This window comes from Gobius niger, assembly GCF_951799975.1.
Source record: "Gobius niger genome assembly, chromosome: 15".
Classification (NCBI taxonomy): Eukaryota; Metazoa; Chordata; class Actinopteri; order Gobiiformes; family Gobiidae; genus Gobius; species Gobius niger.
This window is the reverse complement of record NC_136866.1, coordinates 3,146,585-3,218,673: the sequence shown is the minus strand read 5'-3', so window position 1 is coordinate 3,218,673 and position 72,089 is coordinate 3,146,585. Positions and strand designations below refer to the sequence as shown.

At 40.1% G+C, this 72,089-nt stretch overlaps 2 protein-coding genes across 3 annotated transcripts in view; one reads left to right on the top strand and one right to left on the bottom strand.

The window, feature by feature from the left end:
• fbxo16 (F-box protein 16) overlaps positions 1-6,336 on the top strand; it is an 11,639-nt gene extending 5,303 nt beyond the window's left edge. The window contains exons 2-8 of the mRNA XM_079572159.1: positions 588-623; positions 689-889; positions 964-1,128; positions 2,950-3,206; positions 3,764-3,869; positions 5,307-5,529; positions 6,214-6,336. Coding sequence (XP_079428285.1) covers positions 588-623; positions 689-889; positions 964-1,128; positions 2,950-3,206; positions 3,764-3,869; positions 5,307-5,529; positions 6,214-6,275 — 1,050 coding nt within the window. The 3' untranslated portion in view covers positions 6,276-6,336. The remainder of the gene's footprint in view (positions 1-587; positions 624-688; positions 890-963; positions 1,129-2,949; positions 3,207-3,763; positions 3,870-5,306; positions 5,530-6,213) is intronic.
• A 7,104-nt stretch (positions 6,337-13,440) lies between these two features.
• Positions 13,441-67,502, bottom strand: fam49a (family with sequence similarity 49 member A). Of its 2 annotated transcripts, none has more exons than XM_079571842.1 (12): positions 67,374-67,502; positions 30,540-30,595; positions 24,810-24,889; positions 20,363-20,484; positions 20,176-20,281; positions 17,994-18,130; positions 17,790-17,867; positions 17,565-17,681; positions 15,775-15,854; positions 15,458-15,584; positions 15,301-15,371; positions 13,441-13,738 (listed from the first exon to the last, which is right to left on the bottom strand). In XM_079571842.1, exons 3-12 carry the CDS (start codon positions 24,877-24,879, stop codon positions 13,675-13,677), a joined length of 972 nt encoding a protein of 323 aa, XP_079427968.1. In that variant the 5' UTR covers positions 24,880-24,889; positions 30,540-30,595; positions 67,374-67,502; the 3' UTR covers positions 13,441-13,674. The 2 variants fall into 2 exon arrangements, with proteins under 2 accessions (XP_079427968.1, XP_079427967.1); XM_079571841.1 differs by lacking the exon at positions 24,810-24,889 and adding an exon at positions 24,503-24,582.
• Between the last annotated feature and the right edge of the window lie 4,587 nt (positions 67,503-72,089).

The following is a 72,089-nucleotide window of genomic DNA, read 5'->3' as shown; positions in this document are numbered from 1 at the left end:
AATGACAAAAAATGATGAAAAAATGTGACAAAAAATGAAAAAAAAACCACGAAAAAACGACGAAAAAATGACAAAAAAAATGACAAAAAAATGACGAAAAAATGAAAAAAAATATGAAAAAAAATGGAAAAAAAATGAAAGAAAATGACAAAAAATGACAAAAAATGACAAAAAATGACGAAAAATGACAAAAAAATGATGAAAAAATGTGACAAAAAATGACAAAAAATTAAAAAAATGACAAAAAATGACAAAAAATGAAGAAAAATGACAAAAAATGACAAAAAATGACAAAAAAAATGACAAAAATGATGAAAAAATGATGAAAAATGACAAAAAAATGACGAATAAATGATGAAAAAATGTGACAAAAAATGAAAAAAATGAAGAAAAATGACAAAAAAAATGATGAAAAAATGACACAAAATGACAAAACAGTTACAAAAATGAGTTGAGCCCAACTAAAAAATGATGAGAGGTAAACAGAGCCGTTTAGCTCTGCTGCCTTTGTTTGTATTTGTGTAAAAGCTCAATAAATAAATAAATAAAGAAATGACTAAGAGATATTTTACCCTTTTTGCCTCCAGCTCTTTGAGGAGAGGCGCGCTCTTTTGGCCAAATGGGTGAGTGTTGTTACAAATCTCTAATGCACAGAGTGGATAATGTTGAAACACTTCCTCTGCTCCAGTTTTCCAGGTGGACGGACGCTCAGAGGAAGACGGTGCTGGAGGACCTGATGCACAGCTGCTCTTCAGACCAGCTCCTGAGCCTCACAGTGAGCAGACGGCTCCCCCTGCAGGCCGCAGACTTCACCTGCACGCTGCCCCGCGCCCTCAGCCTCTACATCTTCTCCTTCCTGGACCCCCGCAGCCTCTGCCGCTGTGCACGGGTAAACACTTCCGTCATGGAGACTCTGAGATGATCCGGGTAAAGCCGTCAGGTGTGACTGTTGGTCGTGCACAGGTGAGCTGGCGGTGGAAGGACGTCGTGGACCTGGACCAGCTGTGGAGAGTGAAGTGTGTGAGGAGAGGCTGGTACCTGGACTTCAGCCCCGGTCAGTTCGAGGCGTCTGTGTGGAAGAGACATTACATCAGCACAGTGGAGCAGCTCAGGAGGACGGACACACAGGTTCATCACATGACTCTTTCTGTTACTTTATATAGGACGTTTGCTCAAACCTTTGACCAAAAGTCTAACCAGGTTTAAACCTCTGAAAGGAACAGGCCACCGTTTTTACATACTGAGATTTGTTCTTGCCTGAGCTTAGACGATATCTGGTCCAATGTATTCCTATGGCTCCAAACGGGGGTGAAGTTCCAAAGACCAAACAGGTACGTATCAACTCGTCTAAGCTCAGGAAAGAACATCTCAGTATGGAAAAACGGTGGCCTGTTCTCCCACATGTCACATAGCTCCAAAAAAGCTCACGATAGAAGCTACCGAGCTCTTCCACGTGTTCCCTATTTAAATAAAGTTACGTGAAGTGTTTTCATGCGAAGTATATTTACACAGAAATGTAACATGTCGATTTTATAAGCAAATAAAAAGGGGAACTATATTGTGTTAGGTAAAGGTTATTGACGGAAGTGAGCGGGGGAAGTCTTTAGGAGTTACTGCGCGGACGCTGTGCTCCTGTATCATTACGCCTCACAATATAGTCCCCCTTTTTATCTGCTTATAAAATCGACATGTTACATTTCTGTGTAAATATGATGGCACTGGCATATTCCAAGATTACAATGCCTGGGTTTGTCTGGCTCACATTGTGAAAGAGTGGATCAGGGAGACATCAGATTGGCCGCCGCAGAGTCCAGATCTTAACCCTAGTGAGGATCTTTTGAATGTGCTGGAGAAGGTTTGACGCAGCGGTCACACTCTCTCATCATCAATACAAGATCTTGGCCAAAAAATGAATGAAACACTGGATCTTTTGACATTGCAGAAGCTTATTGAAACATTGCCACAGTGAAAGGCAACGTATTATAGGTGCTTTTGAACAATATTAGTCAAACATAAGTATAAGTAAACCTCAAGTGCACTACAGTAAATTCTCTAATACTGGCCTGTATTCCATTAGCGGCCGGGTCTCTGACAGAGGCCGGGTTCGCGGCTGGAGGAGACAAATTAAAGCCGGTCTCTAAAACAGGCCGGGGCTTTTATTAGAAACTATAGCGGTAGAAATATTCCCCATGTTAGGAATTTGTCTCATACTCGAGTAAATGAAAACTCACGTGCAGGAAGTAACAAACGGGAACCCGGGCCGAGGGCGACGCTGTGGAGGAGCTGATCCGAGCGTAACTTTGACACAGATTTAGCCACTTTTCAAACCTCCTGTGACGATATTTGGAAACAGGGGGAGAGTTGTGTGACCCTCCAGGGTTTTAATAAAGTCTCCATCGCGTCTTCAAAGCACGTCCAGCTGCTCCGTGTGCAGGTCAGTCCCACGCCTCCAAATAACTCCTCCCATCAGCGCGAGCGTCTCGTCTTCTCTCGGGTCAGTCTCATGATCGATCACAAACACAAACGCTCCGTCTAAACTCGCCTTTTACACAAGATAACAACAAATAATCCGGTCCACGGTAAAAACGAAACAGAAACCTGCAGTGACATTGATGTCAAAGCTCCGCTAACAGCAACGAAACACTTCCTGTTGTCCCGACAAAATAAAAGGCGTCGATGTTCCAGCCGCTGGGAGAGGGTTTGAAATGTTAATTAATAAATGAACCTAATATTTTAGGTGCAAATGGACACAAATCTCGTTTTTCTTTGTTTTCCTGGTCGTCCGTTTTGCTCAAATAGAAATAAAGGCCTGTCTCTAATTGTGGCCTGGTTCCAATAAAGGCCTGGTCCTTGATGCCCTTGAGTAAATAAAGGCCCCGGCCTATATTAGAGCATTTACGGTATTTTACCCAAACAGTGAGTGTGCTGTCCATGTATCTCCCTCATCAGATGTTCTGGCAGCAGCAGCAGAAGAGCCCAGAGGAGCCGACAGCCCAAAGTCCACATGAAGAACTGTGCTTGGAGGACGCGCTCCTCGATGAAACACAACATCAGCGGACAGAGTCGAGCTCCACGAAAAAACAGAAACAAACCACCAGGTCGTCTCTGTCGCTGCCTCCGTGGAGAGACGCAGACAGGAAACCCAGAGACATCGTGCGATTCAACTACCTGGACAACCCGCACTCTGTGGAGGAGGCCTGGGCAGGGTAAGGACAACCCGCACTCTGTGGAGGAGGCCTGGGCAGGGTAAGGACAACCCGCACTCTGTGGAGGAGGCCTGGGCAGGGTAAGGACAACCCGCACTCTGTGGAGGAGGCCTGGACAGGGTAAGGACAACCCGCACTCTGTGGAGGAGGCCTGGGCAGGGTAAGGACAACCCGCACTCTGTGGAGGAGGCCTGGACAGGGTAAGGACAACCCGCACTCTGTGGAGGAGGCCTGGGCAGGGTAAGGACAACCCGCACTCTGTGGAGGAGGCCTGGGCAGGGTAAGGACAACCCGCACTCTGTGGAGGAGGCCTGGGCAGGGTAAGGACAACCCGCACTCTGTGGAGGAGGCCTGGGCAGGGTGAGGACAACCCGCACTCTGTGGAGGAGGCCTGGGCAGGGTAAGGAGGTGCTTCAGTGAGATCACATGGGCGGATCATGTTGTCCCTCCTTGATCTTAAAGTAAAGCAGTGCTGAAAGGAGGACCTGTTGTTTATTCAGGCTTTAGAGAGTTTTGGAGAAGATCAGCACAGCCTTCTTTGATGTGTTTCTGTCCAGGAAACTGCAGAAATCTTCCTCCAACTGGAACGACTCCTCCAAAGCAGAGCCGGGAAACAGAACACGGACTGAAGCCCATTACAAGCTGCGCAAGGCCAAGTCTCTGGTAAACCATGACGGGGGATATGTATATATATAAATATGCGTGCCCAAACTACAAACTATGAAAGAGGGAACGAGTAAATAAAAAGACTTAGTTTTGATCCAAATTTATTTCCTAACGCATTTCTGACATCTCTATTCTTCACAGCTGTTAATGAGCACATTTCACACACAATAAGGTATAGTGACTTTAACCTCTTAACTCCCACCTGAACATGTTTTCTCCAAATTCTCCCAATCTAAAAGCTTCTTCGAGATGAAAATGAGGATGTAAACTGACAAAAATGACAAAAATCCAGCAAAAAATGACAAAAATCCAGCAAAAAAGTGACAAAAATCCAGCAAAAAAGTGACAAAAATCCAGCAAAAAAGTGACAAAAATCCAGCAAAAAAAGACAAAAATCCTGCAAAAAAATGACAAAAATCCAGCAAAAAATGACAAAAATCCAGCAAAAAATGACAAAAATCCAGCAAAAAAAGGACAAAAATCCAGCAAAAAAAGTGACAAAAATCCAGCAAAAAAAATGACAAAAAATATGCAAACTGTTATGTATTACAAAAGGGTCACAAAAATACATTACTTTCTTTTTTCAGTAACAAATATAACATTATTACAATATATATATATATATATATATATTAGTCATTACAATTTAACCAACTCAGTTACAGGTGCATTTAAATGTAAGAAAACAAAGTAAACAAAAGAAAAAGCCAAACTACTTTAATGCCGTCAACACGGAGAGAATGGGGGAAAAAGGAAATGTTTGAGTGAAGTTTTGCTCAGTGTATTTGCCACACAGCATAATTAACTCTTTTCTACTAATTTTTTCTTATTACCATTTTAACAACACAAAATGACTCAGGCAATTATCCTGTGTGGCTAATGATATATATATTTTTATTAGGTTTTGCCCAAAATAACTCAAAGCAGCAAAACTCAGCTACATTTTTGAAACAGTCATATGTAACACAAACACATTACATTGTCAAAGCTGTAACTACTAATATATTATCACTATATTACAGAACTTGCCCAGCACCGGCATCAGAACCTACACTGTTGTTATTATTTTTAAATTCTGGCTTCCAGGCTCCAGGCAGGAAGTGTCTCCTGGGACCCGAGTGCGTCCAGAGGTTCCTGCATATCCAGCTGTTTGCTGTGTGTGTAGAGCGTCGATTACAGGAGGCTGGTCTGGCTGATTATGATGAAGGGCGGAGGCAGAGTTCACGCCGAGGACACGCCGGCATTAACCATTCTGAGAGAAGTTCGCCTGGCTCTGATCAACATGGCCCCCGAGAACACTGCTTTGATTACAATTTCAACATTAAAATGATGATAAAATATTCAGGGGCCCGAGAAGCAGAACATGGGCCCTCCCTCGCCCCTGCGTTTCAATAGGTTTGCAGAAAATGAATATATCTTTATTCTCTTCTGCAGATGTTCCTGTCGTCCAACTGCAGGCCGCCCCAGGCCCCGCCCCCCCAGGCTCCTTCAAACCAACCAGAGCCCAGGATTCCCAGCTCCGTGGAGACCGTGAAGAGGCTCCTGAGACAGTCCCAGTTCAACGCCGCGGTCCGACCCGGTCCCGTCAGGTCCAGCGTGCCCCGGCTGAGCAGGGACGGGCTCCGGGCGGCCCAGAGGTCGACCCGCAGCGTCCCGAGTGAGGACACAAGAAAATAGCGTCAAAACTCTCATAGCAGTATCAAAAATAGGGCTGCTCGATTATTGAAAAAATAATAATCACGATTATTTTTGTCATAATTGAAATCACGATTATTCAAACGATTATTTTTTTGCCTTTAAAAAAATCCATAAAAAAGTGACAAAAATCCAGCAAAAAATGACAAAAATCCATCAAAAAAATGACAAAAATCCATCAAAAAAATGACAAAAATCCATCAAAAAAGTGACAAAAATCCATTAAAAAAGTGACAAAAATCCATCAAAAAAAGGACAAAAATCCAGCAGAAAAAAGACAAAAATCCATTAAAAAAAGGACAAAAATCCAGCAGAAAAAAGACAAAAATCCAGCAAAAAAGTGACAAAAATCCATCAAAAAAAGTGACAAAAATCCATCAAAAAATGACAAAAATCCATCAAAAAAGTGACAAAAATCCATCAAAAAAAGGACAAAAATCCATCAAAAAAAGGACAAAAATCCAGCAAAAAAAGGACAAAAATCCAAAAATTAAAAAAGAAAATTTTGAAAAAAATAAAATAAAATTATAATCGATTTTTTGCGATTATGCTAATTTTGTAATCGTTTACTGTTGTAATCGAAATCGTAATCGAATTTCGATTAATTGCACAGCCCTAATCAAAAATATCTTCTCATTCTCTCCAGGTGTGCCATTACTGCAGTTCATCCAACCTTGGACAGTGAGCCCTTCAAACACACAGCAGTGACGCCCCCTTTAGGATGTCAGAGGAACTGCAGCCACTCTGGAGGACAGGAAGTTCAGTTTATTCACCAGTGGGACTGAAACACAGCCCTGGACTCTGGTCAGCCTGGCCCAAAGTAGCGTAAATGTGACACTTCCACAAATACATATGTGAACCTCTGACCCCCCGCCTTAACCGATAGCATTTTCTCCAGTTCGGCTTTGCCCAAATCTAAAAGCTTCTTGACTGGAGAGCAACACTGTAACGCCTCATTTGGAAGATCAAATCTAGAAAAGTCACAGTAACTTTTCGTCACATTTTGTTGCTTTTCCAGCGCGTTTTTGTTTTTGGATGCTTTTCTTTTTTAACCCCTTAACTCCCGCCTGAACCGAGCACATTTTCTCCAGTTTGGCTTCTGGGAAAAAGGTGTGAAAATAGCGACAAAACTCGAGACGAAAACAATGATGGAAATGTGAGAAAAATGTCACAAGAAATGGACGAAAAATGGACGGAAAAAAGACAAAAAATTGACATAAAAATGACAAAAATGTGACAAAAAAGACAAAAAATTGATAAAAAATTGACCAAAAAATGACAAAAATTTGATTAAAAAAATGACAAAAATGTGACAAAAATTTGATTAAAAAAATAACGAAAAAATGACAGAAATGTGACAAAAAAGACAAAAAAAATTGACAAAAAAATGACCAAAAAAATGACAAAAATGTGACAAAAATGTGATGAAAAATAGACGAAAAAGACAAAAAATTGATAAAAATTTGACCAAAAATTTACTAAGATTTGACCAAAAAATGACGAAAATGTGAAAAAAAAATCTGATTTAAAAAAATTGACGTAAAAATTACTAAAATGTGACAAAAAATGACAAAAAATTACAACAATGAGTTGAACACCCAACAAAAAAATGATCAAGGTCAAGGTTTATTTATATAGCACATTTAAAAACAGGGCACTGCCCCAAAGTGCTTTCCATATTCAGTGCAAAATTACAGACACAAAAAATAAAATAAATGATGGAAAAAAAATCTGATGACGTGAGGAAATAGATCCTCTCGGTCCAGGCGGGAGTCAAGAGGTTAAGCTTTTAGATTTGGGTAAAGCTCGGTTGTGCCCGGGGGTAAAGTGAGAGGCCAGACCGGGCCGCCCCTGGTTCTGTAAATGCCCCAAACCGTGTCTACCCTGAACTTGATCCCCAAAAACATCCAACATAAAGCGGGAAAAGTGACACATCCTTTTCACTCATGAACAGAAATACTTTATAATCATTTTGCATTTTGAAATAAAACATTAACGACTTGGTTTAAATACAAAATGATTTTTTATTTCCCCGTCCACACTTGTTCCGATCAATACAAAACCTCACACAGAACCAGCGCATCAAAGCTTCAAAACTCAAATGTTCAAAGTAAAAAACTCAGAACTAACGTGTCCATCAGGGCAAAGTTTATGTTTAATTCCTCACAATGTCATACACGCAAAACAAAACACACGTGTGCTGCTGTTTAGGAATGTAGATGAAACGGTTTTAGATTTGAAGAGTGAGCCTCATTTGAACAGAACGTAGTAAACAAACACTAAATAATCTGAAACAGGTGCATTCTTTTGAAATTGAAAATAATGTTTTGGGCTTGTCATGATTGAAGGAATCCACAACATTCACATGGCCCCCTGTAATATTCATTCATCCTATTCTACGGAACTGCTTTACAGCTTAAGTCACCCTTTGCCTCCCCCTTTTCCACCAGGCTGGTGCCGGTGCCGGTTCTGGGCCAGTTCCAGTTTCAGAACCGGTTCTTTCGTTTGTCCACTGAAAAAACGCCGGCTCTTGGATCCAAAATCTGGTGCCGGTCGGGAACCAGTTAAAAGCTGGACCAAGAAACGAGCAGCAGTGATGTCAGCGGCTGGGGGCGTGACTCTCTCCTCCAACAAACAATCAATATCAGTTAGTTTGTGCTTAGAACTTCCAGGAGAAGCCAAAACAGTCTCTGTGGAGGAAACTGTTGTTTTGCTTTATGTTCTTTGGCTAAAACAAGAGTTAGAAAGAAGAAATCAAAATGTTAACGGCTGCTGTGACTGAAACAGAAACTTATTTTTCTGTATTTTATAACCAGAAGTGGCTGTAGTGAGATGTTACTATCCATGTTTGATGTTGACTTCCCAAAGCGTTGCTATGACAATAGGCACAACTCTCATTTTGGTGGGAAACCAAGTCAGTATGAAACCAACCCGGCACCAGAACCAGCTCTGAACCAGCACCTTGGTGGAAGAGCCCTACTAGAGAGCCTAGATCTTACAAAGCACTGGTGAACTGAAAAGATGCGTTTTAAATATATTATTACTTTAAATTCTTTTTGTTTTGCCACAAACACGTTACGCTAAGAACATTTCTCCTCATAAATGTGAGGTTTCTGCAGCTACTCTATTCCCTTTCATCACTTCGATTATGAAGCTTCTCTGCCTTCATTTTGACGACATATTTTAGTCTAGTTTTAGTCTTAGCCCTTCATGGTCTCGCTCCGTTATATCTGACCGAGCTGCACTGCAAAAAGTATTGAACTAGATCAGTATAAACATCTCAATTTGAGCACAATAATCCAAATTTTAGTTGTTTTGACGAGTTAAGAAGTTGTTGGGCATTTGTCCTGGATTATTTCACTTGTTCTGAGATGTTTCTGACTCGTTTCGATACATTTCGTCCTTATTTCAGGTCATTTTCTTTGCCAATGGAGTAAGAGAATTCGTCTTATCTCATTGGCAATTTAACTTTCTTATTTCAAGCGAGATTTACCCTAGAACTGGTCTGAAATGTCCTCAAACAAGCAAAGGAAACTTGGTCCGATCAGGAAAAGTGTCTAAATGAGTGAAAACCGACAAAAACAAGAAACATTTCCTCAATGACAAAAATGTGACAAAAAAATACAAAAAATGACAAAAAATATGACAAAAATTTGATTAAAAAATGACAAAAAAATGACAAAAAAATGACAAAAAAATTAAAAAAAACATTTAAAAAAAATGACAAAAAAATGACAAAAAATTGATTAAAAAATGGACAAAAAAATGACCAAAAGTTAAGAAGTTGTTGGGCATTTGTCCTGGATTATTTCACTTGTTCTGAGATGTTTCTGACTCGTTTCGATACATTTCGTACTTATTTCAGGTCATTTTCTTTGCCAATGGGGAAAGAAAATTGGTCTTATCTCATTGGCAATTTTACTTTCTTATTTCAAGCGAGATTTACCCTAGAACTGGTCTGAAATGTCCTCAAACAAGCAAAGTAAACTTGGTCCGATCAGGAAAAGTGTCTAAATGAGTGAAAACCGCTCAAAACAAGAAACATTTCCTCAATTCAAGTCATTTAAGCCAATGCTTGATATTGACTTTGTGCAGTGAGGTGACCGTGCATGGCCCCAGCAGAGTCTCCGGTCTCTGATCAGATGGTTCTGGACGGGCCCAGGTCCCGGGACAAACAGGGGGGCGATGGTTCTTTCAGGGTTGTGGAACAGCCGCCCCTCAGTCTGCGTGTTCTCACTGAGCCGTCCCTCTTTAAGTCTAGATTAAAGACACATCTTTTCAAACTAGCTTTTAAGACTTCGATCGCACTTATTTGATTGATTGTTTTTTTTTTTTAATGTTGTTTTATCTTTGGTCTTCCTTGTGCACTACAAAAAGTGAATACCAAGCATTGGCTTAAATGACTTGAATTGAGGAAATGTTTCTTGTTTTGAGCGGTTTTCACTCATTTAGACACTTTTCTTGATCTGTCCAAGTTTCCTTTGCTTGTTTGAGGACATTTCAGACCAGCTCTAGGGTAAATCTCGCTTGAAATAAGGAAGTAAAATTGCCAATGAGATAAGAGCAATTTTCTTTCCACATTGGCAAAGAAAATGACCTGAAATAAGGACGAAATGTATTGAAACGAGTCAGAAACATCTCAGAACAAGTGAAATAATCTGGGAGAACAACTTAACTAGTCAAAACAACTAAAATATGGATTATTGTGCTTAAATTGAGATGTTTATACTGCTCTAGTTAATTACTTTTTGAAGTGTGTTGTTGTAAGGTGCTATATAAACAAACTTTGATTGATTGATTAAAATGTAATTCAATTTTAGTCTAGTTTTAGTCGACTTTGCATTGATAATATTCATTATAATCATATTTAATCTTGTTCCTCTGCTTCATGGAGCTGCTCCACATGAACAAAGCTCAGAGCTGATCCTTTAAACATGATCTGAGGCTCTTTCAGACGCTCAATACAAGTTTGGATGATTTTAGTCTCTCCTTTTCATTTATATTTAGTCTTACTTTAGTCGACTAAAATATCTGGACATTTTAGTCACAGTTTTAGTCTCATGAGAAACTTTTAATTTAGTTTTAGTCCAATTTTAGTCACAAAAATATCACTTTGACTAAAATTAAGACTAAATATTTTGAGAAGTGCGGCTCATTCTCAGACTCTAGAGGAGATCTGTGTTTCTTAACTCAGTCTGTACAAGTATTAAGAGTTCCTATTCAAAGTGTATTAAAACAAAGGGCCATAACTTTACTGTATCTCCTGTGAGAAGCTGCACAATAACAAACCCACTACACGTCTTTCTGTGAAGTATAAAAACGCACGCTCTTCTCTGTTAAAAAGTAATTTATTTAGATTGTATATTTTTGGTTGTTTTTTTTGTTTTTTTTTAAAGAGAACATTCGATACAAAACTGGACATTTTTCAGAAAGCCACTTAAAACATGTCACAACCAACCGATCACAGAACGATTAAATAAAAGGGAAACACAAACCCATCATTCGCCTCTTTTCACTCAAAGCCTTGTGTTCACAGTGGAAAAATGAACAGTCAAAAATTCATAACAAGTTTTTTTTTTTTTACAGAACATTTGTTACCGGAGCGGATTCTAAACGATTCAGCAGATTGTTTTTCCCCTCGTTCATTCGACGGAAAATATTAAAAAAAAATCAAGTCGAGGAGTCTAAGGCGGACTTCACGTGGTCGGTTCAAGATGGCCGTGTTACTGCGCCGGCACAATCGACCCAATGCTTATCTGCAAATATCAAGTGAGCACGTGAAGCAACTCCGTGTGTAAGAGACAAACGTACAGACGGCGTCTCTGGAAACGCCCATATATGGTCATGTTTGAAAACAGTTAAGGGGGAAAACAATTTTGAAAAAATGTAAATTTTCTCTAATTATTCAAAAACTATTGTAACAAATGCTGAATTATGAAAATAGTTTTCTACTAAATAATGATACAAAGACATGGAGAGGAGCAAAGTGGTTCAACAGCCCATAAATACATAAAAAAACAGAGAATGCTAACTTGATGCTACATGTTAGCATGAGGCTAATGCTAACGGTTAGCTAGCACGAGCTACAACTGCCGTTTTTTCACTTCTACAGAACAATCTGCTGTGAGAAAATATCCATATGGGCCCAATTTACACCTGACTTTATTTGTATGTGATAAATAAGTTCATATTCCACCAGAAAATGGCTAAAAAGAGGGAAAACTTGTGTTTCTCTAAAGATTCTATTTTCCCCCTCGGCGAAGCCACGCCCCCTTCTATGACGAGATGCGTCTGTATCTATACAGACAGCATCTCTGGAAACGCCCATATATGGTCATGTTTGAAGCAGTTGAGGGAGAAAACAAAGAGGAGAAAACTTAAAACTTTGTATAATTACTCCAAAACTACTTAAAGGGACGATATGGAGCTTAATTTTCCTCCGCCCACATGTTCCAGCCATGTCCTAATGTGTAGAATGAGCCCAGACCAAAAAAGTTGTTACTTCAGGTCCGAAGTGCACGAGTTTAAAGGAACAGGCCACCGTTTTTACATTCTGAGATATGTTCTTACCTTAGCTTTGACGAGTTCTTTAGGACCTGTCTGATCTTCAGTCACGTAAACACAGCGCAGACGGCGTTAGCATTTAGCCTCTCCCTCTCTCCTCTATAGCTCCAAAACAGGTCAAGATAGAAGCTACCAAGCTCTTCCACGTTTTCCCTATTTAAATATGGTTACGTGAAGTGTTCCACTACAAAGTATAATTACACACAATTAAACAATGTGGATTTTCTAAGCGGATAAAAGGGGGGACTATATTGTAAGGCGTAATAATCCGCGCAGTAATCTTCACTTTACTGTGCGGATTTCAAACTACTCCTGTGTGATAAATGTGATAAAAAAATGGACGAAAAAAGACAAAAATTTGATAAAAAACTGACCAAAAAATTACAAAGATTTGACCAAAAAATGACAAAAATGTGACAAAAAATGACAAAAAAATCTTCACTTTACTGTGCGGATGCCAAACTACTCCTGGTATTATTACGCCTTACAATATAGTCCCCCCTTTTATCCGCTTAGAAAATCCACATTGTTTAATTTTGTGTAATTATACTTTGTAGTGGAACACTTCACGTAACCATATTTAAATAGGGAAAACGTGGAAGAGCTTGGTAGCTTCTATCTTGACCTGTTTTGGAGCTATAGAGGAGAGAGGGAGAGGCTAAATGCTAACGCCGTCTGCGCTGTGTTTACGTGACTGAAGGCACAGGGGAAGACCAGACAGGCCCTAAAGAACTCGTCACAGTATGTAAAAACCGTGGCCTGTTCCTTTAATATAGAAGCTGCAGTTACGTGTGAGACCTGAGGTGGCAGTAGTGAGCATAAAAATGACCAACTTGCATCTAGTCTCTAAACAAATGCAGGATTTATAGTATATTTCTCTCCCCAATAAAGATACAAAGACAAAGTGGTTTAACAGCCCATAAATACATAAATAACGGGCTACACGCTAACGCTAGCTATGACCGTCGTGTTTTTTTTTCTTCTACTGAACAATCCGCTGTGAAAAAAACACCCACGTGGACCCGATTTCGATAAGTGTGATAAATAAATGTGTATTCCAGCTAAAAAGAGTGAAAAATGGTGCCACGCCCCCTTCTGTGACACGACGCCGTCTGTATTGAGACTACTGGGCCTGAAAAATAAATCCAGGACCAGACTAGTTTCCACCTTCATCAATTTGACATTGTTACATTGCACTAAGGTTCAAAGTGCACATGTTTCCAATGCTTTAAGGTCTAAATATGATTGATAAGACACGGAGTTGCTGCTGTGTCAGTCAGATATTTGCCTTCAGTAGAAATGTACCTTACAGACAGGTAGCATAAGGCCGACTGGTGTGCATGGTTTGTGCTTCGACAGCTCCAAGGTAGAGGCCGTTCAAGGTTTTGTTTTGTCCAAAGATTGTGAAGAAGCTGGAGGGAATGACTGATCCACACGCATATTAAACATCTTTAAATAATGTAAACATATACATCATACTGAGGTCTCACTGATCCTCTTCATTTACAGTAAAAAAAAAAGAACAAACGGGACGGAGCGGACACTATTGGAGCATGGCCCGGATGTTTTTGGGGGTGGACTCGTCGTTCAGGTGCTTCGTGGTGAATCTGCGGGGAAATAAAGACTAGTTAGTTCTATATTACATTAGGCTTCAAGGGACAGAAGAGGAAAAGGGAAATTGTTATGTGTCCAAGCTCATCTGTGTATGTGTTTCCTTCCAAATAACGTCTAACATATCTTTCTTTATCCCTGACTGACGCCTAAATGATCATTACAACGCAATCAAATAAGCAGTAATGTATGTATCTAATCACTCTCTGTATTTGTGTGCGTCTGCCTTGTCTTCTATTGTTGTACTTTACACTATAATAAAAATTAGAGGGGTTTCCGAAGGCCGACGGCGATATGTTAAGCCGATATTTATGGCAGATTTTCCCAAATTTCTGGTCGATAATCCTGTTAAAACATGAATGCTGTACTTAGCCGCTCCAGCAGTGGCCAAATTTTGCTTAAAGAGGGGGAATGGACTTATTCAAGCTTTACATCATGTTATTCTGTCACTCCCTCATTAAAAACATGCCTGAAGTGTTGCCTTGGCACATTCACGTATTTCTGAGTCATCTGTAAAAACTCTGATGGCGGCCATTTTAGGGATAGGTTTGCCTGAGTCCTCCTAGGAACGCCCCCACCTCCTGGAGACGCCTCCGAGCTTTCGTCACCAGCCGAGTAACCAACCACTGCTCCTCAGCAGAACCCCCTCCCCACTGATGCCACAGACAGCGTGTGGAGGGGGCGTGTCTGAAGGCTCAGAGGTTCGTGACCTCTTAACTCCCGCCTGAACCGAAAGGAACACATTTTTTTTCCATCATTTTTTTTGTTGGGTATTCAACTCATTTTTGTAACTTTTTTGTCAATTTTTTGTCATTTTTTGTCACATTTTTGTCATATTTTTGTTTTGTTTTTTGGTATTTTTTTGTCACATTTTTGTCTTCAATTTTTTTAAATCAATTTTTTGTCATTTTTTTGTCAAATTTATGTCACTTTTTCATACATTTTTCGTCACTTTTTTGTCACATTTCCATCATTGTTTCGTCTGAGTTTTGTTGCTCTTTTCACAGCTATTTCCAGAAGCTTTTGGACTGGGGGTAAAGCCAAACTGGAGAAAATGTGCTCGTTTCAGGCGGGAGTTAAGGGGTTAAAGAGACAGAGGCCTATTTCAAGACATTCACTACAGCCATTTTGAGAGAGACATTTTATACAAGGCAGTTATTCTAATTGACTGCATTTACAGACCAACAGAAGGTTTGTCATCATTGTAGTGTGATATAGACTGGTGCTATGGGACTGAAAAAAGCAGAATACCCCCTCTTTAAAAATATGTACTTTTTATGGCAGTGGTTCTCAAGATTTTAACTCCAAGTCCCACCAGGCCAATCAAGAACAAATCAGGACCGGAGCAGGTCTAGAAAGGCCCTAAATACACCTAAACTAGACTGAAGTGTGTCTAAACTGGGTGTAAAGCCAGAAACACTGAACTCCATAATGCTTTTGTAATGTGTTGAACTTATCTGAGATGATGCATCACCTCAGGAAGCCCCACTTTTCTGAACCACTGATAAATGAAAGACCAGGCTCGTCATGTGCCACAACCACATAAGATGGAACATACTTGAGGGCGTTGAGGAGGCCTTCTACGTTGTCTATGGGCTGCTCCTTGAGGACTTTTACACAGCCTTTCATCTGCAGGGAAAAGAAGTGAGTATAAAGAGTATAAAGAGTATAAAAACCTCTCAAAAGAAGAAGATTCAGACGTAAAGCTCTCTTACATCGATCTTCGAGAGCTTGTTGAACGCTCCGTTGGGATGAACGTGGTCGTACAGAATGATGACCCCCACCATGACCCTCATACAAAACAGGACCGTGTCCTCGCTGCTGAACCGGCTCGAGTATTCCCTGCAATCAAGCCACACAAAGTAACACGATAAACTAATCCCAGGGACAGCGATGAGCGCCGTGTAAGCAGCAGATAAGACTTTCATTTAAAGGAGATACCGAGGCGCTTCTGATATTAAAAGCTCCAAAAACAAGCAGAGAAAATCACGGCGTCTGACGGAAACGTGTGAAAACGTGTGTGTGAACTCACGGCGTCTCCAGCATGACCTTGCACACGCTGGCCATGGTGCTGAGACAGTCCGTCGTGTTCTCCAAAGGGAGCGTCTTGTTCTGGCAACAAAAAAACATCACAGAGATGACGGAGCGAAAATGATCTCACAGAGCAAGAGAACTACTAAACTAGACTAGACTAAAAACTAAATTCTTTCAGTTTTCAGGTTTTGGGCCAAATTGGAACATATAAACTTTCACCCGGAAACAGAAAATATGCCTAATCTTCACAATAACATGTTTAAATATTGCGCTGATTCAATGTTCCCCCATAGACTTATATGGGAGAATGCAATTTCAAGGGCCTTTTTCTCAAAACACATGTTTCTGTCATTGTGGCGACACTATGTCCACGTCAGTCGGACCTAAAGACTTCACATTTTACAGCCTTGGACTGAACAATGCTTGGAAGATTTTTTTCAGAGGGATTTTTCATTATTTAATCCCTAAGCCCCATTTATTGAGTTTTTTGAATGTCAAATATTAAGGCGAAAATACATTTTTTACACATGTTTCCCACTAAAAAACAGATTATTTTAAAACTAAACAAGAAATCCAAAATCCCCTGAGAAAAAGTCTTGGTAGCTCAAAATAATGACAAAAATCCTGCAAAATAATGACAAAAGAGCAGCAAAAAAATGACAAAAGAGCAGCAAAAAAGTGACAAAAATCCAGCAAAAAAGTGACAAAAATCCAGCAAAAAAAAAAAGACAAAAATCCAGCAAAAAAAAAGACAAAAATCCAGCAAAAAAAAATACAAAATCCAGCAAAAAAAAAAGACAAAAATTCAGCAAAAAAAAAAGACAAAAATCCAGCAAAAAAGTGACAAAAATCCCCTGTGAAAAAGTCTTGGTAAATCATTAATCAATAAAATGAAACCATAAATTTGAATGTAGCTCTATCCATTATTCAGATTTCGTCGCCGAAAAGATGAAAGATGAAATTTGGGGCATTTTTAGGCATAAAACACCTTGTTCTTATATGAAAAGATAAAATGACAGAAAACTTGCAATGTATTTTTTTCTCACATTTATGCCAGTGATCGACAGCAAAAGCTTCAAATTGAGCTTTAGAATCACAAGTGTAACTAAAGATTCTTTACCCATTTTTTTTTTCATGTAGTAAAAAGTACATTTGTTTTGTTTTGGACGGTGTTGGGCTGGATAGTGTTAAAAGACACCACTCTTGAATAAAAAAAAAAAAAAGGTTTAGGTACTACTAAGTATTGAAAGCAGGTACAGAAAAGAAATATACAATCTTTATATTCAGGTGCAGGGGAGGGGATTGAAAAATGTTGGGAAAAGGTAAAAAAAAAAAATAATAATAATAATAATAATAAATTAAACAACATTTTGGGGAAATTGGGGGAAATACAGATTTTTAAAAAAGGGGGAAAATGGATAAATGTAGGGACAATAATTGGACAACATGCAAAAAATGTGGGAATAAATTGGTTACAAAAATTATGGGGGAAAAAAGTAAAAAAAATACTTGGAAAGTGTTTTTTTCTGCCCTTTAATAGTTAAAGGAAGTTTGTTGGTCGTTTCACCTCAAACAAATGATACAAATGCAAAAGAAACAAAATGGAAGGAAAAGGAAAAAATTAACATTATTAATCTGTTTTATGTTGACAAATAATTAATGTATTGAAAACCAAGCATTGTTAAAGTGCTCCATCTTTCAGTATTGTAAAAAAAAAAAGATATTCGATACAAAAGATACACAAATGTTTAGATCTCGAGTATTGTGAAAGTGCTCGGCCCCACTCACCTCTGTGACGAAGTTGGTGGTGGCGTTGCTGAGCGTTTTGAGCATGGGCGTGGCCTCGGCGTAAAACAGAGACATCCGATTGGCCATCTCGTTATTCACTTCGCTCTCGATGTCCAGCTGCAAACAGAGAAACCGGATCAACTACAACCTTAACCACTGAAAACCAGGCATGTAACGTGTAAAGGAACAATCCTCTCCACATGTTTTTCACCCTGCGTCTCTTACGTTCATGTTGTTTATCCTGTTTCGACTGATCGTCCTTCTGTAGTAGCTGAAGTCGTTCTGGATGGCAGGAATTCTCATCTGCAACACATGCAAAATCATCAATCTATGGACTTTTGGTCAATCAAACACATCACTTCATGTGTTGGTCCAGCAGGAGGCAGTAGAACACAGGACACCCTCTCTGAGACATCTGAAAAGCATCACCTTGAGCTCGTCGAATCGGAGCGTGAAGTGGAGGATCTCTGCAAACTGCTTGGCCAGCGCCTGCTCCTTCTCCAGGTGCTGTGTGGGCGTGTAGGGCGGACACGTGAGGCAGGTCAGCAGGCTGTACAGGGCCTTCTCTGTCGGGGGAAAACGCAGTACACTTCAAAACTGTACTGCAGTGACGTGCACAGACATTTTGAGGGGCAGGTGCTCAACCAAGACAAAAGGGCAACTGTCACTAGTGACACTAACAGACCATTGATTAACATGTCTAATAATGTGGACCTAATAATAAACTAGACTTTAGAGGACGACGTAGGACAATCACATTGCTCTGCACTCAAGATTAGCACAAATACAGATAAGTAGGCAAAGGTACTATAGGCTACTTAAAATATCTGGTTTGTCAAAAATATGTTAAATAACAATAATCCTGGGCTGTTCGTGTTCCTGTGCTCCTCACACAGATGCAGTGTCCAGAACCCAGGCACTTCCTCACCTTCTCTCTCCTCCTCTCCCTTCTCTCTCCTCCTCTCCCTTCTCTCTCCTCCTCTCCCTTCTCTCTCCTCCTCTCCCTTCTCTCTCCTCCTCACCCTTCTCTCTCCTCCTCACCCTTCTCTCTCCTCCTCACCCTTCTCTCTCCTCCTCTCCCTTCTCTCTCCTCCTCTCCCTTCTCTCTCCTCCTCTCCCTTCTCTCTCCTCCTCTCCCTTCTCTCTCTCCTCCTCTCCCTTCTCTCTCTCCTCCTCTCCCTTCTCTCTCCTCCTCTCCCTTCTCTCTCCTCCTCTCCCTTCTCTCTCCTCCTCTCCCTTCTCTCTCCTCCTCTCCCTTCTCTCTCCTCCTCTCCCTTCTCTCTCCTCCTCACCCTTCTCTCTCCTCCTCACCCTTCTCTCTCCTCCTCACCCTTCTCTCTCCTCCTCACCCTTCTCTCTCCTCCTCACCCTTCTCTCTCCTCCTCTCCCTTCTCTCTCCTCCTCACCCTTCTCTCTCCTCCTCTCCCTTCTCTCTCCTCCTCTCCCTTCTCTCTCCTCCTCACCCTTCTCTCTCCTCCTCACCCTTCTCTCTCCTCCTCACCCTTCTCTCTCCTCCTCACCCTTCTCTCTCCTCCTCTCCCTTCTCTCTCCTCCTCACCCTTCTCTCTCCTCCTCTCCCTTCTGTCTCCTCCTCTCCCTTCTCTCTCCTCCTCACCCTTCTCTCTCCTGCTCTCCCTTCTCTCTCCTCCTCTCCCTTCTCTCTCCTCCTCTCCCTTCTGTCTCCTCCTCTCCCTTCTCTCTCCTCCTCTCCCTTCTCTCTCCTCCTCTCCCTTCTCTCTCCTCCTCTCCCTTCTCTCTCCTCCTCTCCCTTCTCTCTCCTCCTCACCCTTCTCTCTCCTCCTCACCCTTCTCTCTCCTCCTCTCCCTTCTCTCTCCTCAGCTCAGCTCACACTGCTCTGGTCCTGGTCTACGCTCAGCCCTGACTTAGTCTGAATAACAAAGCTCATTTTCAGAACATTTTATAGCGCGACAAAACAGAACCGGTAAAGTTACTGACTTGTTCCCGCTGACTTTGTCCTGATCTCGACACGAGGGGTGGCGCAGACGTCCTCGCACTGACGGCCCTTTCGCTTCCTTTCCCCATAATAATCCCGTCATGTCGCGCTGGCTCGTTCATAAAGTTATCGAATTTACTCAGTTTACTTTACTCCCGGGTCTCACAGAGATGGGCTGTACCATCTTCTCAAACGGGGGAAACACGGAGAGGCGGAGGAGGAAGGAAGCGCGATGCTGTACTGCAAGTATCGTGGAAAAGACTTCAGGGAATTTCTAACTTTACTCCTTCATGGAAAACAAACCTAAAGTTGTTTTTCATGTATGCTTTGTAGTCCTGCATATATTCCGCCTGTCTACTTCTCAAGAGCTCACAACGCTAGCCCTCCACCTGATGATGTTATGAAGTGGTGCTCTTTACTGTTATTTCTGAACTATTGCAACAACAACAAAGCATTTTCTAAAACTATGACAAAAACTGGGCTACAAAAGTCATTAGCAGCTTGTTGTTCCACTAACCTCAATTAAAGCTGCTTCTCCAAAGACTATGATCTATGTTTTTTTTTTTTTTTTTTTGGCAAACGAGAAGGCAGGAAAACAGGGTGCTTAACTAACGCCACAGCTCCTCATTTAAGTTCAAGCTTCGTTCGGGTCTTACCCAGCCGTACGGAGAAGCAGTAGAAGGTCTTGAGTTTGATGACGAGCGGACACACCGAGTTCCAGGCACGCTCCTGGTGCATGAGGTCACTGGGGTTTTGTATGGCCTGGACACGACACAAACACACAAATCAAGACTCCTCATGGACAATGTGGGAGCAGCGGTGTCATTGTTTTATGCTCCTCACATCTCTGATCTCCTGCCCGGCTCCTTTATACGACTGCAGCCCGGACAGGATGCTCTCCGACTCCTGCAGCACCGAGTTCACCTGGTTCCACACGTCCCGCTCCGCTTCTGTGGGCTGGGCATCTGGTTTAGAGAAGAAAGACCATCAATACGTGCTCTAAACATGGCAGAAAACTTATTCGCAAATCAGAGCAGGAGGGAAAAAACTAGTGGTATATGTTTTGTGCAGTTTGCAGAATGTATTGTTTTTGGCGGTAGCTGATAAAAAGTGCTAACATGGTGAGAGCAGCTGAAACAGCACTCAGGAGGTTTTGTTTTTCTAAGTCGACACCCGCAATGCGAGTCAACACGAGGATTCGAATGACAAGGACAACTGCATCAGCACACAGGAGCCAGGAGTCTTAACCGTCTTATTTCTCCAGTTTGACTTTACCCAAATGTAAAAGCTTCTCGACTGAAGCTCACAGCCTCATCTGAAAGCTACAAAACTGATCGAAACTGAGCTTTTTCCTTGTTTTGTTGCGTCTGTCACTTTTAAGCTGCATTTTTGTTACTTTTTATTGTGTTGATCTCTTTTTTGTATTGTATGTCACTCATTTGTGGCTTTTTGTCACTTTCTTGTGTCTTTTTCGTGAATTTTTGTGACTCTTGTCTTGTTTGGTGACTTTTTTGTCTTGTTTAGATTGATTTTTGTCATTTTTTGTCATTTTTTTGTTATGTTTTCATTACTTTGTCTTTTTTGTGAATTTTAGTGAATTTTTTGTCTCGTTTTCGTGACTTTTTTCTCGTTTTCGTGACTTTTTTGTCTCGTTTTCATTACTTTCTTGTGTCTTTCGTGAATTTTTGTGACTCTTGTCTTGTTTGGTGACTTTTTCGTCTCGTTTTCGTCACTCTTTTGTCACTTTGTCACTCTTTTGAGGCTTTTTATGTTGGTTTTCCTCACTTTGTATCATTTTCATGACTTTTGTCTCATTTTCGTGACTTTTTTGTCTCGTTTACGTGACTTTTGTTTTGTTTTCATTACTTTGTGTCTTTTTCGTGAATTTTTGTGACTCGTCTTGTTTGGTGACTTTTTTGTCTCGTTTTCGTCACTCTTTTGAGGCTTTTTGTCTCGTTTGTTGATTTTTGTCATTTTTGGTTCTTGTTTTCATTACTTTGTCTTTTTCATGAATTTTAGTGAATTTTTTGTCTCGTTTTCGTGACTTTTTTGTCTCGTTTTCATTACTTTCTTGTGTCTTTCGTGAATTTTTGTGACTCGTCTTGTTTGGTGACTTTTTTGTTGTTTGGTGACTTTTCAGTTTTTTGTTTTGTTTTCATTACTTTTTTGTCTTTTTCATGAACTTTTGTGACTTTTTTGTCTCGTTTTCGTCACTCTTTTGTCACTTTGTCACTCTTTTGAGCCTTTTTATGTTGGTTTTTGTCACTTTTTCTCTTTTTTTCGTGACTTTTTTGTCTCGTTTATGTGACTTTTTGTCATTTTTTTGTTATGTTTTCATTACTTTTTTTTGTCTTTCGTGAATTTTTGGGACTTTTTTTGTCTCGTTTTCGTCACTCTTGTGGGGCTTTTTATGTTTTTTTTACTTTGTATCATTTTCGTGACTTTTGTCTCATTTGTCATTTTTTTGTTATGTTTTCATCACTTTCTTGTGTCTTTTTCGTGAATTTTTGTGACTTTTTTGTCTCGTTTACATGACTTTTTTTGTCACATTGTCACTCTTTTGAGGCTTTTTATGTTGGTTTTTGTCACTTTTTCTCTTTTTTCGTGACTCGTTTATGTGACTGTCATTTTTGGTTGTTGTTTTCATTACTTTTTTGTCTTTTTCGTGAATTTTTGTGACTTTTTTGTCTCGTTTTCGTCACTCTTTTGTCACTTTGTCACTCTTTTGAGCCTTTTTATGTTGGTTTTTGTCACTTTTTCTCTTTTTTCGTGACTCGTTTATGTGACTGTCATTTTTGGTTGTTGTTTTCATTACTTTTTTGTCTTTTTCGTGAATTTTTGTGACTTTTTTGTCTCGTTTTCGTCACTCTTTTGTCACTTTGTCACTCTTTTGAGCCTTTTTATGTTGGTTTTTGTCACTTTTTCTCTTTTTTCGTGACTTTTTGTCTCGTTTATGTGACTTGTCATTTTTGGTCAGTTTTTTGTTTTGTTTTCGTCACTACTGTGGGGCTTTTTATGTTGGCTTTCCTCAATTTGTATCATTTTCATGACTTTTGTCTCGTTTTCGGGACATTTTTGTCTTGTTTTTGTGACACTTTCGTCTCATTTTCGTCACTGTTTTGTACCCATTTTGTTGATTTTCCATCACTTTTTGTTTCGTTTTTGTTGTTTTTGATGCTTTTAGATTTGGGAACTCCACTATTTCTCCCTCCATTGGCTCATTATTGTCATGGAATGCGGCGATAATCCCGGAAATGTCAGCGGTTTTGAAGACACAATCCCGAGCTTTATGTTACATTACTTAAAAACACACACACATCAATTTAAAGTGCTTCAAACAAATAGAAAGGTCATGCAGGAGGCAAAGGTCAAGGGTCAGCTTCATTTCTAAATCGGCCTGGTGTTGCACAATAAAATAATCAATCACCGGTTATAAAACGGCCGTTAGCGATTCACTGGAGAAGAATCACGGCTGAATGAGCTGAACCCTTGACCAACGCCAAACAACAGAAGATACAGAGAAACGGGATGCGTTCGAGAGTCAGCGGTAAATAAATCACCGTCTTTTCAACTTTATCCAGCCTTAATCAATTTGTGCTGCTAACAGATGGGACTTTATACTTTGAGGCATTTTTTCTTCAATGTCAATAAGCCCAACATTGATTATAACCCAAAACTGAACATCTGTAATGTGAATATTTGCACGCAAACATTTACCCCTTTTCACACTACGACCTCTTTAGAAAAGTTATGACTAGGGCTGGGCATTTTAACAAGTCTGTTTTCGATACTTTTCTCGATACCGATGCTAAATAATTTGTCATATAGAACCATGGACCAGATTATTAATGTTAATTTATTCCTTTTCCTTTTCCTTCCACTTCATTTCCTTTGCATTTGTATCATTTGTTTGAGGCAAAACAACCAAAAAACTTCCTTTAACTACAAAAGGAAAGTTTTTTGTTATTTTCCCCCCAATTTTTTTTACCATTTGTCATTTTTTCCCCTAATTTTTCCCCTAAATTTCCCCCAATCTTTCCCCTTTTATCCCCAATTTCTCTACATTTTACCCCATAATTCAACATTTTACCCCACCCATTTCCCCCCCAAAATTTTCCACTTTGTCCTCCATTTTCTCCATGTGTTTTCCCCCCAAAATTGTACATTTTTCCAATCTTTTTTTTCATTTCTTCCCCATATTTTTTCCACATTAAACCCAATTGTTTTTTCACCCTTTTTTGTCACTTCCTTTTTCATATTTTTTTCCTCTAAATTTCCCCCAATCTTTCCAATTTCATCCCCAATTTCCCTACATGTTTTTTTCCCAAAATGTATCCAAAATTCTACATTTTACACCCCAATTTTTTCGATGTGTTTCCCCCCCAAAACTTTCCCAAAATTGTACATTTTTCCAATTTTTTCTTCATTTCTTCCCCATATTTTTTCCACATTAAACCCAATTATTCCACTTGCTTATTCACCCTTTTTTGACCATTTTTGTCACGTCCACGCCCCAATTTTTCATTTTTTTCCCCACATTTTTTTTCTCTAAATTTCCCCCAATCTTTTCAATTTCATCCCCAATTTCCCAACATGTTCCCCCCCCCCCCCCCCCCCCCAAATTTACCCAAAATGTAACACTTGACCCGTCCATTTCACCCCCATTTTTTCCCCCACTTTCTGCTCATTTTTTTCCATATGTTTTTCCCCCCCCAAACCTTCCCAAAATTGAACATTTTCCCCATTTAAAATTTTTTTTTATCCTACATTTATCCCAATTTTTCCAGTTGTTTTTTCCCCTTTTTATCCCAACTTATGTTTCACTTTTTTGTGACAAACGGCATCAAAACTTGAATATAAAGATTACACATTTCTTTTCAATACATGCTTTAATTTTGTAACTTTTTTATTTGAACAGCCCGAGTTACGACAGCTACGTGAACGCATCCCATCCCGGATCAAAAAGCAGAAAGCTGTGCTCACTCTCAAAGTCAAGGAAAAAGTTTGGCCCCTGATCGAAATCGGTGCAAGTGAGCACTTTTAGCAGGTTCCCCATTTGGACTCTGCAAGAGAAGGAAGAGGAAGAGAGAAAAAGAGAGGTACGGTGTTAAACAAAACAAACAAAGATGCAGAGTGCAGCCCAAAGAATAAGTGAAAAAAAAAGCAGACTCCAACCAAGCGGCATAAACCTGTGGAGGAGGAAGAGGAGAGGAGAGAAGAGGAGAGAGAAGGAGTGCGGAGCGGCGGCGGACATCTTGGTTTGTTTTTTTCCGTCTTGGCTAAAACTTACTTTCAAAGTCCAGGAAAAAGTGTGGATAGTTCTCTATATCTCGTGTTAGGACTTTTAGCAGGTTACCCATTCCAGCAAACCTGATGGTCAGAACACACTGGTCACACACAGGATTGTCAAACACAGCAGGAGGATAAAGACGGTTATTCAAACACCAGCATTACGAGGATTTAGATTTTAAAATGGTCTTCAGGCCTCAGCGCTAATTTTTTAACACATATAGAGGAGGAGAGACTGAAATATGATGAATGGCTTAATGCTTCTCTTAACCTCTCAACTCCCGTCTGAGCCGAGCACATTCTCTTAAGTTTGGCTTTACCCAAAGAAAACATTAGTGTAAAAAGTGTCAAATTTGCGACAAAAAGGTGTCAAAATTGTGACAAAGTACGAGGATGAAACGAAACAAAAAAGTGACAAAAACATGACAAAAAAGTGCTGAAAAAGTGACAAAAAAGCGATAAAAAAGTGACAAAAACATGATGAAAAAGCAATGAAAAAGTGCTGAAAAAGTGGCAAAAACATGACAAAAAAGTGACGAAAAAGCGATAAAAAAGTGATGAAAAAGCGATGAAAAAAGTGACAAAAACATGATGAAAAAGCAATGAAAAAGTGACAAAAAAGCGATGAAAAAAGTGACAAAAACATGTCAAAAAGCGATGAAAATGTGACGAAAAAAGCGATGAAAAAGTGACAAAAACATGATGAAAAAGTGACAAAAAAACGATGAAAAAATGACAAAAACATGACAAAAAAGTGACGAAAAAGCGATGAAAAAATGATGAAAAAAGTGACAAAAACATGATGAAAAAACAATGAAAAAGTGACAAAAACATGGCAAAAAGCGATGAAAATGTGACGAAAAAAGCGATGAAAAAGTGACAAAAACATGACAAAAAAGTGATGAAAAAGTGATGAAAAAGCGATGAAAAAGTGACAAAAACATGAAAAAACAATGAAAAAGTGACAAAAACATGGCAAAAAGCGATGAAAATGTGACAAAAAAGCGATAAAAAAGTGACAAAAACATGGCGAAAAAGTGACGAAAAAGTGACAAAAACGGGACTACAAGAGATAAAAATGCAACAAAAAGCCACTGAAGAACGGCAAAAATGTGACCAAAAAGCGATGGACAAAAAACATGTCAAAGTGAAATCAAGGCGGCAACAACTCGAAGAAAAATTTCGATGAGTTTTGTAGGTCCTTCAAATGAGCCTATAGGCTGTGAAGCTCAACAGGAGATAATGCACTCGGTTAAGGCGGGAGGTAAGAGGTTTTTTTCCTTGTGTAACATAGTAAAACTCTTCCTCCGTGCCTCCTCACAGCAGCCTCTCTTCTGCGGCGTCGCTCTTGCCTGGAGTCCAGTGTGAAGGGACACAAAGCCGCTCTGTTCCTCCGTGTGCACATGATCATCACACTACATTATGCGCAGCCTCCAGCCACAGACCGGAGACTATTTCCACCACATTCACTCCTCGCGCTCGCAGCATCGGCCTTCACAGAAACAGAGCAGCCCGGGCTAATGTAGGAGGGGTTGAAGCGTGGATTAACCACAAGGGGGGGCCGCTGAGCTGGTTTTAGTAGAACTGTAGGTTGGAGAGGTAGGGAATTCCTCTAAATTACTATCAAAGCATTCCTGTGTTTGGTATGTACTATTACAGGGCAAATATCCAATATGCCATGTTCTCATTTCATTGAGCATTCTGACTGTGATTAGTTTGGTAATTTCACTTTGAAAAGCATTAACACATCGACACTAATTCGTACAAGAACCACAGGCATTTCAGAACATGTCTGACACGCAACAGCACCCCGGGGAAACAAGATATTCTCAAGCTTGTGGATAACTTTACATAACTGCAGCTTTAGCTCCTTGGTATTGTAGACACATAACTGCCACTATTATAAGTATTGCTATATGACAAAATACGTGAACTCTGAGCATTAGTTTGTTTAAGACTTATAGTTATACATGTATTATAAAACATGTTAACAAAAAACAGGAAGATGCTAAAAAGGGTGGGAAATATAAGCATTAACTTCAGACAATGACTTGACAAAAGGTATGTTGAAGAAGTACATTTCCATACTTTTGACCGAAGTAAAACAAACTTAAAATTACAATAACATTTATGAGGATGGGGAAATTGCTCCTCTTGAACCTGGAGTGCAGTGTTAATTTTGTCGACTAAAATATTTAGTCTTAATTTTAGTCAAAGTGATATTTTTGACGACTAAAATTGGACTAAAACTAAATTAAAAGTTTCTCATGAGACTAAAACTATGACTAAAATGTCCAGATATTTTAGTCGACTAAAATGAGACTAAATAAAAATGAAAAGGAGAGACTAAAATCATCCAAACTTGTATTGACCGTCTGAAAGAGCCTCAGATCATGTAAATCTTCTGCCAAAGGATCAGCTCTGAGCTTTGTTCATGTGGAGCAGAAACATGAAGCAGAGGAACAACATTAAATATGATTATAATCAATATTATCAATGCAAAGTCCACTAAATTTACTTGTAATTTTAGTCGACTTAAACTAGACTAAAATTGAAACGTTTTGTTAGACTAAATGTCGACTAAAATTAAATTACATTTTAGTCAAAAGACAAGACTAAAACTAAAATAATATATATTGTCAAAATTAACACTGCTGGAGCGTTCACTAGAGTTTCACAAACATCAATATACGGACATTCAAAAGCAAAGATGATCTAAACTAGATACTCATTTGCGTTATAGTGATGCTTTTGCTGACTTTTAATACGTAAATAACTAAGAATCTAAAAGGAACAGTTTTTACACACTGAGATATGTTCTTACCTGAGCTTAGACGAGTTTATACGTATCTGTCTGGTCTTTGTGCCCATTTGGAGCTATAGCAGTTAGGGCTGAAACGACTAATCGATTATTGAAATAGTTGACAACTCTTTTAGTCATCGATTAATCGTTTTCTGGTTCACACAAACTCAAATGGAGCAAAACTGACATGAAAATGTAGTATTTTTGATGAAAACCTACTTTGTTTTACATAGTGAGGGTCTGTAGTGTTTTGTATACTGTAAATTTCATAAATATCCGTCTGTGTCTCGTCCAATCAGAAGCAGAATTAGCGCCAAGAGCCTCCAACAAACATTTACTTTAAGTTTCCTCCATCAACACGTCCTCGAGCGGCGCCACTTTAGCGTCATGTGATTTTTTAAATCCAATTTTCCTGCACCGTTCACAGCCAATCGATTAATCGTAAAAATATTAGATAGATTAAAGCAGTACTAAGTAACTCTTCCCCCTAGAGGCCATGAGCGCAACTGCAGGTGTAGTAGAAAGTTACGATTTTTTAACTTATTTATTGTCTTGGAGAGTAAATACTACGCTGACAGGAAAGGTGAAGGAAGAGAGGGTTACTGTGCATCCAATTATACAATGGAAATATTTTTTTTCACTCAAATTTGGCTGTAAATACTGTTTAAAGTGACGTTAGCCCGCAGTTAGCTTTGCCCGTTAGCATGTTAGCTTCTTCTTCGTGATTCCATTAGTGTGTATTGGCGGCTCCGGTCCGGTGGCAGTCAAGTTGCAAACCTGGTTTTCTGTCCAGAGACACCAGGGGGCGATGAAAGACCCTCCAATCATCCCATAAACACTTGCATCACCCCCACAGGGACTACGAAACGGATTTATTAAGGTAAACACGTTACTTAGTACTGCTTTAATCGATGACAAAATAATCGCTAGTTGCAGCCCTAATAGCAATATGCTGGGAGAGCCCAAACGCTAACAACATCTTTGGTCGTCGTGTGTGACTGAGGGCACGGGCACAAAGACCAGACAGGTACGCATCAACTCGTCTAAGCTCAGGTAAGAACATATCTCAGTGTGGAAAAACTGTGGCCTGTTCCTTTAAACTACAGTAGACTGACTTAGACGCTGCTTTTAACAATTATGATCAAAGGCTATGGTGCTGGATGGTATTTCAATGTACTGCATTAGGACTACTACTCTTTTTTCATAGAAGCCCAATAGACTAGAACACTAGAGCACCGCTGCTGTGATTAGACAATATTTTATGGAGAAATAGAGTGTTTTGGTAGTAAAACATAACATATCAAAAACTCCCTTTGTCCAAACTGCGCTGAGCTGAAAGTTGACTTCAATCCTGTTTAGCTTGTGCGCTCAGAATAGAAAATAAAGGCGTCACATGCCACTCGAATCTTTCTGGCACTTCCCCTTGTCATAAAAACGTCTGGTTCAGTTTAGACACCAGACAGAAAGAGAAATGACACTAGAATAACACTTTGGCTGCTTCCTCTTTCACTGCAACTCATCCAGAAACGGCTTGGAACTTGGAAATGTTCTGCCCACAAAGACGCATCGATCAACAGAAAATAATGACAGTAGGTGGACAGTCCCCGACTCCCTGTACTTCTACTTTTGACATTCGATTCCTGGAGGAGGACGGTCTTTTTCTAATCATTCAGCTTTAAAATCTTGTCCTCTTTGAGCACGAACCTCCCATGCAAATGAGAGTCTGGATCTCAGTGGGACTTTCCTGTTTAACTGAGGGTCAAAAAACAAACTGTAAGACTTTGTAGGCCTTAAATAATCAGAGGTTTATAAAATCATACTGCCTTAAACCTTCAAAGGGTCATTGAAATTTTAATATACATTCAAAAATGACCAACATACACCTGCCGGACTCCAAGAAAAAAACAAGTTCTTGCCATCAGTGAAGAAGCAATCTATGGATGGAATAACCTGGTCATTCAGGAGGTTCATAAGTGTAATTCAGCCAACCAGAACACTCCACTCTCAAAACTCAGGGCTACTAGTGATTCCTCGAGTCTCCAAAATCACTGTAGGAGGCAGACACAGTCCCTACATTTAAGACTAGGCTCAAAACGTACCTCTTCGAATGAGCTTATAATCAGGTCAGTTTGGTAAAGCTCTGACCCACAGCCTGAAGTAAAGCTGCCTCAGGAGGAACACTGCTGTGGGAAGTACGGTCCACTGAGCGCTATACTCTGTAGTCTGTTTATCACTATTCACATGGCGTCTCCTGTCCCCCCCCCCTCGGGAGTGCCTGTCTAGATCGAACGGAGGAACCTGCATTCTGGAATCTGAGGACTGGACGGTCTGTGATCTTGGCCCGTCTGCTGAGGGATCCTTCGGCCCTGGGTCTCTATAGCCTGTCCGTCCATGGGAGTGGATCTCTCCTTCTGTGGTTCTCCCCAAGGTTTCTCTTTTGTCCTGCCGGGTTTTTGAGTTTTTCCTTGCCGTGCTGGAGAGTCTAAGGACGGGGGACGCCCACGCCGCTCATCGCTGCCTCCTATTGGACGTTATATTTGCCTGGATTCACCTGAACTTTAAAATTGTCATATTTATTGCTCTGTTTTATTGCCTTAATGTTTGGTGCAGCTGTGAGGCCACTTCTGTTGTGATATTGGGCGATACAAAACCATTAAACTTAAACTTAAACTTAATTAAACTCAATGTCATGCAGCCAGAATGATCCAATCTTCTGTAATAGTTTCTCCTCATAATTGCTTGACAATTACCTGCTACCGCGACTACACGCACCGCTGCTCTTTGTTGTATTTGCCAGAACAAGCAGCGAGCGAGGGGGAAAGTTTCCTGCTCTGACACAAGTGCAGACTGATCCTGTAGTAAACGGCCCTCACCACACCAGAGGCTCACTACTACAAGACCGGGCACGCTCCGGAGTGTGGCACGTACCTTGTGCGACGGACAAACTCGAGCTGCTGTTTAGATCATCCGCTTGGTCTTGGTTTCTGCAAGAAAAAGAGGACTGTGATTAGGAAACCTGAGACTTTGAAATTCATTTGTGGAAAATCTACAAATGCACCTGAAATTGAAAGGGGTTTACGAACATTACAACAAAAGAACCTTGTTCTCATGGGCTTTGACTTCACTTTCGTTGCTATTATTGGGAATTTATTTACTATCCCTGCAAGATCATAGACTCCTATGCAAACTGAATAATACAAATATCTTCATCTTATGAGAAATTATTGACTTCAACTACTTCATCTGTATGACTCTGTACTATCCTGATCTTGCTCAAATGGCCCCACATTATACACACTAATCTACTTTCAAAAATATTGGGTTTTATATGGACAGCACCCTCTTCTGGAGGAGTTTGGCTTCTACCTTTCCCCAACAATCAGAGTACCTCTGAGGGACAGCCACGTGACTAAAATAAGTCTGGAATCACGTAGCGTCTATGTCAGGCCTACTCAATTGGCGGCCCGCGGGCCATCTCCGGCCCGCCAACCAATTAAATCTGGCCCACGCCTCATTTTCCATAAGTATATCTATTTTTTGGCACTATCCGGGCCGCGTTCGCGTCGCTCCGCGGCGCATTCGCGCCGGAATCGCGCTACTTTGCGTAGTTGTGTGCCTGCAGCCTAGCTAGCGTCTCTCCTACAGCGCGGGCTCAAATGAAAACATGGCTCTTTAAAACGGTGTAAACTGAGTGAACAGGAGCTGCTCGTTGGACGGACTGACAGGTTTTCTAAACCGAAGCACAAGGACAGTGTGCAGCGAGTTTTTGGACTTTTGTTCGGATTATCCCGCGCAGAAGCAGCGCTCTTCGCCACCGCGGCAGATGACCACATGTTTCCCTGTCGTCTTCATCGTTACAAAGGGCTTGACCAGCGACTGTCAGGTAAGAAACACCAGTTCAGTTGTGGATGTTTGAAGGATGATGTTTGCGGATGATGAAGCTGATGGTGCGTGAGTTTTGGATAAGTGTCCTGCACCTGCAGCGCGCGTGTTTAACCGCTCAGCGCTAAACCTGCTCTCTGGGCTCAAACTTAACAAAATAACATCTGTATCATGAATCTGACAGGTGCATTTTCTTCCTTTCTCCCCCGACTTCATTCGTCTTTGTGTGAAAAGTACAAGCGCAGAGATGCTCTTTGTGAAGTTAACAGTGGATGAGCGCGCCATCTCCAATGAGCTTCTTTCACTTTGATCATAAAGCTGGAGGTCTGGACAGAACAGCGACTCAGGGTTTGGTCAGCGCTTGTCCCTCAGCTGAGGAGCAGTGGCTGAGCAGGAGTTACTCATGTTGTTTGAGATGAGCTGGTCTCACATGTAACTCTCTTAGTCTGTATCAGGCCTTTGCTCTGGTTTAGATGTGATTTAGTCCTGCCTTAGCCCTGATAGATCATGCTTTGCCCTGGTTTAATCCTGGTTTAGTTCTGAGTAGTCCTACTTTATTATTAGGCTCTTTATTATTCTGTATTAATATGTTATTGCAATGTTTCTAAAGCCTAAAATGCTGGAATATAATACAACTATTGTGTTTAGGTCCAATTCTATTCTATTCAAGCATTGATGATAATGAAATTATCATTTATTTATCCCAAAAATATGACCGGCCCAGTAGCCAATGACCTCCGACAAATCTGGCCCAGTGACAAAAGTAATTGAAGAGCCCTGGTCTATGTAAACACTTAAGAATCCGCTTCATGGAAACTCAGACCTTTTATTTGTTGCAGCTGAACCTGAGATGTCTCTGGTCTTATCGCAGTGGTCAAAACCTCGATGGCGGTTCGATAACGATAAACCTTGCAGCCCTACTTTTGAGAACAATAAAGTCTACACAATACAAAAAATGGATGTACAGCAGGGGTGTCCAAAGTGCAGCCCGGGGGCCAAATGCCACCCTCAGACCAATTTATGGTAGCCCTCGGCCTCTTGCTGTGTCGGTACACATCACCAGAGATGGACCTTTTTATTTGAAATGTAATAATTCTATACAATTCTAACCGAACAACTAACCTTTTATTGTGAGACAGAGCTGGCATGAAGGTTTTAAGCTTAAATAGAGGTGTGGGGTGCAAGTTAAACCTCTGCTAGTCGAAGATTTTGCGGCACTAACTACTGATCTACGGCCCTTCACCCCGTGTACACTTCAATATGCGGCCCCAAATGAAAAAAGTTTGGACACCCCTGATGTACAGTATAGAGTCTTGATCCCTGCACTCTTTCATATTATTTTGCCAGTTGGTATTGTAACATTAACCAAAAACAGACTGATGCACATGGCACTCACTGACAGAACAGTATAGAAGGTCAATGAAAATAGGAAATAAAGGTGAAAAATCCCCCTATAAGCTGTTACTCCCTGGTTTAGTCCAAGTCAAGTCCCAGCATTGTCCCAGTTTAGTCCCGGTCTAGTCTAGTCCATGCATTTAAGTGAATCTGACAACACTCGCATGTCAGACTCAGCCTAATGTCCTGGACACAGCAGGTCTAGTGTCCCAGTGGGGCCTCTCCCCTCTCTCTACACAACATCCCTCCTCACTCAGACACTCAGACACCGCGGGGAACGTGTGGGGACAGACGGACTTGCTACCGGGACAGATGGACACTTTGTACAACTGGAGGGGCCTCAAGGCTAATGTGATAATTAATTCTATTTGCTACAGATAAAAATAAGAGTTTTACATTAACTATTGTGTTTGTGCCTTTTCCCTGGTTTGAAGGGTGAAAACATTAAAGTGTTCATTTTGAATACCTTATCTTACAGCACCTTATGGGGAAAAAGACGTAAAAGCTAACCGTATCTGTCATCATCATCTAGGGCTGTGCAATTAATCGAAATTCGATTACGATTTCGATTACAACAGTCAACGATTACAAAATTAGCATAATCGCAAAAAATCGATTATAATTATTTTATTTTATTTTATTTTTTTTCAAAATTTTCTTTTTTCTTCTTTTTTTTCACATTTTTTTTTCCTAATTTATAATTTTGGGATTTTTGTCACTTTTTGGATGGATTTTTGTCATTTTTTGCTGGATTTTTGTCATTTTTTTGCTGGATTTTTGTCATTTTTTGATGGATTTTTGTCATTTTTTTGCTGGATTTTTGTCATTTTTTGCTGGATTTTTGTCTTTTTTTTTGATGGATTTTTGTCACTTTTTTGCTGGATTTTTGTTACTTTTTTGCTGGATTTTTGTCACTTTTTTGCTGGATTTTTGTCATTTTTTGCTGGATTTTTGTCATTTTTTGCTGGATTTTTGTCACTTTTTTGCTGGATTTTTGTCATTTTTTGGATGGATTTTTGTCACTTTTTTGATGGATTTTTGTCACTTTTTTGATGGATTTTTGTCATTTTTTGGATGGATTTTTGTCTTTTTTTGCTGGATTTTTGTCACTTTTTTGCTGGATTTTTGTCATTTTTTTGATGGATTTTTTTAAAGGCAAAAAAATAATCGTTTGAATAATCGTGATTTCAATTATGACAAAAATAATCGTGATTATTATTTTTTCAATAATCGAGCAGCCCTATCATCATCCGTCTGTCTCTCAATTACACTGTATTTTTTAACAGCTCTGTTGATGTGCCAGACTGACAGATGTCCTCAGTCTGCCTGCTCACTTTAATTATCCAGATACTCCCCAAAAACGCTGGCAGCAAATACAGTTTTAAATCGCAGAGCGGCGTCAATTACAAGGTCCATCCTGAGCGAGCCACAGGTCTTCTGCGCTCGGGCGAACGGTAAGAGCAGATAAAGTGAACGCGTTCCCCATCACAGCGGGAGGTGGAGCCGGGGCACGGACAGGGATGACTGCACCGGCCTCCAAAGCAAACATGTTTTCTCAGGAAACATCGATTGTGAAATGGAATTTTCCAGTGGCCCTCCAGAATAATAGACATAATAAAAATATGGGCCCGTGGTGAGTCATTAGAATACGGAGGCATTAGGCTAAACGCTGACCCAAGCTAGATTTTTATGAAGAGAAAAGCTTTATCTATATGACACCGGGTTGAACGTGGAGTCGACTGGCACAGATTTACTCACATTCTGAATATCTAACTCTTTGTTTAGAGTTTATTTAGTCTATTAACTGCCCAAAAGGGTTTTCATCAAAACCACAGATCTCTTCATGTGGTACATTGTTGGACTGCGCTGGTATAAAATCACTAGTCTCAGCACACGGCACGGCTGGTTTTAGAGTCGGTGAAAGAAAAAGAATCGTCAAAGACCAAATTACAACAACTGAGCGATCTCCATGTCAGCCTCATTACCAACAATTTACTTAAGTTTCACCATATCTGTCCAGTCTAACCGAAGCACCAGAGGCACCACCAGAGGGGACTGCACTATCCCTTTGAGGAAATCTGAGGAAATTCACTTTACTGAATGTAAGTTTTTATCAGTTTCAGCATCATAAGGTTTGTTATTGTTGAACTACTGATGATTACAATTTCTCTCTGCGGTTCACACTGGTCACATTTTCTCCTTCCTTCCACACTGCAAAAAGTAATGAAGTAGATTAGTATAAAAGTCTCAATGTGAGTATAATAATCCGAATTTGAGATGTTTTGACAATGAAAGGTGTAGGTGGGCTCCTGACCCAGATTATTTCACTTGTTTTGAGACGTTTCTGATTCGATTCAATACATTTCGTCCTTATTTCAAGTAATTTTCTTTGCCAATGGAGTAAGAACATTGGTCTTATCTCATTGGCAGTTTTACTTTCTTATTTCAAGTGAGATTTACCTTAGAACTCGTCACAAACGTCCTCAAAAGAGCAAAGTAAACTTGGTCAGGTCAGGAAAAAAGTCTAAATGAGATAAAACTGCTTTAAACAAGAAACATTTCCTCAATTCAAGACATTTAAGCCAATGCTCGATATTCACTTCTTGCAGTGCATAGACATTAAAACACCAGCGGTTGCTTTTGTATCGAGCGATAATAAATAATAATGTGACAATGTTTACTTATAAGCTAATGTGATTCTTTTTCTTTTTCTACATTCATTTTTAACTTGCTATGCTCACGTTCTCACGATGTATCAATAAAGTAGGAAACATTATGCAGTTCCAATGATGGATTAATGGAAGAATGTCACTCAAAAAATATCTATTATTTTTATGCAGAATAAATCTTGCGCTAAAACTCTTTGTTTTTGCCTTTTTTTCTTTGAGACACCACGGCAAACTCTTTGATAGTCCAACATTTCACTTTTGATTTTGCTTAGTTTACACTGAATCCTCCTCCTAGCTCCAAGCTTCCCACACTAATGTTATAGTAGTAGTTTTTATAGTTAAAAAAATGTTGGGTAAAACAACATAATGAAGGCTCAAGCATGTCCTCGAAAATTCTTAAATTCACCCACTTCACAGGGTCAAAATGAGAACAAAACAAGATGGACAGAGAATTTAAGTCTGTGCAAGAGGAACACATTTCACTCTGATAAAAGTGATGAAAGCTTTGGGACCTTTAACCTGTGACTCACCGGACGTTCCCGACACTGAAGCCTTTCACACCAGCCTCTCCACAGAATGCTCGAACCCCACATTATTTTTGATCATAACTACAGCAAGCACAAGCACACTTCAAGTTAGCAGGACAGTTATAATATTTGTTCCATTATCTATAAATGATCTTAGTTTACAAATAGCTGAAGCCAGGGCAGAGGTGACCGTTGGACCAGGGGAAGCACATAAACATGACAGAGCGGAACTCAATCGAAAAAGGAAGGCGTCCTCTAAGCCCTGCTCACACTTTTGCTTTTGAATGAAAACGCCTTTTCAAGTGCAGCGAACAAAAGCACACAGTAGATGAATATATGTCAAAAGAGAGGGAGATGAAGCCATAACCCGAGCAGTTGTGGATTGGAAAATTATTCAGTACGACGGCAGTATTTTAAATTGTATATTTATTACAATGTTTACAACCTCAAGGTCTTTGCAATATCCAGAGATACAGTAGCTTTAAGACTTCTGAATAAAGTCCATTTCAGAAAAGGAAATTGTGGCAGGAAGAAACGAAAGGCCTTAACCTTTGACCTGTTCATATCCAACAACTTCAGATTGAATTGAGGAGAGGAATCCCCCCAAGCGCAGTTAACCCAGTAACAAGAGAGAGATCGAGAAGAGAAAATGGAAAACCTTGTGTGTTATGTAAGATTTTGGTAAATATTTCATAATGTGCTATGACCTGTTTGTGTCCCCGGATATGAGATCAACATGTTCAATTCAAATACAGTATTTTTTTAATGATAACTGTACTTTTTAAAACAAAAAAATGTCCTCAATCATCCAGGCAGATACAGTACAACACAAAAGGAATAATCTTCAACTGGACAATCTTCAAATGCTTCTCCAAATTATTCCTTTTGTGTTGCACTTTTTAAAGTTTATTATATTTTTTTGTTTTGGTTCTCAAGACGATGAAGCCTACTTTTAGGGTTGCCAGATGCAAAAGCTAAAAGTGTTGTCGTGAAGCTTAAAGCGGTACTAAATAACTCGTGCCCCCAGAGGCCATAAGCGCCACTGCAGGTGTCGTAGCATGTTGCGGTTTTTACTCATTAATTGTCCGTGAGAGTAAATACTTCGCTGACAGAAAAGACAAAAGGAGAGAGGGATATTGCACATCCAATTACACAATGGAGATACGCTTTTTTGGCTGTACAAGTTGTGCTTGCTCGCAGTTAGCTTTGCCCGTTAGCCTGTTAGCTTCTTCTTTGTGATTCCATTAGTGTGTATTGGAAGTTGCAAAAGGATTTCTGGCCAGACACACCAGGGGACATGAAACACCCCCCCCCCCCAAACATCCCATTAACACTTGTATGACCCCCAGAGGGACTATGGAAAGGATTTCTTAAGGCAAAGCTTCTTCTTAGCTCTTGTGGTCATAATGTGACGTTCACATTCTGATGAACACTTCGAATTGAACATTTAAAGGGGGGACATTATGCAAAATTGACTTTTTCAAGCTTTACATCATGTTATTCTGTCATTCCCTCATTAAAAACATGCCTGAAGTGTTGCCTTGGCACATTCACGTATTTGTGAATAATCTGTAAAAACTCTGATGGCGGCCATTTTAGGGATAGGTTTGCCTGAGTCCTCCTAGGAACGCCCCCACCTCCTGGAGACGCCTCCGAGCTTTCGTCACCAGCCGAGTAACCAACCACTGCTCCTCAGCAGAACCCCCTCCCCACTGATGCCACAGACAGCGTGTGGAGGGGGCGTGTCTAAAGGCTCAGAGGTTCTTAAAGAGACAGAGGCCTATTTCAAGACATTCACTACAGCCATTTTGAGAGAGACATTTTATGCAAGGCAGTTATTCTAATTTACTGCATTTACAGACCGACAGAAGGTTTTGTCATCATTGTAGTGTGATATAGACTGGTGCTATGTGATTGAAAAAAGCACAATACCCCCTCTTTAAGGGACTCTACTACGCCCACAATGCCCGCAATGGCCCCAAATCAAGTTCCAGTTACTCCCATTACAGGCCTGCAGTAGTTAAAGCTCAGAGGTTCTTAGCTTTCGAATGAGGAATGGCTTGTCTCCTTAGTTCCAGCAGGAGAAACCCCAAGTTCAGGTTAAATCATTGAGTTAGAAGACATCCTAAAGCCATCACCATTTTCTACAGTTCAATCAGCACATGTAAGTTTAAATGGACCGTCATGAGCCCGAACCACTGGTGTGTTTCCAGAGTTTACACAGTGCTACAAAAGAACTTCACTAAACGGAGCAGAACAGAGAACATTGTTATCAGCCTCTCAAATCAGCGGTGTTGTTTCAGGGTAAGGGCCTCTTTAGCTTCAGCACATGCTTTGCTGCACATTCAGATGGGTCCCATTGCTCCTGACAGATTACCCCGAGGCAGCGGTTACTGGTCGGACAAACGTCTACGACAACAACGGCAAACCGACGCGCTCGTATCCACATTTGTTCGGTTTCTGCAGAGTAAGTCCAAACACGCAGCACTTTTGAGCTTATGTGGCACTTCCATTTCTCCAAACGCAAACCCAAAGCCGCAGTGTTGATCGCGTGACTGCCGTCTCCGTCCGCAGACATCTAGGATTGAACCTGCAAATCAATTATTTACATGACTGAGCATCGTCTCCCTCAGTGTGGAGATAGCGACGTCCCAACGTGGCTCGGGGTCACGCACAGGGGAGCAAGAGGAAGACGTCCCACATGAGACCACAGCAATGCACACATCTGGAGGTTTGTCACAAGGGGATCATATCGCAGGGTTTATTTATATAATAAGGCGCACAATTATTAACATCATGGTAGAACGACCGCAGACGACACTCGGGTACGTTTTCATTACGGGGTCCGGATTGGGCATAGAAGCAGCAAAAATATTACATATTCTTGAAACTTAACCTCTAAACCCCAACCTTAACAGAACACAGTTTGGCTTTACACAAATCTAAAAGCTTCTTGAAGAAAACAAGGATGAAAATGCAACAAAAAAAGAGACAAAAACATGACATAAAAAGCGATAAAAAAGTGAGATCCTAGCTTTCAAATAAGACGTTGCACTGGCCTATAGGAATTGGGTAAAGCTGAAGAAAATGCACTCAGTTAAGGCGGGTGTTAAAGAGACTAGACGCAAGTTGGTAATTTTTTACTCACTACTGCCACCTCAGGTCTTATGTGTAACTGCAGCTTCTATATTAAGCTCGTGCATGACGGGACTTCAGACCCGAATTAACACCTTCCTGAGTGACAGTGCAGGATTTTCGAGGCAGTTGTGGTGAATCGGTCTGAGCTCATTCTACACATTAGGACATGGTTGGAACATGTAGGGGGAGGAAAATACTTAGTTTTAACATTTTTAAACGTATAGTCCCTTCAAGAGGTCAAAGACGCACTACGTAATATTATACAGTCGCCGGCAATCCAAAACATGCTCCGAGTCCTAATGACGAGCTCCACACAGAAAATACTATTTTTGCTGTGTACAAATAATGGATTTGGATGAGGACAGAACCTTTTCAACCTCACACTTGGCTGCCTTTAGAAGAAGAAGAAGATCTTTATTTATATAGCGCCTTTCACAGACATTGTCACAAAGCACTTTACATGAGACAATTGTACATTCACTCCATACTCGGTGGTTAAACTACGTTTGTAGCTTCAGTTTCCCCTGGGGGAGACTGACAGAAGCACTTTCGCGCACACGTCTGCGCCAACGGACCCTCTGATCAACACCATACATTCACTCACATCATTCATCCTGGCCTATTGTGCATGTTTTTAGTGGTAGACACAGGGAGAACATGCAAACTCCACAGAAAGGCCCCGTGCAGGTGGGAATCGAACCCGGAGCTTTAACCTGTGAAGCGAGAGCACTAACCACTGTGCTACCGTGCCGCCTTTAGCCGTCATCTCCATGGAAACGAGCCGAGACGTCCCCGCTCCCTGTACATTTACAGCCAGGTCTTGGGTTTGTTTGTTCATTCATTACATGAACAAACAAAAAGGTTTTTAATAAAATAAAATATTTGCATTTCATTCTTCTTCCTTGAAGGAATGTTACTCAGTGTGGCTTTAAAATATGCTGCTTCTTTGTTTGTTCAGTTAAAAGGAAGTAAACGTCGTTCTGGCTGAAATCAAGTTTGGCGACTGATGATGAATGTGTTCAATTACGCGTATAATCATTCGATTGTTCCATTGTAGAAGCACTTTTAAAAAAAATTTAAAACCTCAGCTAAAGAACTTTGATGAATCAAATCAGCATCAGCACGCTAAATTTTTCATAGATTTTTGTATGTGCTTCAACATTTATCTCACAAAACAGTCAAACTATGAGGAATTTTCTTATCCATCCAGTCCCATGAAATAAAATAATTGGGAACTTTTGTTTTTTTCTTCACAGAGTATCAAACAAAATAAAGGATAGAAACTGAGCAAAATTAGGAAAAACAAAGCAAGTTACCAGGCTTAATCTCAGGTCAGATCAACTTTGCAATATATTGTGGCTTTTTGTGATTTAGAAAATAGATACAGACATGTTTGAAAACAGTTAAGGGGGAAAACAATTTGGAAAAAATCCTAACTTTCTCTAATTATTCAAAAACGACTTTAACAAATGCTGAATTATGAATCTAGTTTTCTACTAAATAAAGATACAAAGACATGGGGAGGAGCAAAGTGGTTCAACCGCCCATTAATACATTAAAAAACGGAGAATGCCAACATGATGCTACATGTAAGCATCGGGCTAATGCTAACGGCTAGCTAGCGATAGCTACAACTGCCGTTTTTTCACTTCTACTGAACAATCTGCTGTGAGAAAATATCCATATGGGCCCGATTTACACTTGACTTTCTTTGTATGTGATAAATAAGTTGATATTCCACCAGAAAATGGCTAAAAAGAGTGAAAACTTCTATGATGAGATGCCGTCTGTATCTATGCTTTTCGCTAACACAGTGATAATAATTTGGGGAAACACTGTGCAAACCCACTCAAGTACTATTACAATAAAGTACAGGTTCCATTTTATTCCTCAAAGTCTGAGCATTAAGATATTTGTGATCGTCCACAGCTGTACTCAATAACAAAAGTTGGACAGTTGGACATCCCTCCCTCGTGGTCACTTGACTTGTAAAAGCCCGTGAACGTGTCTAAATGTGCACCGAAAAACAAGGAATGGTGAAACAGAGCGTTCTCGCGGTTCACACAAGGGTTAAGCATCAGAGGAGGCTCAATGGACTGGAAGGATGGAGAAATGTCTGGAGCATCTTCCTCTGCATAGCAACAGCTGAATGCGTTCATAACAGTCCAGTGAGCAGCGGGTTTGGAGTTTACACACCGGGGGGGGGAAGGGGACAAAGTACGCATCATCGAGATTCAATTATACAGTACGTCTGATAACAAATTCCCCAAGAATATCTGACCTTATTAGCATTGCACGCCTGAGCTGCACCGCGGAGGCAAATTGGCTTCATTCGAAATATGAAAATATGATTGCGTTGTGGGGATTTTCAGGAAAAACAAAAATATCTTTAGTTGAAACAGAAAAATGTCTGAAATCGCACCTGAAACGTTCACACGAAATCTAGTTTGCGCAGATCAAAAAACTCAAACGTGGGAACTGAGAGTGGTTCCTTTTTGTTTTCGAACGAGTGCAGCGAAAACAGCTCAACTTCCTGTTTGCAACTGACACGCCAACTGCCATTAATATCACAGTGAATTTGTTTACATATAGCGAGCAGTCAAATACTTGTGACACACTGCTTGTTTGAGTACAGGAGTATTTAGGGCATTGACGCCGCAGAGTTACAAAATCCAGGCCTGGAAAGGATTATACTGTACTATAAGCACTCTGCGGCCTCAAAACGAGCAAAACCTGCACGGTCATTTGAGGAATCTGCTTCAAAAACTGAGCATTCATCTGTAGCTCGCCACGCTTTAAAATCCAAAACACGTTCAAGCGCTAGAGTTGATATTCTGAAGTGATCTGGTCAAAAACAGATGCAGGGAAGGGCTGTTTACTGATATAGGTATAAGGGGAAAAAGTATTCTGGCATTTCATCTGTGATAGAAACTGATCTACCACAAGTCTAACTTTTAAAGCTCAATTAACCCATTTGTTTTCGTTTAGTAGAGGAAATATCTATTGCCACCGTCGGCCTAAACTGCATTGTAATTTCCGTCCATCTCAAAAGGTGGTAGAAGGAATCCAATGTCATCACTTTTCTGACAAAGCCATATTTGTGTCAGAAATGTGCGCTTAAATCAACAGAAAGTGCCATTTTTGTGGTGGGCAATCAAAGAATGGATCTGGATGAGGACCTAGTTAAACCCCATATTTGACCGCCTTTAGTTAAAGGTACACTGCGTAACATTTTGAACTATACTGTTGCCGGTGTAACGTCGAGATGCACTTCTTTGTCGAGCTGCACTGACAGTATCGACGCGCATGTGCTCATGTCTTTGTCTCTCATTAAAAACGAGTTATTAACAGCTGGTAAACTTTGTCTTGCATAATATAACGTAACTAAAGAGCAGACGACTCTTTCCTCAGCAACTTTTATGACATTTAAACGGTCACGCTTTCTGATTATTGACAAAACTTGTACTTTTTTTTTTGTTTTTAAAGCCTATATTTTCAACAGACAGATTTTTAAAGGCAAATCGTTTTAGCAGCTACGTCATTTACTAACTACATGTAGAATAAACTGCCTAATTCGACAGTAAAATGTATGAAATCATGTTATTTGCTGAAAAAGCGGAACTCGATGGCTGAATGTAAAAAGACTCGATAGTTCTGCACATGCGCAGCAACGAGAAGTAGTGCAACTCGACAAGCCGTCTGTTTCCATTGTGCAAAACAAAACATGCTCCTAGTGACCAGCTCAACACAGAAAATGCTATTACTGCAGTGGGTAATCAAAGAATGGACCTAACCTGTTTAAATCTCAAACTCTACCGTCTTTCTTCACATCTCCATGGAGACGAGCTGGAGACGCACCCGCTCCCGGTAAAGTTTACAGTCATATCTTACGAGAGGGGAGCCTCATAAATGTTTGTTTGTACATTTATGAGGTATTTTTCAATGATGAAAATATTTGTTATAAAATTAATGCTTGTATTTCAATTTATTTATTGGGTACAATTCTACGCGGCTTTAACATCTTCATGGAGACGAGCTGGAGACGCCCCTGGACACTTTGAAAATAGGAAAAACATGGGTAACGTTGCTTTAACCTTTTGCAGGTGATCTAACGAGGTTCAAAGTAAATAACAAAATAAAGTCACTTTAGTCAGAAAGCAGTGGTGTTATTTATCACACTCATAATCATTGCGGCTCACAGAACGCAGCGAGTCGTTTGAAAATGGCAGAGGGGCAAGAGAAAAAGTGTCTTCGAAGTGTCTGAGAAGAAGAGAAAGGCTTCAGAAGAGAGAAACAAGACCAGAGTGTTTTTGGGAGATTCTTCCTCCTCGGAGGCAGGGAGAGCGTTGCGCATGCGCATTTTTTTTTTTTTTTAAAGTGGAGAGGGCGGTTCTTTCCTAAAATTCGGGAAAATCCTCCTGTATACCTTTAAAGCAGTACTAAGTAACTCTTCCCCCTAGAGGCCATAAGCGCAACTGCAGGTGTAGGAGCAAGTTAAGATTTTTTAACTTATTAATTGTCTTGGAGAGTAAATACTACGCCGACAGGAAAGGTGAAGGGAGAGAGGGTTACTGGAAATATTTTTTTCCACTCAAACTTTGCTGTAAATACTGTTTAAAGTGACGTTAGCCCGCAGTTAGCTTTGCCCGTTAGCATGGTAGCTTCTTCTTCGTGATTCCATTAGTGTGTATTGGTGACTCCGGACCGGTGACAGTCAAGTTGCAAACATGGTTTTCTGGTCAGAGACACCAGGTGGAGATGAAGGACCCTCCAATCATCCCATAAACACTTGTATCACCCCCACAGGGACTACAGAGAGGATTTATTAAGGTAAACACGTTACTTAGTACTGCTTTAATTCATTCATTAGTAATCCCTGACAAATCACATGACCATAAAGCTCAACATGTGTGGATTTCCTGTTCCTATTTCGTATAAATGCAAACAAAGAGAGGTCCCTGCCCTTCACAGCACCTGACACCGTGGAAGAACCAAGCCTTCTAGCTAATTATATCTGTCAAATACTTTTTATCTCACTGAAAAGTAAGAAAATAATTCACTACATGAACTTAATTGAGCCTTCACAAACTACTAATTTCTGCAGTAGCTGGGAATGTGATCAAAGAGACAAGTATGTTAAGTTCTTCTGGAGGAAAAGCGAACTGTCCATGAATGAAATAATCCTTACAAGCGCAGCGTGGCAAACCCAGCAGGAGGAGAGGAACTTGCAGCCAATTGCTTAGACATTTTGGCTAACCAACACGGTATGTTTCTGGCAGGCAAATTGCATGAGAAAATTTGGTGCTGACAGTAAAGCTTAGCGAGTCAAATCTGGTAGCGCAGAGCTGTCACTTTGAAAGAAAAAAACTCCAATCTCGGCGAGCGGCATACGCCCCGAGGGAGTCGAAAATGGCATCAATGAGACTTGACTTTAATGAGCTTTGACATCTGTCATCTGAGCTAAGCAACCTCCGAAACTTCCCAGGTTATTTTCTGCTTCGCTTGCACTGCTGACGTAAAAAACATTAGATATAATTATAGGATATAGTGGCGGAACATAAGTGTCATTGGTATGTGGTTTGATCGCATCAACCACCTCCCAGTGCGTTTTAATTACAGCGCCAGCTCAATAATAAAAATGCAGCCAAAGATTTGAAACCAAGAAAAGGAAATAGTCAGTATTATTACCATGAGTTTCAGCTAATCAGCAAAGCTCAAAGTAATCGAATGCGGCCTGTGATCACCCAATACGGACACACATTATGTAAAATCATCTATGAGCCATGCATACGTGTCCTCATCAAAATAATGTCTGAAGTTTTATACTACAGCTTATTTGTCTCCCTATTCCGCTCTTCAAAACTTTGTAATCCACCAACCTTCGTGTTTTTAAAAGTCCAGATACCTTTTCTACAGTTGTTCTGTTCGTGTCATTAGAAACCAAACTGCTGATGTGATAATGGGCCACACAAAATACTCAAGGCAGATGTGGGTGAAGGGATTCTTATTTGTAAAGCCCTTTTTAGGAATTCATCGATCAGATATTGGTATCAGTTATCAGAGCTAATAATAAACAAAATACCGTGAATGCTCTAATACAGGCCCAGGCCTTTATTTACTCAAGGGCATCTAGGACCAGGCCTTTATTGGAACCAGGCCACAATTAGAGACAGGCCTTTATTTCTATTTGAGCAAAACGGACGACCAGGAAAATGAAGAAAAATGAGATTTGTGTCCATTTGCACCTAAAATATTAGGTTCATTTATTAATTAACATTTCAAACCCTCTCCCAGCGGCTGGAACATTGACGTCTTTTATTTTGTCGGGACAACAGGAAGTGTTTCGTTGCTGTTAGCGGAGCTTTGACATCAATGTCCCTGCAGGTTGCTGTTTCGTTTTTACCGGACCGGATTATTTGTTATTTTCTTGTGTAAAAGGCGAGTTTAGACGGAGCGTTTGTGTTTGTGATCGATCATGAGACTGACCCGAGAGAAGACGAGACGCTCGCGCTGATGGGAGGAGTTATTTTGAGGCGTGGGACTGACCTGCACACGGAGCAGCTGGACGTGCTTTGAAGACGCGATGGAGACTTTATTAAAACCCTGGAGGGTCACACAACTCTCCCCCTGTTTCCAAATATCATCACAGGAGGTTTGAAAAGTGGCTAAATCTGTGTCAAAGTTACGCTCGGATCAGCTCCTCCGCAGCGTCCCCCTCGGCCCGGGTTCCCATTTGTTACTTCCTGTACGTGAGTTTTCATTTACACCAGTATGAGACAAATTCCTAACATGGGGAATATTTCTACTGCTATAGTTTCTAATAAAAGCCCCGGCCTGTTTTAGAGACCGGCTTTAATTTGCCTCCGCCAGCCTCGAACCCGGCCTCTGTCAGACAGGTCAGTATTAGAGAATTTACGGTACGTCATTTGGTCTCGGCTCCAAATATCCGATACTAAACCGATACCAGTTGTGGCTCTCACCATTTTAAAAACACAACTTTCCCCGACTAAATCCAAGTGAATATGGGCCGGCGGTCCCTCATTTCGAAGTCTTTTGATCGCCTCATAAAACGCAGTGTCAGCTAATCATCAAAATGTTGACTTGGTGTAATTTGTAGAACATCCGCTTACAAAGTAGTAAAGCTCATTGTGGTTTAATCTGGCCTGTGACCCCCCAACACAGACGCACATTCGGCAAAATCATCTTTGAGCTGCAGTTGTTCTGATCAAGTTCTTGTCCATTGTCTTCCCTGTGATATTTAGCACCGATTTAGCTTGTTTTTGTCTTACACACATACATAAGGTTAAAGGCTCTCTATCCAACTTTTTATGTACTACTACTTGTTCAGTACATCGGGATAAGTTGTCCATGTTTTGCAAGTGTTTCTGTGACCGAGACCCTGAAAAGTGACCCTGAAAGTTGTGAAATGTGCCGATAAACTCATCCCTTTAAAGAATTGTTAGAAATACGTTTGGAACGCTGGGAATGAGTTTAACTACAGCTTAAACAGTTTAAACTTTTGCTACCTCTTTCATTCAACATAAAAAAAATCAGGTATAGGGCATTTAAGTTCTACAAACAGAAAGTCTTTGAAGAGGTTTACAATGCCAGAATATAGCATAGCATATACAGACTCTTTAACCGATAGTCCAATTATAACCGCCTCACTGTGCCATATATAAAAAACAATAACATTAGCCTTGGCTTTGTGCATCCATATTTAACACAGCGCTGTTTTGACTGGCCGGGAAAAACAGGCCTTCAAACTGGGTTAGGAGAGCTGCATGTCCCCGGGGCGGCCGTCGCTGGAGTGGATGTGACAGCGGGGCGTTGAGGGGGGTGCGGGGCCGTTTGAGTTTTGCCCTAATATGGACACGGGCCCGGGGAGGAGGGGGGGGGGGGGGGGGGGGTGCAGGCGGGGGAAGGCACTACTGGGACCCTGCCCACTGCCACAAGAATGGGAGGGCTGCTACTGTCTGCTGCTCAGTGACCGCTCAGTCTAAACACTTCACACTGCACGGGGGAGCGAGGGATTCACGGGCCAAACGCTCAAAGCAGAAGGCGCTCGGGGAGAAACGATGCTAACGTGCTTAGGAGTAACATATCTTGGTGCAATTTTTCTGTATTGCAAGTCAAGTTTGTAGAGGTGAAAACACATCGTATACTTGTGAAAAGAAGAGTTTGTTGTCAGCAGAGGCCATTGTAGAACATAAATAATTGCAGCCCTTGTAGTTTGATTTAAATTGTAATGTGGATTTGACTGAGATCCACCTTGCAGCCTTGAAACTGAGCTAAAATCATCATACAGATTTCATTTATGCTATAATGTAGCTTCCCAAACAAGCTGTGCTCTGTCTCAGTTTGTCTTTGTTCCCAATTCTAACCCTTATTAGAAACATGCCAAACTTAAAGGTAGATGTGAGTGGAGGGATTCTTGCTCCTTTTAGGGATGCACCGATCCGATATTGACATCAGATACCGGAGCTGATATGGGAAAATGACGCTGTTGGGTATCAGCTCCAAATATCCGATATTGAACCGATAGATACAGACGGCATCTCGTCATAGAAGGGGGCGTGGCTTCGCCGAGGGGGAAAATAGAATCTTTAGAGAAACACAATTTTTCCCTCATTTTAACCATTTTCTGGTGAAATATGAACTTATTTATTACATATAAATAAAGTCAAGTGTAAATCGGGCCCATATGGATATTTTCTCACAGCAGATTGTTCAGTAGAAGTGAAAAAACAGCAGTTGTAGCTAGCGCTAGCTAACCGTTAGCATTAGCCCGATGCTAACATGTAGCATCAAGTTAGCGTTCTCTGTTATTTATGTATTTATGGGCTGTTGAACCTCTTTGCTCCTCCCCATGTCTTTGTATCTTTATTTAGTAGAAACTATATTTATAACTAGCTGAGACCCGGCCTTTGGCCGGGCCTCGCTAGTCTCCACATTTGATATTCTGAGATTATGAGTGAGTACAAAGAAATGTCCAACCCGTCACACAGTTCAGCTGTAGAACAGTGGTTCCCAACCCATTCCAAAAACTATGGCCACTACAAATGTGTAAAATAATGAAGGCAAATAAAAATTTCAAACAAACAGCAATTGGAGAGTTTGATGCACCCGTGCTCCTTTATTAACTACAACGACAATATGCTATGTTATATGGGAAACTCAGGGAATAGAATTCAAGAGATAGTGGAATAATTATGGATAAATATGAGGGGTTGAGCTCTAACGGTTTGGGTCACGGTGCAGGACCCGTGGCTTGGTGCATCATGGTAGTGTACAATAAAACAAATAATGAGTAGGTTTTGAACAGAAATAGTCTAATGATCGTTGTTAGACAGTATGTACAACCTACAATAAAATTGTCAATGCTTTCAAAGCTGCTTTAGAATAAAATGTACCTCTGGGCTCACAATACGTGAAAGCAAAATAGAAAACAAATGGTACAGCAGCAAAGTAAAAAAAAAGAAAAAAACTACGCAGTGCAGGCCATGCGCTCGTTAAGTGGTAGTGTCATTTTCGCTTTCACTCACACGGAGGATAAATCAGTCGGAGCAGCGCGTTTGATTAGAGGCTCGTGTTGGAGCAGGTTTTGGGCAGGAGAGACTTAAACAAAGACACGCAGATGTGTGTTGGAGGATGTACCTGTACCTGTGCGGAGCGTCTACAGCTGCAGTTTAGGGTGAGTGACGATGGCACACAGCGCCCTGTTTGGATGCGCGCGCGCACACACAGACACGCACGCACGCACGCACGCACGCACGCACGCACGCACGCACGCACGCACAGCCCTGTTTGGATGCACGCGCGCACACATACACGCACGGACGCTCACACGCGCACACACACAAACGCGCGCGCACACACACATCGCCCTGGTTGAATGCGCGCACACGCACGGCAGTCAGATCTCGTGCACTCGCGTTTTTGTGACGGTGGGTTGTCCTCGGACAGCAGCACCGCAGCACCGCGGCTTCCTGGTGTTCCCAAACGGTCTCCCATCCCAGTTCTAACCAGGCCCGTCCCTGCTTAGCTTCAAAGTCGGTATGGGAAATAAACATGGCGGCGCCCAGGCGGCGGCCATTGAGATAGCGTTTTCTATAATAGATTCAGCATTTGTTAAAGTATTTTTTGAATAATTAGGGAAACTATAGATTTTTTCAAAAAAGTTTTCCCCCTAAACTGTTTTCAAACATGACCATATATGGGCGATTCCAGAGATGCCGTCTGTATCGATACCCGTTTGGCTCTCACCGTTTCAAAAGCTCAACTTTCATAGACTAAATCTCTGTGAATATGGGCCTGCTGTACCTCATTTAGAAGTACTTTTGATTGACTCGCAAAATGCAGCAGCAAGCAACAGTATGCTAATGCTAATGCTAATGCTAATGCCAAGTAATCAAGGCTGGGAGAGAAACTATGATTGGAACACCTAAAGTAGCCTTTTAGTTTATGAAAGGCTTTTGAAGAAAAACTGACAGGCCTAGAAACAGATTTGTAATGCACAAGTTGTAATGATCAGATCACTTTATGTTTAATGTTTGTGTTAATATTAAAGCAACCCTGTCACAAACCCAAGGATATTTAACATAGAAAAGTGCTTGGATCCTTGTTTGATGTTTTTCCATTACAGTTTAGTAATAGATATAATGGATAATTGACATGTAACATCTCGTTTGCAAGACTCACAGCAACCACGTTTAAATAAGTCTCTTGGTATCGGTTAATATCGGATATCGGCAGATACTACAAGCTCCGGTATCGGTATCGGAAGCAAAAAACCCTTGATAGGTGCATCTCTAGCCCTTTTCATGGACACACATCACCCGATTATTGCTTAACTATGTAACGCATGTAGTCACAGCTGCCCTGGGATTGCCTGACAGAAGCGTGGCTGCACCGATCTCCACCAACGGACCACCATCAATCACTCACCCAAGGCTCCAGGAATTCCAACACCGTGGAACCAACCGGGCTCCACTTGCTTTCCTACCGAGACCTAACATTCTCAAAGCACTATAAATTCAACTTGAGGTAAGACGACCCCGCAGTCCTTTCGTTTTCTTTATCACACTTTCAAAATGACACCACTTTCCGATCAAAACCGACAAGTCTTGCCCTCAGCCATCTGGTCCTCCTGCCCACATGGACTCGCTCTCGACAGACTCACCAGTCACTACCGTCTCTCCTCCTACACATCTGGCCTCCGCTAACACGCAGCAGCGAGGGATTCTGACAGCAGCTCACAAAGACAACAAACAACCCGAGCAAACGGCCACTTCATTCCGAATATCAGATTTGAGCCGGGACGAGCTCATATTAAAAACGACGGTCAACGCTGAGAAAATGAGTGTGGGCCAGGGTGAGCTTTAAGGGAACAATAGGAGAAGCGTTTCACAAGGAGTCGGAAAGTTAGGCAAGGCGGCTGGTATTCAGAAGCTGTCAGCAGCGGCCATTGCTGCTCGGAGCAGTGGGAAGGCGGGCGTCAAAATTCCTCCTACGACCAGCTCAATGCCACTTCTGTTCTGCTGCGAGCTGCATGGCAAAGGCGGCGCGCACACACACAAAGGTTGCCATGTCCGAGTGTGACTGAGCCCTGTGTCAAACTGATCCTATAGAGACCGAACATCAAGCAAAATCCACTACAGAAGACTATGTTACAGCGATTAGGAGCGAGAACATTCATTTGTAAGAAGTGCCCGCTCAAGTTTAGTTCTTGTAGGCTGAAGGTAATACATCGGGCATCAAGCTTACAGACAGTCGTGATAAAAGAAGCGTATTTTTCACAGCAAGATACATTTATCACATTAGGGCAACATTTAGAGGAGCAAGGTTAAATACTGTCAAAGTGAACTTCATGTGATGTTAGTGGCAAAAACTTCACTGTCTGTGTTAAAACAGCTCATATAAGGTTGCGATCCCTACTTTGGTCAATCTCAATTATCGGTAGGGGGCGGTATCGAAAACCTTTTTTTTTTTCTGTGCTAATTTTCGGTACTTTTTCTCTCCAAACGTCAATAAATGATCCGCAGTGAGTCTAAAAAAAGCCTGAACTCATGAGCAGCTTCAGCGCAAATGCAGAAGCAAAGCTGTAACTTACTCACACTTCAGTCATTATCAGAGATGGCAGAGCCGCGTCTGAGCCAGGACTAAACCAGGACTAAACCAGGACTAAACCAGGACTGAAAAAGAAACTAGGCTCTTCGACAAATAGAAAAGCAGTGACAACGAGAAACACATTGGCTTTAGCTTTAGCTTTACCTTTAGCTTTACCTTTAGCTTTAGCTTTACCTTTAGCTTTACCTTTAGCTTTAGCCGCAGAGGCTGAAGTTACTGCTGTTGTTTAAACTCCAGCTGCACCGGAGCGTTTGGATCAAAGATTGTCTCTGGAAAAGGTGAGGCTCACTCTGCATTAGCCATGTTTGGAACAGTTATGGTGCTTTGTCAGTGACAGAGTGAGCGCTCTCACTATGTAACAGATCTGTGACGTGTGAGGAGCTTTCACTGTGGAACAGCTCAGTGAGTTTAGAAAAGTTTATCTTCAGTAAACGGTCCTGATGTGGATCTGGTCTGTTCCTGCAGCTCAGGAGGGAATAATGTCCAAACACTTTTTTACACGGCTTTAGTGGGAATTCTGCTCAAAACATGAAGTTACAGGTGACGCTGCTGCTCCTGTTTTCTGATGTGCCGTGTTTGGACTTCCTCCTGAACCATACTTTTTATACACATTATTTTAACTCAATTAAAATAACAAAGGTATCAAAAAAAGTACCGTTAAGGCACCGGTACCGAAAAGCAGGTATCGTTAAAGTAGTGGTTTAAAAAAAAAAACGAAAGGTACCCAGCCCTAATTATCGCAACCTTATAATAGACCGGATTACAGCCCTTTCTTTGGCTGAAACAGCGCCTAGTTTTGGAGATCGGATGAGACAAAAGAAGCTTTTTGTGTGTTAAATGAAACTAGAGGAAAGCATTTGTTATTGTTTGACCTTAGATTTGTATAAAAGATAAATCCAAGTCCGTGAATCAGCCACATGTTGATGAAATAAAATCGTGATTCATTCTTTTGCCGTATTGTCCAGCCCTCACCTCACGTCTGTCAGACCACACATTCCACTTGCTAAGACAAAACTTCAGCCCATCTGGTTGGCAGCACAACGTCCACCGCAAGCTCTGGCAAGTGCAGTTGTTGCGTCTACTTATGGACTTTTCATTGATGAGGGATCGATGAAGTGCCTGATATTTCGGGGCCAATAAGAACAGCAAGTGCACGGCCGCATCTGTAGGATATAATACGGGAAAACAGTATCTATAGACCTAAAGCAGGGGTAGGCAACATCAGGCCCTCAAGATGATTTTGAGAAACATTATTACACAAAACAGAGAGTACTTTTAACATTATTAGAGTTAAATGGGAGAAAAAAAAGGTAGAAATACTGTCAATGCACCCAATGAGGTCATATTTATGGACAACACTGGCATTTGAAGGAAGTGCACTCTCGTTTTAAGGAAGAAATGACATAAATCTACATGAATGAACAGATTAAATCTAAGGTTTGAGTAGATTTGGTCTGGTCTTAGACGGGATAAAACCTTTAGTAGTAGCTATTCTCTTAATTCAGATAATTTTGTGTCCATTCAAGTGGAAAACAATTATTTGTCTGATTTGTTCCATTGGCGCTAACATTTGTATCTTGGATTACTTCAAATTAGACTCGATACATAGAACATAGAAGATCTTTAATTCAAGCAATTTTAAAGAGGGGGTATTCTGCTTTTTTCAGTCCCATAGCACCAGTCTATATCACACTACAATGATGACAAACCTTCTGTTGGTCTGTAAATGCAGTAAATTAGAATAACTGCCTTGTATAAAATGTCTCTCTCAAAATGGCTGTAGTGAATGTCTTGAAATAGGCCTCTGTCTCTTTAAGAACCTCTGAGCCTTTAGACACGCCCCCTCCACACGCTGTCTGTGGCATCAGAGGGGAGGGGGTTCTGCTGAGGAGCAGTGGTTGGTTACTCGGCTGGTGACCAAAGCTCGGAGGCGTCTCCAGGAGGTGGGGGCGTTCCTAGGAGGACTCAGGCAACCCTATCCCTAAAATGGCCGCCATCAGAATTTTTACAGATTACTCAAAAATACCTGAATGTGCCAAGGCAACACTTCAGGCATGTTTTTAATGAGGGAGTGACATAAAAACATGATGTAAAGCTTGAAAAAGTCGATTTTGCATAATACCCCCCCTTTAAGTCATTTATCTCCTTTAAGATGGTAATTTTTTCCAATATTGTGCTTTATTTTCGGCTAATAATCAGCGGCTTCGGCCCTCGGTCTATTTACAATAAAGAAAATCCGGCCCACACCAAGAAAACTTGCCTTCCCCTGACCTAAAGCATGGGATCAAACCATTATGAATCTTCAATTGTTAAACATTAGCTCAAATAAGGCAAGAAAAAGCATAAAAGCCACTGCACACAAACTGCAAGTGGGGCGGCCATGGGTAAGCGAAGGTGACAATTTGAAGTGTAATTTAGATTGAAGTTAAGTTATGGGTGGCAAGTCCTATTTCACACTTTGTCTCAAACCCATATCATGATAATCAGCTGTTGCTCCTGAAATGATCTCTAATACGGAGCCCTAAATTCCATCCCCGGTTTTCCCCAGATCTGTGTGAACCCTGCGAGATCAGCAAACTGAATCCAGTATGATCCCGCCTCAAAGCCAGATCAGCTGAAACAAACATGTGCGCCACTGCCTTTGATTATGAGAACAACTCCAACATCAACACACAGTGATTACGAGCGCATACTTGAGATTGTAATAGACTACACGCCGAGGCATAAGCTGATTGTTTTAGCTGGACCAAATGAGAGCATTCTTTAGGGCGCAGAGGGGTGGTCTGCGACTGTACCGGGGCTATAAGTGGAGCGCAGGAGAGAAAACAAACCTATTTCAGAAGCGTGGGTTCCAGGCTTCACGGTGGACTCGGGTGATACTTGACCTTTCCTGCCTGTCAGCGCCCGCGTCTGTTTTCTTGACCTACGCCGTGACGAGTGCACTTGGTCAGTCAGTCGGGCAAAAACACCTGCGCCAGCGTTTTTTCCTTCCTCAAACATGAAGCCTTTAGAAACACAACTGAGACATTAGAAAACGTCCCTGCATTTATGTTTATACCTGGAGGACTGAGAGCCTCAAAACAAAGAGTTAACAGAGGTTACATGTATTAGGGCTGTGCAATTAATCGAAATTCGATTACGATTTCGATTACAACAGTAAACGATTACAAAATTAGTATAATCGCAAAAAATCGATTATAATTTTTATTTATATATTTTTTTCAATTTTTTTCCAATTTTTTTTTTTTATTTTTTTTAATTTTTTTCTTTCTAATTTTTAATTTTTGTCCCTTTTTTGCTGGATTTTTGTCACTTTTTTTGCTGGATTTTTGTCACTTTTTTTGCTGGATTTTTGTCACTTTTTTGCTGGATTTTTGTCACTTTTTTTGCTGGATTTTTGTCACTTTTTTGCTGGATTTTTGTCACTTTTTTGCTGGATTTTTGTCTTTTTTTATGGATTTTTGTCACTTTTTTGCTGGATTTTTGTCATTTTTTTGCTGGATTTTTGTCATTTTTTTGCTGGATTTTTGTCTTTTCTTGCTGGATTTTTGTCATTTTTTTGCTGGATTTTTGTCACTTTTTTGATGGATTTTTGTCTTTTTTTGCTGGATTTTTGTCTTTTTTTATGGATTTTTGTCACTTTTTTGCTGGATTTTTGTCATTTTTTTGCTGGATTTTTGTCTTTTTTTTATGGATTTTTGTCACTTTTTTGCTGGATTTTTGTCATTTTTTTGCTGGATTTTTGTCATTTTTTTTGCTGGATTTTTGTCTTTTTTTGCTGGATTTTTGTCATTTTTTTGCTGGATTTTTGTCACTTTTTTGATGGATTTTTTTAAAGGCAACAAATAATCGTTTGAATAATCATGATTTCAATTATGACAAAAATAATCGTGATTATTATTTTTTCAAAAATCGAGCAGCCCTAACATGTATAGATATGACTTGTGTTGGTTCAGTTCCTTTAGGGCTGATTCACTGATGTTTGGATCATTGTTCCTGATTGTTGAGCCAAAGGAACATTTCATAAAGAGTTTTTTTGAATCTCACGTATCACTCAGGATAAATGTGAGCTGATATTTCTATATATTTCACAGTATTTTTGACTGAAGTACAAATAATAAAGAAGGATTGTTCGTTTCACAGTTTTTGTTTGGTTGGGAAAAAAAGTGAAATCATTCAATATTTGGAGTTTTGTGTTTTGCTTCACTTTAACCTCCCGCCTGAATCGAGAAGATCTTTTTCCGCACGTCGTCAGATTTTTTTTCCATCATTTTTTTGTTGGTTATTCAACTAATTTTTGTCACTTTATTTGTCATTTTTTTGGTCATTATTTGTCACATTTTTATCACATTTTTGTAATTTTTGTGTCACATTTTGGTCATTTTTTTGTCCATTTTTTTTCAAATTTGTGTGCTTTTTTGTCATATTTTGTAACATTTTTTTTGTCATTTTTTTTCACATTTTTGTCATTTTTGTAATTTTTGTGTCACATTTTGGTGATTTTTTTGTCATATTTTTGTAATTTTTTTGTCACATTTTGTAAAATTTTTGTAATTTTTTTGGTCAATTTTTTGTCAATTTTTTGTCAAATGTTTGTCATATTTTTGGAATTTTTTGTCATATTTTGTAACATTGTTGTCATTTTTTGTCCATTTTTTGTCAATTTCTTGTGACATTTTTGCCACTTTTTCAACCATTTTTTGTCAATTTTTTGTAGTTTTTTAATCAGATTTTGTAACATTTTTGGAATTTTTTGTCATTTTATTTTTTATTTTTTTGTCAATTTTTGTCAATGTTTTGTCAATTTTTTGTAATTTTTTCGTCATATTTTTGGATTTTTTTTGTCATATTTTGTAACATTTTTGTAATTTTTTTCATCAATTTTTTGTGACATTTTTGCCACTTTTTCATCCATTTTTCGTCACTTTTTTGTCACATTTCCATCCTTGTTTTCATCTCAGTTTTGTCGCTATTTTCACAGCTTTTTCCCAGAAGCTTTTGGATTGGGGTAAAGCCAAACTGGAGAAAATGTGCTCGGTTCAGGTGGAAGTTAAGGGGTGAAATAAAATATTTCACATTTGCTGTTGCTGCTATACACATGCAACATTACATAATTCGAGAACTTTGAGTCTTGCGCAGTGTCTTATACTCTTTCAACAACAAGGGTCACACGAGAGCAGAGCTTTGTGAATGTGGGCCAAGAACGGTCCAAATGATCCAGGAAAAACTGTAATCGACATTTAACGCTATTGTTGTGGTACTTTACCAGACACTACAATCACTATAACACTCCTAAGTGTGGAAAAAAATGAGATAAGAGAAGATACTGTTTTAGATTCATCTTTAGAGAGCCAGGTTTAAGAGTCGTGCAGGTATTTCAGTGAAAATACAATATGACATTCATCTTATAACTTGCAACAGGGGATCAGACTTTACTCAACTGAAAAAAGAAAAAAAAAGCATGAAGTATAAGCTAAACAAAGCAAAAATACAGAATAATGGGGAGTTTTTGCTGACAGGGGGAAAGCGAAAAGGGAAGGGGAAGAGCGTGGGGCCATGAGGAACATCATTTTCACGGAGTAAATTTAGAGAGAATGAAGTAAAAACGTGGTGAGTCATGAGCACTTCCAGGTTAGGAACTTTAAATACTCAGGTTTAAAACATAAGCCACGCTAAGACGGAGATTTGTTTCAGGTTGAACGGCTCATTGTGCGGGAGAGGGAACAATCCACTGCTAATCCTAATGTAAACCAACATGGCTGGGATCGCTCTTAAAACATTAAAAAAGGATAGATCTAAGATTATAAGAGGATGATTTTCATGTTGTGTTTGAGAACAATTAGAAGAGCAAGAGAGGACAAGATAAATGACAAGTCAAAGTGTTTGTTTGGAATCTGAAAGAAACAAGTGTCACAGGACTAGTGTCGTCACATTCAATAAAAACTTGATACTGAGAAAAAAACATGACTTTCTTTGACATTGTAGAGTACGGTTTTCTTTACCACCATCAACACGTGTGAAAATGCTCTAGATTAGGTTAGGCAATTTTCCACCGAGTAGTTTCCTATTATGCAATTTAAACACAACAAATGATAAAGATCAAGACCGCCCCGAGTTCATGAAAGGTGTCATTCAGAGAAGTATCAAGTTCAATAAGTCGACTGTGCATGTGAGTCAATCAGGCTCCGAATTACGGCTACTAAACAAACCACTCCGCCATTGAAATGTGTGAGCGATGACCGTGAATTATAAGACTTCGGGCATTGGTTTAAAGACTAAGTCTCAAGCGATTTCTTGCAAATATTTGTGACTTGTCAATATCTTGAAAGCGAGGGAAGAGTCAGGACGGCGGCTCCGTAGGCAGGAGCGGATCATAGCGGATCATAGTGGACCATAGTGGACCATAGTGGACCATAGTGGACCATAGCGGACAGGGGGACGACAGGACCTGGGATCAGCCCGACACAGAAATCATTTAAATTTGTCTTGAAATCACAGGGAAAAGTTTCAAAACAGTGTTGATGTTAAATATAGTGGGTAAATTTCCGTCTGTCAAATGAGCGATCGATTAGCCATGTTGTACCATCAGATCACTCGTTAATAAATACTAATAAAGTAAATTTAGAGGTATATGTGGATCTCTCTGGTCACAATAATAATTAAAATGAAGATTTCGCGTACGTTTTCATTTCTCATTCCAGTTTAAATGTCCTGAATATCGGCGACAAAAGACCACAGTGTCAGTCCCCTTCGAGGATCAGAAAGGTTTTTGTCACATAGTTATTCCAACTCTGTGAACAAGGACTGGTCGTCACTTTTGAAGCATCTCTACATATGAACGGTCGTTCAGTTCTTTAAAGGAACAGGCCACCGTTTTTACACACTGAGATATGTTCTTACCTGAGCTTTGACGAGTTCTTTAGGACCTGTCTGATCTTCAGTCACGTAAACACAGCGCAGACGGCGTTAGCATTTAGCCTCTCCCCCCTCTCTCCTCTATAGCTCCAAAACAGGTCAAGATAGAGGGGGAAGATCAGACAGGTCCTAAAGAACTCGTCAAAGCTAAGGTAAGAACATATCTCAGTGTGTAAAAACGGTGGCCTGTTCCTTTAAGTTTCTGTCTATCTCCGTTCGCAGCCCTGGTTGTAAAAATAAACTTTAAGCCAATATCGTAACAAGCTCCACGGCGACGTCAAAAACACTTTATATCATCAACTTTCCAGCGGTTAAAACGGTCTAAATCAGAGCTTTCTTCGTTCTTCGCTTTAAGCCAACTATCAATACTGTTTGGTAGCCGAAAGAAATTCCATTACCCATAATGCAACGGGCGACCCTAGATGGGCATTCGGCTTATTACTAGTTTCAGCATCGATTTGTGTCAAACATGTCTAGGAACTGATCTATTATCTTTTTAAACATAGCACTGATCGCTGCACTACACACCATGTCCTTTAGCTCTTAACCATAACCCAGCTTTTTTTTAATACGGTGTACATTTATATATACATAAAAGGAATAAACAAAATGTATGGGACCTTTTCCCCGCATGAGAACAAGAGCACATCGCTTGCTCTTTGCCCTGGCGTTAATAAAACACACTGCTCTTTTTATGGCCTCACTGCGGCAGGTATACCGTACGTCTACACAGAAACAGTGCCTGACTCGAGGCGACTTCTCACAGCGAGCGTCTAACCGCAGAGAACATGGGTGTGAGTTGCCATATCCTGTTTTTCAAATGCTCCTCAAACTCTCCAAACTTCACACCGACAGACAGACAGACAGACAGACAGACAGCCAGCCCCGCAGCAGCAGCCCATTCATTCCCTGCCAGCTTGCATTCGTTTGGCTCGACGTGCCTGTTTGCTCTTTTTTCGCTGTTGTTCTTTGACTGTTTTGTTTCTTCGCGTCACGGGTTTCAGGAAAAAAAGCAGCTTCAACGCAATTATAGCCGTAAAAAAAAAAAAAACCCAGCAGTGACAGTTGAGGCAGTTTACGCACACGTTTCACCAAAGAGGAAGGCAAATGTGGTTAAAACAACATCACAGCAACCTACAAAAATACACACAGGTCTCACACACACAGCCCTGTATTCATCAAACCTGCAAAGAACTCCACAAATATCTTATGAAAAAAGGAAGAAAAGTGAAAACTCAATCTATTACTTCAGTTGTTTCATCATCTTTGGTTTTGGGTCAACTCTAAGAAGGTGAAAAGGTGCACGGAATAAGCGCGGTCCGTGAGGGAAGAGGTTAAAAGGTGAACGTCTTTTGCACCAAGTATTTATTTACCAAACCGTGCCCCAGGCGTCAGACCTAACAGCTTCTTAGACAGCAGGAACAACATTGTCCAGGCACCGCGGGCCTTCCAGGCGGCTATAAATACGCACGTTTATTTGTCTTTGGCAAAGTGTAGCTCGAGGTCAAACGCCTTGAGCAGCTACAGGTGTCCCAAAGAGCCGGGAGAAATGCAGATTTACGATTGACGGCTTAAAAATCAAGGCTCCAGCTACTGTGGAGACTTTAAACGCGTCCAGGAGAAGACTGAAGTATGAGCTGCTGTTGGATATGAGAAATATGAAGAAGAGATGGCAGGTTTTGAACGAGGGCTGAAACGACTAATCGATTAATCGACGACTAATCGATTATTGAAATAGTTGACAACTAGTAATCGATTAATCGTAGGGCTGTGCAATTAATCGAAATTCGATTACGATTTCGATTACAACAGTAAACGATTACAAAATTAGCATAATCGCAAAAAATCGATTATAATTTTTTTTTTTTTCAAATTAATTTTTTTGCTGGATTTGTGTCATTTTTTGCTGGATTTTTGTCATTTTTTTGATGGATTTTTTTCCTTTTTTGATGGATTTTTTTCCTTTTTTGGTGGATTTTTTTCCTTTTTTGGTGGATTTTTTTCCTTTTTTGGTGGATTTTTTTCCTTTTTTGGTGGATTTTTTTCCTTTTTTTGCAGGATTTTTGTGACTTTTTTGCTGGATTTTTGTCTTTTTTTGATGGATTTTTGTCTTTTTTTAATTGATCTTTGTCACTTTTTGGCTGGAATTTTGTCTTTTTTTTAATGGATTTTTGTCACTTTTTGATGGATTTTTGTCACTTTTTTTAATGGATTTTTGTCCTTTTTCTGCTGGATTTTTGTAATTTTTTTGATGGATTTTTTTCCTTTTTTTGGTGGATTTTTTTCCTTTTTTTGGTGGATTTTTTTCCTTTTTTTGATGGATTTTTGTCTCTTTTTTGATGGATTTTTGTCATTTTTTTAATGGATTTTTGTCATTTTTTTATGGATTTTTGTCATTTTTTTTATGGATTTTTGTCTCTTTTTTATGGATTTTTGTCTTTTTTTTTATGGATTTTTGTCACTTTTTTTAATGGATTTTTGTCCTTTTTTTGATGGATCTTTGTCTTTTTTCTGCTGGTTTTTTGTCACTTTTTTGATGGATTTTTGTCACTTTTTTGATGGATTTTTGTCACTTTTTTGATGGATTTCTTTAAAGGCAACAAATAATCGTTTGAATAATCGTGATTTCAATTATGACAAAAATAATCGTGATTATTATTTTTTCAATAATCGAGCAGCCCTAATTAATCGTTTTCTGGTTCACACAGACTCAAATAGAGCAAAAATTACATAAAAATGTAGTATTTTTGATGAAAACCTACTTTGTTTTTCGTAGTAAGGGTCTGTAGTGTTTTGTACTTTGTAAATTTCCTAAACATCCGTCTGTGTCTCGTCCAATCAGAGGCACAATTAGCGCCGAGAGCCTCCGACAATCATTTACTTTAAGCTTCCTCCATCAACACGTCCTCAAGCGGCGCCACTTTAGCGTCATGTGATGATTTCTTTCTTTTTTTTAAATCCAATTTTCCGACACCGTTCACAGCCAAGCGAAAATCAATTAATCTTAAAAATATTTGATAGATTAATCGATGACAAAACAATCGTTAGTTGCAGCCCAATTTTGAACAAACCGGATAGAGACAGGATATTGCACAGCCTGAAGTTTTGCAACCATTCAAATTGTAATTACAAATCAACTGTCAGCACTAGATCATGACACAAAATACAAGCTCACTTCAGTCATACGTTAGGGCTGTGCAATTAATCGAAATTCGATTACGATTTCGATTACAACAGTAAACGATTACAAATTTAGCATAATCGCAAAAAATCGATTATAATTTTTATTTATTTCAATTTTTTTTTCAATTTTTTCTTCTTCTAATTTTTAATTTTTGTCACTTTTTTGCTGGATTTTTGTCCCTTTTTTGCTGGATTTTTGTCCCTTTTTTGATGGATTTTTGTCGCTTTTTTTGATGGATTTTTTTCACTTTTTTTGCTGGATTTTTCTCACTTTTTTGATGGGTTTTTGTAACTTTTTTGCTGGATTTTTGTCCCTTTTTTGCTGGATTTTTGTCACTTTTTTTGCTGGATTTTTGTCACTTTTTTGATGGATTTTTGTCACTTTTTTGATGGATTTTTGTCACTTTTTTGATGGATTTTTGTCACTTTTTTGATGGATTTCTTTAAAGGCAACAAATAATCGTTTGAATAATCGTGATTTCAATTATGACAAAAATAATCGTGATTATTATTTTTTCAATAATCGAGCAGCCCTAATTAATCGTTTTCTGGTTCACACAGACTCAAATAGAGCAAAAATTACATGAAAGTGTAGTATTTTTGATGAAAACCTACTTTGTTTTTCGTAGTAAGGGTCTGTAGTGTTTTGTACTTTGTAAATTTCCTAAATATCTGTCTGTGTCTCGTCCAATCAGAGGCACAATTAGCGCCAAGAGCCTCCAACAATCATTTACTTTAAGCTTCCTCCATCAACACGTCCTCGAGCGGCGCCACTTTAGCGTCATGTGGATGATTTCTTTTTTTTTTTAAATCCAATTTTCCGACACCATTCACAGCCAAGCGAAAATCGATTAATCTTAAAAATATTCGATAGATTAATCGATGCCAAAATAATTGTTAGTTGCAGCCCTATTTTGAACAAACCGGATAGAGACAGGATATTGCACAGCCTGACGTTTTGCAACCATTCAAATTGTAATTACAAATCAACTGTCAGCACTAGATCATGACACAATACAAGCTCACTTCAGTCATACGTTCTATATTCTTCTGTATTACATTCACACTATATACATGTGTTGTTACTTCTGACCTCAAAACTCGCCGTGGAGCCTCCCAGCGTCTACTGTGGCGCAGAGGTATGTCAGCCCGGGCGAGGAACACGCAAACTATTCCAACTTGCTACGCGTGAGATCAGGTTCATCCACAACAGCCATTGTGCAGCATGTTTAAGTCACAGAAGTCAGCCCCACATTCCAGAAATGCTACAATTACAGCCTGGCAAACCGAGAAGCACAACACACACACACACACACACACACGCACACACGCACACACACACACACACACAGCGGAGCGCGAAGGAGCTGAAGACGCAGCTGTTGCCGTACGTCGCCTTCAACAAAAGAGTGCCATTACAGAGCGAGAACTGCAGTAAAGCACATTCCTGTTAGAACTTATATTCACGAGTCACAGCTCCTGACAGTCAAACATGGCTTCAGGACAGACACCTACGCGACCGTCACTGGGAGCTTCTGATTCAGTAAACAACAACTGATGATGGTGTCAGACAGTAGCCAAGTTTCTATTGTACAACATATGGTATAATGTTCACTTGATTTCAAATACACAGCAGCATTGAGGTATTCTTACATAGAGTACTTGTTGATAAAGACCCGAGCTTGCATTTAGCTTGGCTCGTTTAATCTAAATTAGTCAAAATAAAAGTGGGTTTTGACCTCTTAACCCCCACTTTAACCAAGCTTATTCTTTCCAGCTTGACTTCACCCAACTCTAAAAGCTTTGCAGCCTATAACCCAGGGGCAATGCCTCATTTGAAAGCTAAGAATTGCTGAATTCAAGTCACGTTTTTGTTGTTTAAGTTGAATGGTTTTGTATAGCCCAATATCACAACAGAAGTCGCCTCACAGCAGCTCCAGCACGGCGAGGAAAAACTCCAAAACCCGGCAGGAGAAAAGAGAAACCTTGGGGAGAACCACAGAAGGAGAGATCCACTCCCATGGACGGACAGGCTATAGAGACCCAGGGCCGAAGGATCCCTCAGCAGACGGGCCGAGATCACAGACCGTCCAGTCCTCAGATGTGTTTTCTTGGTCACTTTTCTGTCATGTTTTCGGCACTTTTTTGTTCTGTGTTTGTCGCTTTTACTGTAATTGATTAATTTTATGTTGATGTTGAGGAGAAGGAGCGACAAAACAGAGGTTAGGTAACTTTGTGCGAACGAGCAAGAAATATAGTGCTCAAGACAGAGCGAATCTAAACAAGACTTAAAGCAGTACTAAGTAACTCTTCCCCCTAAAGGCCATAAGCGCAACTGCAGGTGTCGTAGCAAGTTACGATTTTTTAACTTATTAATTGTCTTGGAGAGTAAATACTACGCTGACAGAAAAGGCGAAGGGAGTGAGGGTTACTGTGCATCCAATTATACAATAGAAATATTTTTTTTCACTCAAACTTGGCTGTAAATACTGTTTAAAGTGATGTTAGCCCACAGTTAGCTTTGCCCGTTAGCATGTTAGCTTCTTCTTCGTGATTCCATTAGTGTGTATTGGTGACTCCGCACCGGTGACAGTCAAGTTGCAAACATGGTTTTCTGTCCAGAGACACCAGGGGGAGATGAAAGAGGATTTATTAAGGTAAACACGTTACTTAGTACTGCTTTAAAAATGCATATAACTGAAAGTATTTTATCTACAGTCTCGCCTCTTACTGTAATTGATTAATTCTATGTTGATGTTTTTATTGATTGTATTTGTCTTCTTATATTTATGCAACTGTGAAGCACTTTGAATTGCTTTGTGTATGAATTGTGCTCTACAAATAAACTTGCCTTGCTTTTTGTGTGTTACTTTCATCCTCGATTTCGTCGCCATTTTAAAACCTTTTCTCCAAAAAGCTTTTAGATTTGGGTAAAGCCAAACCAAGCGGTTAAGAGGTTTAAGTCTGCAGTTACAGTATGTTGTTACACCGATTGCGCTTTTTAGTTGTTTATTGAGATGTTTTGGCTCAAGGGTCAGTTCACGTCAAAGCGCCCGCTGCTGCTGCTGCTGCTACTACCCCAAACTGCAGACTTCCTCTTCCTCCATCACAACTCCAAACTCAACGTAGATGAAGCTGGATCTAGACTAGGGCTGCAATAAACGATTATTTTGTCATCGATTAATCTATCGAATATTTGTACGATTAATCGACTAATCGCTTGGCTGTGAATGGCGTAGGAAAATTGGATTTTTTCCCCAAAAAAATGATCACATGACACTCAAGTGGCGCCGCTCGAGGACGTGTTGATGGAGGAAACTTACAGTGAATGTTTGTCGGAGGCTCTTGGCGCTAATTCTGCTTCTGATTGGACGAGACACAGACGGATATTTATGAATTTTACACTGTATAAAACACTACAGACTATCCCACCTCCTGAAAGTGCACACTGTCGTTGTGTCCTTGGGCAAGACACTTCACCCACATTGCCCCCAGTGTCTGCGTGCGTTGGTGTGTGAATGAGAGCATGAATGGGTGAGCGGGTCCTTGCTGTAAAGCGCTTTGAGTGCCTGATGTAGGTGGAAAAGCGCTTTATAAGTTGAAGAAGAAGAAGAAACTTTATTTATATAGCACCTCTCACAGATAAAATCAAAAAGTGCTTCACAGAGAATCACAGAAAACATTACAGAATTTACATAGGAACAATCACAGCATTGTCAACTAAAAGCTCGTCTAAAAAGCAACGTCTTCAGCTCCTTTTTGAAGGAATCAACAGAGTCGGCTGTACGTAGCAACAAAGGAAGGTCATTCCACAATTTAGGAGCAACGGCTTCAAAGGACAGATCACCTCTGGTTTTAAAGCGGGTTCTTGGGACAGTGAGGAGTAGGGCTGAAACAACTAATCGATTAATCGACAACTAATCGATTACTAAAATAGTTGTCAACTATTTCAGTAATCGATTAATCGTTTTCTACTAAACACAGACTAAAGTAGAGGAAAAAGACATGAAAATTATGTATTTTGGATGAAAACCTACTTTGTTTTTAAAGTTAGGGCCTGCAGTGTTTTGTACATTGTAAATTTCATAAATATCTGTCTTTGTCTCGTCCAATCAGAAAGCAGAATTAGCACAAATAGCCTTGTACAAACGTTTACTTTAAGTTTACTCCATCAATATGTCCTCAAGCGGCGCCACTTTAGCTTTATGTGGTCAAAAAATTGAAAAAATACAATTTCCGTGCACCTTTCACAGTCAAGCGATTAATCGATTAATCGAAAAAATAATCAGTAGATTAATCGATTACCAAAATAATCGTTAGTTGCAGCCCTAGTGAGGAGGTTCTGGCCCGAGGACCTAAGGGTGCGACCCGAGGAGTAAGGGCACAGCAGGTCAGACACATATCTGGGAGCCTGACCATGCAGCGCTCTAAAAGTCAAAACTAAAATTTTAAATTCAATTCGAAATTTGACGGGGAGCCAGTGCAACGAGGATAAAATGGGAGTGATGTGTGACCGTCTGCTAGAGCCTGTTAAAGCCGCGCTGCAGCATTTTGAACCATTTAAAGACGATTCAAAGCAGGTTTGTTAAAACAAGTAAAAAGGGAGTTACAATAATCTAAACGAGACGAGATAAAAGCACGAATCAACAATTCTAGATCAGAGTTGGATAAAATTGGCCTCAACTTGGCGATGTTTCTCAAATGGAAGAAACAGTTTTTCACCGGGTGCCTCGAGTGGCTTCAAGAGACAGAGACTGGTCAACCCAAACACCAAGATTTCTGATGCTCGACCGAAGAACCAAGGTGGTTTACAATCGAGGGGATTTTCTGCTCTGGGGCAATAATCAAAGTCTCAGTCTTTTCAGAATTCAGCTGAAGGCAGTTTTCATGAAGCCACGACTTTACACTTGAAAGTTGAGTCCATTTACCATTTACAGGCACTTTCTATGAAAAACATCATCGAAAATGCTATATTTTCATGTCATTTTTGCTCTATTTGAGTCTGTGTGAACCAGAAAACGATTAATCGATTGCTAAAATAGTTGTCGACTGTTTCAAAAATCGATTAGTCGTTTCAGCCCTAATCTAGACCAAGTACTAACGAGAGAGCACTTGCTATGAAGAGGTTGAGAATCAAGGAGGCTTACAGTTTGTTGTTACAAGCCAAAAGACCAAGGCACAATGATATACGGATTTCACATCTCAACTCGAAGCGTGCAAGCGTAGGAAAAATGAAATGTGGCCGCGCTCAGGGCTCGCTACAATAACACACTGTGAAGAAGCAGAAGTGGGGTTTTTGCAGGGCTGGTTTCGCGATAAGAAACTGAAGCAGCTGGCTCAGACAAAAGGCCTATTCTAGAACTGCGGAAATTCACACACCCGGGCCATAACCTGAGGACTTTTGCTCCGAGGCACCTGCTCGCACGCGTACACTGGTTTAATGACAGATCGTGCGGGGAGAGGCGACAACAGAAGACACAGCGGGTTTGGTAAGGGGAAAAAAAGTTGCAGATCGTTGTAGAAACCGGTTAAAGGCTCGTGAATGTGCGAGCTGATAACGTGGTATACGCATGTGGAGTGTAGTTTTAAGAAAAGGTGGGTAAATCGGTACTTTGGCTAGTTTGCGAGCTAGTTTCGAGCTAGCGTCAAGCCGTTAGAAAATGCTAAGCTAGCGACGGGGAAGCAGGGATCAGCAAAACATAACTGCTGAGGTCCTGCTGGCACAAAAACTACCCCCAAAGCGCACTGTTTACGGAATATAAACCCGCAAAGTAGCACTTCCTCCCCCCCGGCATCTCCTTCATCATCCATGTGAACGGGTACGGGGGGGGGGGGAGTTTTGACAGTCACAGATTTTGAGCGCACGAGCTGCACCAAAGTTGCCCAAACAGGGGGAAAAAACTCAAGCAAAGTCGATAACTCACCTGCCCGCGCCCCTTCGGAGTTGTAATACGGGAAATAAAAGCCGGATATTCAGTCGAAGTGAGGTTTTTATATCGACCCTGGCAGCTGAAGGCGGCAGGCGCACAACAACACCCCTCCCTGCTGTAGTGAGCGGCGGTCGGAGAGCGGAGCAGGAAAAAGTTCAGCGTCCAGGCCCCGCCCCCCTGCGTCATCGCGATTGGTTAAGATTAGGGCCAGCGTGAAAGAGGCCAATCAAAACACGCCCCGCTCTTGCTCTGGCCAATAGCGGGGTGCCTAATAGTTCCTGTATAAATAGCTCCTTTATAGATTTACATTTTTGATAAGTTGGACTTTAATGGGTCTTTAGTTGGAGCCCTCTGAGCTCGTGCGGGTTTGTGCCACATGTTTCACTGCAAGCTCAACGAATCTTGATTAAATATGTAAAAAATGTGAGAATGAAACCTTTTTTTAACCTCTTACCACCCGCCTAAACCGAATGCATGCTGTCCTCTTTGGCTATAGGCCTGTGTAACACCTCATTTGAAAGCGAAGACTCGCAAAACTGATCTATTTCCTCGCGTTGTTGCTGTGTTGTGTCACCTTTTGTATGTTTTTTTATTTTTTCAAAATTTTTGTCACATTTTTGTTGAATTTTTGTCACATTTGTGTTGAATTTTTGTCACATTTTTGTTGAATTTTTGTCACATTTTTGTTGAATTTTTGTCACATTTGTGTCGAATTTTTGTTGAATTTTTGTCACATTTTTGTCACATTTTTGTCACATTTTTGTCACATTTTTGTTGAATTTGTGTTGAATTTTTGTCACATTTGTGTTGAATTTTTGTCACATTTTTGTTGAATTTTTGTTGAATTTTTGTCACATTTGTGTTGAATTTTTGTCTCATTTTTGTCTCATTTTTGTCACATTTTTGTCACATTTTTGTTGATTTTTTGTTGAATTTTTGTCACATTTGTGTTGAATTGTTGTCTCATTTTTGTCTCATTTTTGTTGATTTTTTGTTGAATTTTTGTCACATTTGTGTTGAATTTTTGTCTCATTTTTGTCACATTATTGTTGATTTTTTATTGAATTTTTGTCACACTTTTGTTGAATTTTAGTTGAATTTTTGTCTCATTTTTGTTGATTTTTTGTTGAATTTTTGTCTCATTTTTGTCACATTTTTGTTGATTTTTTGTTGAATTTTTGTTGAATTTTTGTCACATTTTTGTTGAATTTTTGTCACATTTTTGTCCAGTTTTTGTCATTTTTATGTTGCATTTTCATCCTTGTTTTCTTCTCATTTCTTTGTGGCTGTTTTGGTGCTTTTTCCCCCAGAAGCTTTTAGATTTGGGTAAAGCCAAACTAGAGAAAATCTGATGTGTTCAGGTGGGAGTTAAGAGGTTAACCTCAAAACCCCCACCTGAACTGAGCAGATTTTCTCTAGTTTGGCTTTACCCAAATCTAAAAGCTTCCGGTGGAAAAAAAAGCGTCAAAATAGCAACAAAAAAGAGACAAAAACCAGGATGAAAATGCAACAAAAGACACACAAACAAAACACAAAAATTGGTTGCGGTGTAATTTTTAGTTGATCGTGAGCCTTTGCTCATAATTAATGTGTATAAATAGCTTCGATAATCAGACGTATCACTGTTTGCATAAGCACTCTTTCGTAGGAGATTCTTAAGCCATCAAACTATAACTGTATGGATGGATGGATGGATGGATGGATGGATGGATAGTACAGGTGAAGCCCCTCCCAATTGAGGTTTGTATTCAGCCTGCTGCCACACAAAGATTAGCGGTGCTGACGAAGCACTTTGGACGAGAGGTCAAACCTATAAGAACAGATGATGGCTTCAGGACCTACATCTGCACAGCCTTGAAATGTCAATGCTTGAATCATAAAGCCAGAGCCCTTTTTGCCCATTTGACTATACAGTACATGTTTGCCTAAAGTGCTGGTACTTCAAATACTTGGAGACCCTGTTATTTACATCCATGTGGTGAAATACCTTCTATTCCAAAGTTCCAGAGTTTATTGCAATAGAAGTAAAAAAAAAAAAAAAAGTCCGAGACGTGTTTCCACAGAATCTTTCTATTATTAGGCCTAAGTGAATCAAACTGACTCTGTGTTCTTGCTGAGCTTGTTGTTGCCAGCGCAGAGAATGGTGGAAGTCTGGGGCATGTTTAAACAGCAGTAGGCCTATAACATAGGGGTCTGGATGTTTGGGCCTGAGGGCAGTAATGTAAAGGAAAACACGAACATCCCAAACCAGTGTGGTGCAGCGCCGAGTAAACATAAAACCTGGAGCCTGGGAGGTCCGCAGAGGTGTCCTCACTGCCCACTCTTTCCACCGGACTTTCAAATTGAAACTTTAAACAGTGCCACACCTACAGCCTCTGCTATTTGCAATGCTTGAATTATAGCACCAGGTTTTTCGTCTGGGGAAGTGGTGTTTATCCTGTTCAAAAGGTGCCAAAGTCAAGTCCTTGTTTTGCTTTTTTTTAGTCTCGACACTTATGATCTCAATTGGCTCTTTAAAGTGAACACTGCAAAAAGTAAATATCAAGCATTGGCTTAAATGACTTGAATTGAGGAAATGTATCTTGTTTTGAGCGTTTTTTTTTTTTAGTTTAGTTTAGTTTAATTTATTTGAGCAACTACATTTACCTGATTTACAAATACACATATACAACCAGTCACAGATGCTCAAAAGGAGTCGGCTGAAGCAAGAAGCTTATGAGCGCCTGCCCCACATTCAACATAATAAGCGTTTACCATTTACAGATATACATGAGGACTGTCTCCACAACCAAGAAGAAGTTTGCACATAAAAGGAAAATGAAATTACATGAGTGGAACACATAGACTCCATATCTAGCATTTCCTATTAGATACTAAACAAGTAACAAGAAAATAAGAAAATAAGAAAATCCATGTATTCCAGGCTCATACAACTGTGTTTAAGATTTACATTTATGCTGTTACATCAGAAATGAGAATTATGAATTATGATCATACAAAACAAATGAATTTGTTATTATTATTAATATTTAAATGTTATTACCATCATTATAAATTATTTGTTTTTATTATTTTTGATGACATCCTAGATATTGCGAGTGAATATTATAATATTTACAATATTATACTATTTTACAGGCATATTTAATATTCTGAGATTTGTCATTAATTGTTGTCATTACTATTGCCACTACAATATTTTTATGTACAAGTGTTGGTTGTTTTATTTTTTATTTTTTTCCGCTAATTTAGTCATTTTTCCTGATCGGAGCAAGTTTACTTTGCTTGTTTGAGGACATTTCAGACCAGTTCTAGGGTAAATCTCGCTTGAAACAAGAAAGTAAAGTCGCCAATGAGATAAGACCGTTTTTCTTTCCCCATTGGCAAAGAAAATGACCTGAAATAAGGACGAAATGTATCGAAACGAGTCAGAAACATCTCAGAACAAGTGAAATAATCTAGAACAAATGCCCAACAACTTCTTAACTAGTCAAAACAACTAACATTTGGATTATTATGCTCAAATTGAGATGTTTATTCTGATCTAGTTAATTACTTTTTGCAGTGAATGCATTGTTTTAAGAATCCCATCTGACTGCAACATGTTTCAAAGAAGAGACTTGGTATTTGTCGAAAGTAGAAGTTTTTACGGAACTTTCCCCTGAGTGATGAAAGGAACACCATGGAATTTGGTCATTTTTCTTTTGCTTTTATTTTTGCCAGTGTGCATTTCCCACTTCCTCTTTCCTCATAACATCTTTGAGGACATGAGCTTTTGTCACACCAAAGACTCTTTCTTTTCTTCTTCTTCTATTTCTTCTTTTTTAAATTTTGTGCCGATAAGCTCTAAATGTCACCTTTTAAATGACAATATTACGGGAATCGATTAAACCCACATCGGCCTATATTTAAACATCTTTATTTGGATTTGATATTCAACACTTAAGCCAAAATGTATCCAAATAAACCTGGATTATGAGGTCCTGCCCCGCTGAAGTGGCACACTGTAAACTAGTCTGAAAGTGACACCTAGTGGTGAGTTTCAGTCTGTGGAGTTAAAGGGATGTTTCAGGATGTTTGACATAGAGCCTCATTTCCTATAGTTATCCAGAGTGATGTTGATTTCTGGACTTTTTTTTCTTTTTTCTTCATGCAGTCCTTATGTTTGAAGTGTTTAGTGTTGCTAGGCTAGTGCTAGGCTAGTGCATGTCTATGGTAACTAGTAGCCTGCATTAAAAACTGACCCAGGCACAGTTCACCTGAGACAAATCACTTATAACACCAGACTACCGACATAAATGTCTGTGTTCGGTTTCGGTTTATTTCGGTTTGGTCATTTACAAATGATTCAAAACATTCAAAACATACAAGTCAAACAATGAACACAATAAATGAGCAGGCGCAGGCAGAAGCTAAAGCTTGTTGTGCCGGCCCTTCACATTTAAATCATAAATACAGCACGTTCATGGTAATAACCATACGTTCACTGAATTAACACAGGTGGACCATCGTCCGCTCCAGAAGCATATTTAATAAATTTTCATTCAGCCAAATATTTTTCCATTATTATTCTCTTATTATTAGTATTTTTGAACTGAAAAAGAGACGTAGCTTGTTTTAATTCATTGCAGCAGCTATTCCATAATTTAACTCCTTTGCTTAATAAGCAGTGTTTTCTTAATGTAGAATGTACTTGCAGTTGATTACATA

Coding starts and splice junctions, on each gene's coding strand:
- fam49a (XM_079571841.1), bottom strand. CDS start 24,575: ATGGGGAACCTGCTAAAAGTGCTCACTTGCACCGATTTCGATCAGGGG. Junction 18,131..20,175: donor CTGCTTCTCCGTACGGCTGG/GTAAGACCCGAA, acceptor TTCCCCCGACAG/AGAAGGCCCTGTACAGCCTG. Junction 15,585..15,774: donor AAGGTCATGCTGGAGACGCC/GTGAGTTCACAC, acceptor GCTTGATTGCAG/GGAATACTCGAGCCGGTTCA.